The sequence below is a fragment of the Canis aureus genome, chromosome 14, assembly GCF_053574225.1.
Source record: "Canis aureus isolate CA01 chromosome 14, VMU_Caureus_v.1.0, whole genome shotgun sequence".
NCBI lineage: Eukaryota > Metazoa > Chordata > Mammalia > Carnivora > Canidae > Canis > Canis aureus.
In genome coordinates this window covers 53,707,758-53,779,846 of record NC_135624.1, presented here as the reverse complement: position 1 = coordinate 53,779,846, position 72,089 = coordinate 53,707,758, and the positions used below count along the sequence as shown (strand labels likewise).

At 33.9% G+C, this 72,089-nt stretch overlaps 1 long non-coding RNA gene across 5 annotated transcripts; it reads right to left on the bottom strand.

Annotated features, from left to right (window-relative positions):
• Positions 1-23,253: 23,253 nt before the first annotated feature.
• Positions 23,254-39,231, bottom strand: LOC144283700 (uncharacterized). Of its 5 annotated transcripts, none has more exons than XR_013352251.1 (5): positions 38,890-39,231; positions 35,625-35,734; positions 28,360-28,521; positions 24,873-24,983; positions 24,492-24,714 (listed from the first exon to the last, which is right to left on the bottom strand). It is a non-coding gene; the product is annotated as an uncharacterized LOC144283700 (long non-coding RNA). The 5 variants fall into 5 exon arrangements; XR_013352252.1 differs by having other exon boundaries at positions 38,923-39,231; XR_013352254.1 differs by lacking the exons at positions 24,492-24,714; positions 24,873-24,983 and adding an exon at positions 23,254-24,485.
• Positions 39,232-72,089: the final 32,858 nt, after the last annotated feature.

Below are 72,089 nucleotides of genomic sequence, written 5' to 3'. Positions count from 1 at the left end.
TCTGCCTCTGGTGGACCATGTGTTTTGGTGGCAGACACACATTCTTCTACAAGTTTAGAATCTCAGCTTTGGGGTGGATGGAGGTGGGGCCAGAAGATGTTTCCCTAAGTTCTTAGTCTCTTCTTTGGCACTTTTTCTCAGCCCTAGAGGTACAGGTGCTTCCTGCCTTTGCTTTGGCTGAATTTCTAGAGTTCTAGGTTGCTACTCTTTTTTATTAGTTACCCTTTTTACTAGTTAAAAATGATTCACATTAAATTGCCCCTGTTTCAATTGGTGATGTTCTTTTTGCTTCATAACTGATGGAAATGCATATTGATAATGTTAAAAGTCACACTGACGAGTTTCAGTTGTACCAATGGTGAATCTAATCTACAAGAAAATATCACTAGATCTCAAGATATGGTGTTAAAATACCAATCCAAGTGGGTGGGATTCATTTGTTTCAATATTTGTGTTTTAGGTTTAAAAAAACATTGCAGAGGGAAGGCAACAGTTGGACATGAAAGGTAAATCTATCCAGTAAACTACTGTGTACTCATTACTTTGATTCATTATAAAACATCTTGTACATATGTGTTTCCTAAATATTAGAAGCTTTGTGAGAAGATTTATGTGACTATAAAGAAGTTTCCCAACAATATTCATTTCCATTACTCTATATTTACCTCTGACAAATGAGAACAGTAACTGAAGCAGCTTAAAATAGTTAATGGGATACTGTTGCCATGTCAATAGAACTCTATCTCTCAGGAAAGTACCCTATATCCTATTAGGCACTGCTAAATCTTTCCTATTTGGGGTTTTAGTTATATTGCTTCCCATATTATCACTGTATTACAGAATTACCTTAGGTGACTTTAAAGCAGTGATATTGTCATATGAAGTGAAAAGCACTCCAAGCACTTGGAAAACATGCTTGGAGCTTGTCTGCTAAAACCCACCTTCCCTCCCCAAAGCAGAAGACACTCAAATCGCCTCTAACAAATCAGTAGAAATCCTAAAGTTATGACCTTCAGGATGAAGTTTTCTTCAGATTTCTCTTCTCCAAATATCAATCCAAATCCTACTGGCTCATTGTAGATGTTGACTAACCCATGATAACTCACTACTCTACCACCCATATCATAACTGAAACAAGAAAAGCTCTGAAGCTCCACCACAGATGTCTATGGTGTGCACTTACTTCAAGGTCAAATGGTGGAAATGGCGGCCTCGCAGCTCTCCATGTCCTTTCTAAGTAGTCGCCCTCCGAACTTTATAGATCTTGCTCCTGTGAGCTAATCATATCTGACTATACAACTCCTTCTTTGCCTTGTAGGTGCTCCAAATTTCCCTATTGTTGCTAAATAGTCGTTAATCATAAAGACTTCTAAATTTGTTATTTCCAACTTAAGCCTTGTCATTATTTTAACATAGCAATGTTCATAAAAATAATGTTTCCAAAGAATGCTGGCAAATGACTCTTTCTATATCTTTTTTATTTTTTTTAAGATTTTATTTATTTATTCATGAAAAAGAGAGAGAGAGAATGAGAGAGAGAGAGAGAAAGGCAGAGACACAGGCAGAGGGAGAAGCAGGCTCCATGCAGGGAGCCTGACATGGGACTTGATCCCGGATCTCCAGGATCAGGCCCTGGGCCAAAGGCAGAGCTAAACTGCTGAGCCTCCTGGGCTGCCCAATCTTTCAAATCCTTATCACTCTCCAAGACTCAAAACTATTTCATTTCCGAAACTGTTAACTTAAACATGCCATTCTCTGGCCACAATCTTGGCTGCCGTCTTCATTTTCTGTACTTAGATTTCACATAGACCACCACTATATGACACAAAAAATGCCAGCTTCCCTTTATTGCTTCTGTATCCAGCTTTAATTCCAAACAAAAAGACCCTAATTTCAATAACTATTTTGAAAATACTCACATCTCCTGAACCACTGCTTTCCCATTTCAACCCCATGGCAGATCTACATCCACTATGACCTCAATCAGAAGCTTTGTCTATGACTACAATCAGGTAGCAGGACATTTCTGGAGAAAAGTTGCATATCTGAGAAGTTTATAATAATTTGTGGTTTTTACTTCAATATTTCCCAGAGATATCACAATGTTTCTTCAGTAAGTTACCTCTCCTTAAACCTCTGACCTCTCTATATCACTTTGTACTCAGAATATTACTTTTCCTTTGCTGCACTGATAAAAATAGAGAAGTTTCTATCAGATGTGAGCTCTATCAATTTTCTCTCCAATAAACAGAACTATATGCACTATAAACATTCTCCTCTTGCTTTGACACTATAATGTAGGGAAAAATGCCTTCTCTTAAGTTTCATCTTTCCATCTCAGCTTTGGTCCCATATTCTTTGAAATTCTTAGGGTTATTTTGTTATAGATTATCTTTTCTGTCTGTCAGGGATATTTTCAATCCACTAGGTTCCTCCCAGTAGGATCAAAATATGATTTTTGTCAGTGGTTTTCATAATGTGACTCTGTAATGGTGCAGAGAGTTCTTTTACAGATGTCGATGCTTTGGTTCTATACCCAGAGGTTCTGATCAGTTGACCTGTAGTAGGTCTTGGACAACTTTTTTTCCCCTAGATGATGATTTTAATGTAAAAGATTGAAAAACATTGTTCTAATCTCTCATATAATTAAAATTCTTCATCCCAGGACCACCAATCTCTTCCAGATAACACTGTATTATTTTTTTCCCTTCAAAGAGAAGTGTCTCAATGAGTAATTTATACTAATTGTATAAATGTCTTTTTTTTTCATTATTGACATCAATACCCTTCACAAAATCTTTCCTTGCCAACCACAAAAATGGTTGCTATGTAACTAAATCCCATATATTCCTTCAATCTTTATTTTACTCAATTTCATAGCATTTTGCATATGTGATCATTTGATATTTTTGTAATACTCCTCTTAATTTTTGCTCCCCTCTAGTTCCATCTACCATTCTGGAAATAGCTTTTGAAACTCTTTTATCATTATTTCTTTTATATATAACCTTTACTTACTGGAGTTCATAATTCCCTGGGATTCTTCTGGTGTAGAAGGTATTAACTTTGAAACAGTAAGTTTTGTATCCAGTATTCTTAAAGTGTGGACCGAAGCATCCATATATCCATCAACATAGGCTAGATCTGACTGAAGGTTTTAAAAACCTCATACCTTAAAATAGCAAAGGTTTATTATTACCCATTCATGCTTCATGATCATCAACAGAAGTTGGCAAGGAAGGAATCTCTGCTAATAGAAGTCATTCGAGGAATCAGGCTGGCAGATCAGCTACTACCTCAGATGTTGCCTATCTGCCAAATAAATAAATAAATAAATAATCCCAGCCCATAAGTGATAAATACCATTTCTTCAACTCAATGACCAGGACTAGTCCTATGTTCCTCCTAAGCACAAAAGGTAAAAACAAAATTTTTTAAATAATAAAAAAAATTCTACCATGGACCTGAAATCAGAACCGCATAGTAGTGAACAGCACTCAAAATTACCACCTAAGTAAAAAGACCTTGGTTACCCATAAAAGAGCTTCTGAACAAGACAATTTGGAAGACAGCCCCATATTCTATATGTGGTATGTAACAAGCAATCAAGAAATCTGTATGTACACTAAAATTAGAAACCACTCCCTATGGGTTCTATGGAAAAACTTCAAAGAGGCTGAAATACCATGCAAAAGTGTGTATCGGTACATAAGTCACATTAAAACTATATTATCAAAAGCAACACACTTTTGACAGTGAAATATACATGATTAATATTTCACCAGAACAGGCACACAAACCAAGACTATCCAAAGTAAACTGGGTGAGAAGGTCATGGGACATAGAGGCAGAAGATAAGAGATATTAAGGGATTTTCCCAAAGCCAGATGGCTTATTTGAATAAAAAACAAGATGAAACAGATTTGCTGGTTCTAGTGGTCTTTTCACTACTTCATTCTCTATACAAGATCCCTGCTTGTCTTCATTGTAAATGTAGAACTTCTCATATAGCATTTATACAGTTGGAATGACTAATGACCATTTTCAAAAATAATGGAGTATTTTCCTTATAAATTCCACACTGAGGACTTTGATTTGGGATTATTTTGGTCCTACTTACACTTTTAATTGCCGTATGTTTCTGAGTTGGACTTTGAAAATGTAAATTTCTAGAAGTTAGAAAAGACACTTTTCAGAATTTCTCCTAGCAACCGTAACTACCCTAATAATACAAAGGCTATACTAAAAATTCAGTTACCACAGTTTTGTTTCTAATGTGCCATATTTCTACTTCACATTAACATAAGTAAAATATTATTTCAACTGTACCTAAATTACAAGACAATGAAGGCTAACTCTTTCAGAAAATAATCTCAATTTTATAATCTTTATAACTTTTATAATCTTTATTACTCCTATAACCTGCTAGTACTTTTACTATTCTTTCTGGTGGATGTCCCTCAGTTGCTCACTTTATCTTAGTTATAATGATTCTTATTGTGTCTCTGTGTCAATTGAGTTCTTGATAAAGAAATAAGTTGCAAGAAAATAAATTACATAAAAAAGTTATTTTGATAAAGGATTGTGATGCCAAATATACAAAGAACTCTTAAAACATAACAGTAAGATCAAGCCATTTAGAAAATGGGCCAAAGGGCAGCCTGGGTGGCTCAGTGGTTTAGCACCACCTTCAGCCCAGGTCATGATCCTGGAGACCCGGGATCGGGTCCACGTGGGGCTCCCTGCATGGAGCCTGCTTCTCCCTCTGCCTGTGTCTCTGCCTCTCTCTCCTCTCTCTCTCTCTCTGTGTGTGTCTCATGAATAAATAAGTAAAATCTTAAAAAAAAGAAAGAAAATGGGCCAAAGACCTAAACAGACACCTCACTAAAAAAAGATACAAATGCAAATAATCATATGAATAAAATGTTCCACATCATATATCACTGAGACATGAAAATTAAGACAGCACTGCAAATCAAAACACATCTGTTGGGATGGTCAAAATCTGGAACACTGACAATGCTAAATGCTGATGGGGATATGGAGCATCAGAAACCCCTGTACACTGCTGGTAGGTATGCAAAATAGTACAGTTACTTCGGAAAACAATTTGATTTCTTACAAAACTAAATATGTTCTTACTATACTATCCATAATCATGCTCCTTGGTATTTACCCAAATGAGTTAAATACTTGTCCACATAATACTTGCACTTGGGTGTTCGTAGCAGCTTTATTTGTAATTGCCAAAATTTGGAAGGAACCAAGATAAAGTAAGTAAATGGGTAAATAAGCTAGTCAATCCAGACTAAGGATATTATTCAGTGCTTAAAAAAAAAGGAAGAAGAAGAAAAGAAAGAAAAAGATAAATCAAAAAGAGCTATCAAACTGTGAAAAGACATGAAAGAATCTTAAATGAGTGTTACTAAGTAAAGAAAACCCAATCTAGACAGACTATATTGTATGATTCCAGCTATATAATATTCTGAGAAAGACAAAACTATGAAGACAGTAAAAAGATCAGTGATTTCCAGGAGTTAGGAGTATGGGATGGATGAATAGGAGAAGTACAGTGGATTTTAGGGTAGTAAAAATACTCTGTATGATACCAGAATATAAATACATGGCCATTCTACATTTGTCCAAACTCACAGAATGTCCAACACCAGGAGTGAGCCCTAATGTAAACTATGGACTGGGGTTATTATGATTTGCCAATGCAGAGTTCATCAGTTATAACCAATGTACACTCTGACTGGGAAGGTTGACAATGGGAGAGACTATGGCATGTGTGGGGTAAGAGGCATATGAGAAAACCTCCGTACCTTCCTCTCACTATTGCTGTGAATCTAAACCTACTCTAAAAAATAAAGTTTTAATAAAAAAGTTGTCAAGCGTTCTTTCTAGCTGTGTCCTAAGGTGAAACATTTATTATCACACATGAAACAAATACTAATAAATTTATTATGTAATATTCTTCCAAGTTTTCTGATATTTTTTAAATCACCCTAAAAGAATGAATATTCATAAAGAAAATGGAAATACACCCTCAGTTTGTCAGTCTGTCACATGTGAAATGAGATTTCTGAAGCAGACAGAAAGATTATAGTTATTGAAGCATAAATGAATGTGACATCATCTATGCAAACTACAAATGACAGACACCTAGCCATTTTACTACTTATTATTTTACTGATCATCTTTGAAGAAATTCACATGATGCATGGGTTATATACAAAGTTAAGGAATAAAGCAATTTTGTTAAATTTTTTTGACATCATGGAATGAAACCTCTTTACCACATTTAAATAAGCTTGCTTAGTATTTTAAAGTAAGAATAATAGGCTTTATTTTTTCAAATGGTTCATTATCCAGTCAAAGGTAGCTTCTTTGAAGTTGTTCCTTACTTTTAAAATTCTTTTCAATTATTTATAAATTTAACCTAAGGTCACTTATGTATGCATGCTAAATTTTATAGGAGTATAGGTAGTTTAATAGAATTGTCTTTAGAATACCTGTCTTACTCTCATCTCTGTCACCTCCCTCTTCTCCTCATGAAATATATATTTTCCATGTTTTCTGTCCTATTTAAATCTACATATATATATTATAATGTTCATTATTTTGCAAAAAAAATGAAGTTCAATATACTTTTCTGCATCTTATATTTCTCACAACATAGCTTATAATACTTTGAAAGTAAACTGTTAGAGCTTAAACTAATTCTTCTTAATTAATGGCTGCATATTAACTCATAGCTAGATATGGCATAATTTGAAAAACCATCACAAAGAATAATAGGCTTGTAGAATAGTTCTACAAAAATGCTTCAGTAAATTTTTTTATATGTTTATTTTTATGTTCTAGTTCTTGAACTGAGAGATTTCTATAATTAGGTTTGTTAGGATGATAGATGATTTAAAATTTTAATATATTTTCCAGTTGGTTTTTCAAGGTATTTGTAATTTCACATTTGACATTATTCAACAAATGAGAGTACCATTTTCCCACTGTGCCAGATAGTAAAAATTGTTTGCTTCTTTTTATTGTTTTCCAGTCAAATGCATATAAAACTACCTCATATTACCGAAGTTGATATTTATCTTATTATTAGTGATTAAATTATTTTTTAAAGATTTTATTTTTTAAAAAATCTCTATTTGAGAGAGAAAGAAAGGAAGTGAGATCAGGCACAAGCGAGGGTAGGGGCAGAAGGAGAGGGAGAAGCTGACTTCCCGCTGAGCAGGGAGCCTGATAGGGGGCTCTTTCCCAGAATCCTGAGATCATGACCTGACCTGAAGGCAGATGCTTAATCAACTAAGCCACCCAGGTGCCCTGAAAGTATTTTTTCACTTGTTGGTTAGCCATTTGAATACGATCTCACAATTTTTTATTCAATATCTTGGCCCATTTATGTATTGAGTTGCTTGCCTTTTGCTTTTTGATTTGTAAGAGTTAAGAGCTCTTTGAGTAGACTAAGAATCTAGACTTACCATTGAGTATTTTCTGTATTGAATATATAGAGATATATAATTTCTCCAAATGGGTATGCTTATATTCTTTTTTATGGCTTTTAGGATTCTTTTTTTTTTTTAATTTTTAAAAATATTTTATTTATTTATTTATTTATTTATTTATTTATTTATTTATTTATTTATTTATTAGAGAGAGAGAGCACACGAGTTGGGGAGGGAAGGGCAGAGGGAGAAGAAGAAGCAGACTCCCTGCTGAGTAGGGAGCCTGACATGGGGCTCCATCCTAGGACCCTGAGATCATGACTTGAGCTGAAGGCAGACTCTCTCTCTCTCTCTCTTTCTCTCTGTAGATACATGTGGTTTTTTACATGTACATTTTTACCATTTGAAAAGTCTTTTTTTCTATACTATAAAAGTTCATTTTCTTGTAGATGTATTGTCACTTGGGCCAGAATACTAACAAATAACGCATGTTTCCTACCAAATTGAAATACCACTTTTCACGTAATACATTCTTATATTCTTACATACTGAGAGCTATCTCTGTATGTCATACTCTATGACCCTGTGCTATTCATCTATTCCAATGCCACTGCCACATTGATGTTATTATGGTGATGTTAATAGAGATAATATGATATTGACAATTTAGTACTCCCTTACTTCTTCCTAAAATTTTCTTTTTAGATATTATCAGGTATTAGTTTACTGTATGAACATTGAAGATAGTTTATCCAGGGGAGTAAGGAAATTATTTGAAAATCCAAAAGTAACTGGAGAATTTATATATGTAATGTGCTGGATTCATAGCCAAGGACATATGTCTTGTCATATGTTAGACCTCTTTTATATATTTATTAAAATTTTTACTATGATTTTGATTAGAAATAATTATATTGTTATGTATTTCTTCTTAAAACATTTCTAATTTTTTTTTAATTTTTTACATATATATTTTTTTAGATAGTCACATACAGAGAGAGAGAGAGAGGCAGAGACACAGGCAGAGGGAGAAGCAGGCTCCATGCACCGGGAGCCCGATGTGGGATTCGATCCCGGGTCTCCAGGATCGCGCCCTGGGCCAAAGGCAGGCGCTAAACCGCTGCGCCACCCAGGGATCCCCAAAACATTTCTAATTTTTAAGAGTTAATGTGGAGTTGTAAATTGTATCTTTTTCCAATTTTTATTGCTGGAAGCATACTTCTAGCATAAATAATAATTGAATTTACATACTAATATTATATAAAAACAAATTATCAAGTTTTTTTTTGTTTGTTTTTGTTTTTTTTGTTTTGTTTTGTTTTTTTTTCCTGGAAGCTTTCTGACTGGAACCTCTCAGGGTTCTCTAGGAACTCAATCATAAAAAATTCAATCAAAGTAAAAGGAGTAAATTCAATCAAATTTGTCTCTTCTTTTCCAATGTTTATTTTGCTTATTTAGTTTTCTTGTCCAACACATCGGTTAGAATCCCTAAGAGTATTAAAGAAACACAGGTGATAACTGGCATCCCTGGCTATTTCTTGTTTTAATTAAAGTGTTTAAGATTTCCACACTGGGATAATATTTTTATCAAGTAATTATAATTGACTTGTAATATTTATATAGTTGCCTTTTATTATGTATGTTTAGTAGCTTATCTATGATGATAACTAAATGTTATCAAATCTCTGTTCTGCATCTTACATGTTTATCTTTATGGTTTCTCCCCTTGTGTATTGATGTAATCAATTATATATACATATACACTTGTATTCAAACCACACTTTTGCTCCCAAAATTAAACCTTTTGGGCCATAGCATATTATTCTTGATAAATGGCTGAACTACAGTGCTAATATCTTATCAGAATTTTTGCATCTATTTTCACAAGTAATAAAAAACATATTTATAGGGCAAACAAAATACATCTAAACGATTTCTTGCTATACTGCATAAGTATATCTTGAACTAATTTACTGCAATAAATTATTTTGACTTTTTAGTTTTACCGAGACTGTGTTAACCAACAACATTTCAGCAATCACTGAGATAAAGAAATGTGAGATTCATTGATTCTGTACTTGGTCCTTAGCATATAACCCCAGGATCATTAAGCCACAGAAACCTAAATTCTCTAAATCTCAATAATAAAACATATCAAAAGTGTTAAATAAGCCAATGAAATCCATGTAATTATACATTATTTTATAGCTGACCTCAAGGGAAAAAAAAATCTTACCTCTGATGTGATTTCAAAGGTGCTGGGAAGTCACCCTATCTTCTAACATATATTCTCCCAGGATTTAGTGCCTGACACAGTAGAGAATACCTACCACCCTGTTCAAGTACGTGGCAGCTATCAGTTCTGATTGGACACTTACCATCCTCTATATGTTGTTAATATTTTGAATATCTCACCAGGTTATAAACATACATTTTATGAGAGTAAGTTTTAATAAAAAAAAAATGAAGGTGGCTTGAATACACTGGATATTTTTTAATATAAAAGAAGAATCATAGGGCCAGAAGGTAGATTAGAGAATTATGGAAAACAGAGGCCTGAGTAAATATAAAGTGATAGAGAATGTTCCTTAAGATTTGTTCTGTTCACATCTGCATTTTCTAGCCTACCTTTCCTATCCTGACACTAGAGAAGTATAGGAAAGACATCACGTATCTTAAACTATTCACTAAGGGAGATACTTCTGATGTTCCACAGAAGGAAGAATCCCAAGGCAAGGAAGGTCTTTATCCATGCCCATATGTAGATTATTAGGGTTTATTTCTCAGCTATAAGGTATATGTTATTCTTTTCCCATGGGAAAGACTGCTACCATTTTCAAATTACAATCTAAGATACTAATTTCTATCCAATTCTAAAATTAGCATATATATAGTCTGCAATTATAAACATATATATTATAATTGATTAAATTAAATGGATTTTAACTCTTTTATTATTTGATAGTGTCATAAGAATTTTAAAAGATAACTCCCATCAAGAAGTTGTCAGTCAGGGATGCCTACGTGGCTCAGTGTTTGACTCTGGAATTCCAAGATTGAGTCCCACTTTAGGCTCCCTGCATGGAGTCTGCTTCTCCCTTTGCCTATGACTCTGCCTCTCTCTGCGTCTCTCATGAATACATAAACAAAATATTTTTAAAAAGAAATTCCCAGTCATATTGAATTCACTTAGTATTCTAATACCAATGGCACTCTAAAGTAGAACCCAGAAACTCTACTATTCTTAGTTCTGAATTAAACATTGATTTTCCCTTCAGAAAAATAAGGTTGGTTGACTCTCAAAGATTGATACCAACAAGGAGTCTGGAGGAAGTCTTATACCTTCTTTCTTCAGATAAATATTTGAGACACTGCCAAGGAGATGGGAGTGCTAGCTTGAGCTTCCTTGTGTGTGTAAAATTCTGGAAGTATCTCAGATATAGGAAAAGTCCAGACAGAACACTTGGAGCCATCCAGAAACACTTTAGGTCAGAGTGATCAGACAGAATGGAAGACAAAACATGATACTGGTGAAATGGGGAAAAAAAAATATAGCCATTTTTCCTATTCCTTTAATTTGGGCAAAACTGCCAAATGAAAATTATGGATCGTCTTCAATCAGCCATGCTTTAAGGCCACAGTTCCCCATAGGTTAATAGATTTTTTGACAACAAAAGAGAGGCCAGAATCGATTAGAGCACTTCATCATGTCAAGGCTTTTTTTTTGTTTTTTCAAAGAAGGAAGGATAATGATTTGTCAGTAGCCCAGCCATTCCTCATTAAGAGACTTTTTTATGAAGAGCCAGCTGTAGTCCCATCCCTAAGATGAAGGCTAGAAACTAACAACTTTGATATCAGAGAGGACTGGGAGGTAATCGTTTCACTTATCAAAATGTCTGGTTTTTCACTTTGTAAAGTGAATTGCATGACTTGTCAGACATTCCACATAGTTTTTAGACAAATGTCAGTATTGATTTTATTCCTAGTACTATTATGTATGGAATCAGGAAAATAGACATAGTTTCAGGAGACAAATGAGTACTATAGGTGAGTAGAGTTTCAGACTTTGTTTCTTAACAGGAAGCTGGGTAAAAATACAGCCAAGAGACATTTCAAGGAGCTCTAATGAAATATAAGAAACTAGATATTTGAAATACTGACCAATATGTATGGTACATGAGACACAGAGCTGTGGTGCTTGACTATCTTCCAATTTATTGTTTTGTGTCCATCATCATCTTCACCTAATGGTAAATCTTACTGTGTATGATGGTTTTTGTGTATTTAATATTGAAACTGAAAGTAATAAAAAATTTAAAAAAAATTTAAAGAAACTGAAAGTAAAAATTAGAGAATATTCATGGGACCTTGTAAGATTAGCAAGGTTACTATCCAGAATAGAGATAAAATTTTAGATTCAAGGCACTTAACTTGTTTTCCCCCCAGAAAAGAAAATAATACATAGAAACATATTAAGGAGGAGAAATCTATACATCTATATAGGAAACACTATCTTACCACTCTATTCTTTCCTTTTACCTGAACTAAACATAGAATCATTTTTATAGCTAAAACAGGTAACTTTCAAAAAAATGGGTGAGCTCCAAAACGGAAATTATAAAAATTTAGAAGATTATTTAGATTATCGTTTAGTTACAATGGATGTACTCTGAGAGTCCCCTTCATTATGGGCTGTGTCATGGCAGCTAGAACTTACATACTTGTATGAGGCTAGTGGCAAGATACCAAGTAGGGGGAAAAAGCTTGAGAAATTTCTGAAGCCAAGATGCAGAACTCCCTGAAAATTGCATGAAGTAACTGACCAAGGTAAAGAAAGAGAAGGAGGATAGAAAAATATACTAGAGGAAGAATGATTTATAACAGAAAAAATATACTAGAGGAAGAATTATTTACAAAAGAAAGAAGGTAGCAGAAGAGTGGTAAAGTGGTGAGACATGTTGTGAAAAGAAGAAATATGAGCGAAAGAAAATAAATCATTATTTGATTTGAAGTTGAGGACTGAATTTATTTTTTAAAAATATATGTTTTTTTAATTTATTCATGAGAGACACAGAGAGAGAAGCAGAGATGGGGCAGAGGGAAAAGCAGGCTCCCTGTGCAGAACCTGATGTGGGACTTGACCCCAGGATCCTGGGATCACGCCCTGAGCCAAAGGCAGATGCTCAACCGCTGAGCCACCCAGGTGCCTGAGGACTGAATTTAATATTCATAATTATTACCTCATAGAATTTGTCACTTGAAGGTCAATATATTGTGGAAATATGATTTTTCAACTTTAGCATACTAGGGCCTTCATCCATCTACCAGAAAGAGATGAACATAAAACTCTTACCAATATGATAGTGGGAAGTGATTTCATGTCTAAAAGCTTTTCTAGAATGGTTTCTTTCTCTCCTTGCTTTGCCCTATCAGATTACTTTTCTAACTTCACTGTTTCATCTTTTCTTCTTCTTTTTTATAGATTTGTTTATTTATTTGAAAGATAGAGGGATCCCTGGGTGGCGCAGCGGTTTAGCGCCTGCCTTTGGCCCAGGGCGCGATCCTGGAGACCCGGGATCGAATCCCACGTCGGGCTCCCGGTGCATGGAGCCTGCTTCTCCCTCTGCCTGTGTCTCTGCCTCTCTCTCTCTCTCTCTGTGACTGTCAAAAATAAATTAAAAAAAAAAAAAACTTTAAAAAGAAAGATAGAGAGATCTTGATGGGAGGGGGAGAGCAAGAGGAAGAATCTCAGTAATCAGAATGCTCTGATTACTACCATGGGGCTCAGTCTCAGGACTGGGAGATGACAACCCTAAGATCATGACCTAAGCTGAAACCAAGAGACAGATGCTTAACTAACTGCACCTCTCATCTTTTCTTCTGTTCTTTCTCCTACTCCATAACAGCTATCAAACTACTGGCCTAGAATCGTATAATGCCAAATATGCCCAATTCCTCATCAATTTTGTACTGAGTTTAACTTTTGTTGAAATGTTTTTTGTTGAACTTTAGCTTATGATCCTAGACCATCAAAATGGCCTCATGATATATTGGTAAATTTGGTAAAAAACAAACAAAAAACCAACAAGTATCCTTTTCAAGCCCCCACAGGATTTCCACCAATAAAGATCTATAGACATTAATATGCTACATTCAAGCACTCAGGAAAACAATCCAAGGAGTTCATATGTTCTAATAAATATGCTTACAGGGATTAAAGATGAAAGGGAAGGAACCACAACAATACAAAATTGATAAAAGTCAAATACATTTTTTAAAAAGATAAAAGAGAAATAGCCAAATAGAAATTCTAGGAATAGAATGGAATCTATTGACATTAAAGATTCAATGACAGATAATGAAAAAGATTAAGTAGATGAAGAATGATTTTACTGACTACATAAAAAACAGGGTTAAGGGTAAAAAGGGGATAAAATATGAAAAGGAAGATAAGAAACAGTGAGATTAAAAAAACCTAAATCACTTCTGATAGGAATTTCAGAAAAACTTTAATTCTGCATCTTATCATGAATGTTCCAAAACATTTCAAATAGATGATTTAATCATGTACATTTTAGGATGACAAATCAATATAATAATATTTGTTAATGAGAATTTAGAAGTACATATATCTTGGAATTAAAGAACCTCTTCTAAATAACTCACCCTTATAAATGCCTACTGGTGGTAAAAGTGATCACAAAGTTGTATATTATTTAGTATGAATCTTAGTAGATTTCAAAACTATAGAATATAATTAAACAATATTTAGAAAGTTGTAACATAAAATGCATCTTTTGAAACACTGACATTTTGAAAAAAATCAAGTCACTCTTCAATTAAGAAGCTAGAGGAATAAGAAGAAAAAACAAGATAATCCAGAAATAAAGCAGGAGAAAAGAAAAGGTTAATGAAATATTAAATATAGACTAGAAGGATGTCTCCTTGAAAAATCTAATAAAAGTGGCAAACTTCTGTAAAGATAGATTAGGAAATGCATAAAGGGTATGGAAAAAATATTAGGAGACTTAAAAAGCCATCATTACAAGAGGTTATGAGCAAATAGATGATATAAATTTGACAACAAACAAAATGTATTGCTTTATTAAAAAATAACCTATAAAACCTAATATAAAAACTAGGAACATACTTTTTATAGGTATTAAATAATCAAATCAATATTTAAAATTCTCCCTCAAAATAAAGAATCAGATCTGGATGTATTTTTCAGCGAATCTTATCAAAACCTTAAGTAACAGATATTATAAATCTTGTTTAAACATGGCGATAGTAGAAAAAAATGAGTGTCCCTCCTTTCATCATATAGGGAAGGTATCTTTGATGCCAAAGCCAGGCATAAATTGTGCGAGGAAGTGAAATTATCATTTAATTTCACAAATGAGGGATGCCTAGGTAGCTCAGCAGTAGAGCATCCGCCCTTGGTCCAAGGTGTGATCCTGGCGTCCCGGGATCGAGTCCCATATTAGGCTCCCTGCAAGGAGCCTGCTTCTCTCTCTGCTTATGTCTCTGCCTTTCTCCCTCTGTGTGTCTCATGAATAAATAAATAAAAACTCAAAAAAATTCACAAAGGATCATAAATGAACATGCAGTACATAAAATATGAGCAAACTGATTATAATAAAGTTTATTAAATAATTATGTGTCATGATTAAGTTCAATCTGTTTAAGAAATGCAAATATAGTTTATAATTAAATAAATATCGGGGCACCTGGGTTGAGCATCTGCCTTTTAGCTCAGGTTGGGATCCCAGACAGGGTCCTGGGATGGAGTACTACAGGGAGCCTACTTCTCCCTCTGCCTATGTCTCTGCCTCTCTCTCTGTATCTCTCATTAATAAATACATAAAATCTTTTAAAAATTTTATAATTAAATAAATATCAATAATATTGAATACATTAACATATTAAGGTTAAAATAAAATTATAATGCAAAATACAAATAGTATTTTATTAAAATATCTTAGTAACTTTTTAATAGAAGTGAACAATCACAACCTGATAAAAAGATATATCAAAAGAGTGGGTGAAATGTGCTTAAAATAGAGGAATTAGGCAATTTCTCTCTCTCTTTTGAGAAATGTAATGCAGACATGTAGATGATGAAGTTAAAAAACAATAACAAATTTTGTTTGGAAAGGGAAACACAAAAGAACATTTTTTACTTTATGATCATAATTATCCTCACAAGAATTTTAAGCTACTTTGTAAAGAATATTTTTAATATGTGAGATCATACAATATCTCTATCCAAAATTCATTATGTCTCAAACATCCCAATTAGAAAGATTTGCTATTTTTAATATATACCATATACACCAGCAAAAGAAAAGCAAATAAAATTTTAAGAGGTCTGACATGGAATTTCAATAAAAGACAGAAGAACTTTCACAGAAAAGTATAAGATCCATATCAAATGACCTGTAAGAAGACCTAAATAAATATAGAAGTATATAAATTCTGTATAATTTTATTTAAATCCCAAAAAGATTTTTTCAGGGACTGACAAAGCTGATCTTAAAAATTATATGGAAATAGTGGATCATAAAAACAACAACAAATTTGTAAGAAGTGCTAGCTATGAGGACTCACTTTTCCAAATATCTATAGACACTATTGACCATATGACACCTATTCACAGAATTATTTTTATATGAAAGTACAGTATAGAACAGAGAGGCATCACAGATAACAGTTACCTCTGACAGACTTTTCAATAAGGGATATTGGAACAACTGCCTATTGGAACAACTGCCTAGGGATAAAATCCCTAGGTCACGTCATATAAAAAATGAAAAGTATAAAGATATGAATGTGAACAAAATTACATAACTATTAAAATCAATATATGCAATAGTGCCAAAAACAAAATTTTAAGATATCAATTTTGATATACGTTTGACATATATTCACTTAGAACAATGCCTTTCTCATAAACTCTCTCAAAGAAAGTTAACTAGAGTTCTGTTGGATTCAATAGTTAGGTCATTACCTCACTAACTTAAGTATACCTTTCTACAATCTTTCTGACAAAAAAAAAATTATTTCTCCAGTATACGTGAGACTACTAACTAAAGTCCGTTTCTTCCTCTTACAAGGGATACAGCTATGCTACATTTTTTTTTTTTATGCTACATTTTTTAACTTGTTTTGCATTTAGTTTCAGCCAGGTAAGTAAGTTCTAACCAATGTTCTATGAACAGAAAATACATATGATTTTGAGTACTGGGTAATAAAAAGCCCCTATACTTGTGCCACTTAGAATGTTTTCCTCTCCTGACAATTATTTCAAGGGTGGATTTGCATGCCATGTTTAGAGGATAACAGAGCAGTATTACTCTGTGCCCCAAACGAACATGCAAAGTCAATCTGCCCCAGCCTACAATATTAAATGAGAAAGAATTAGATTACTCTTAGAATAGTTAACATTTGGATTTGGATACTATATTAATTATGGTTCTTCGGAGAAGCAAAACCAACAGGATATATGTATCCTATTTATTGATTTACTATAAAAATTGGTTCATGCAATTATGGAGGTGAGGTCCCACACCTGCTGTCTGCAAGCAGGAGAACCAGAAAAGTAGGTGGTGTCATTCTGTCCAAGTCTAAAGGCATGAAAACCAGAGAAACTGATGGTGTTAAAGACCCAAGAATGCAAGGTGTCAGGGTCATTGATATAAGTCTCCATTACAATCCAAAGGCAGAGAACTGGACATGCCAGTGTCAAGGGCAAGAGAAAATTGAGGTTCCTACTCAAGGAGAGCAAATTTCTTCTCTACCTTTTCGATTCAGGCCCTCAATGGATTGGACGATATCCACTTAAATTGGTAAGAGCAATCTTCTTTACTCAGCCTACAGTTTCAAATGCTAATCTCCTCTGGAAACACCCTCACAGACACACCCAGAAATAATGTTTTACTGGCTACCTTGGCATCACTTAGCCCAGTCAAGTTGGCACATAAAATTAACCATTATAGACACTATATTTTCTCGAAGTCTACATTATTCTAATACCACTTATTCCCTGAACAAAAACTTACAATAACTCCTAATCTGGGGATGCCTGAGTGGCTCAATAGTTGAGTATCTGCCTTCTGCTGGTGCATGATCCTGGTCTGGGGATTGAGTCCCACATTAGGCTCCCTGCGGAGCCTGCTTCTCCCTCTGCCTTTGTCTCTGCCTCTCTCTGTCTTTCACAAAAACATAAATAAAATCTTTAAAAAATAATAATTCCTAATTGGAAGTTACACTCCAAAATCAAAACATTTTTGTCCAATTCTGCCTACCACATTTTAAGCAAAACATGGACTACTGAGCATGCATTCAGATGAATAATCAGATAGATAATGGACTTAATATAAGATATTGAAGAGCTAAATACTATTCAACTTGAAAGTAAAGCAAGAGAGCTCATGACTCTTACTTGTTCACTCATTCAATTTACTGATTGCCTACACATCTATATTTTAATTCCTTGTGCTAGAATTGAAAAGATGATTTAAGCAATATATTTGTACCAAAAAGCAGATAGCATTGTGAGTAGAATAAGATTGAATAAATGGTTATAATAGATAACCTGAGCCATGCAGAGAACTACCACTTGGTAGAAGTAGTGAATAACACAGCCAAAGTTTGAGGTTTGAGGAATTTTTACATAGGTAATACTTAAGTTTATTCTTGTAAAATATATTGCAACTCAAGCTAAACCAGGCCCAGATGGGCCACTGAAACAAAGTAATACAAGAAAAGCATAAAACAGTGTTCTTCAAATATTTTTCAGTGCTGTCATATGGAAGAAAGCACAGAATTGTTTTTGCTTTGTTCAGAAATATCAGTAAGAGCGTTTTCTGTGAGAGATTTAACAGAATGTGTAAAGCCAGTCATTTTCATGGTACTAAAACTGGACTTGGTAGTTGAACACAAAAGGGCTTAGGGAAAAGACAGAAAACACCAGGAGTGGTTTCCTAGATGACAGCAATGAAGTCAAGCAGAAAAGTGAGCTTGAACCTGGTTATTTATCAAAGAAGCCAGGCACATGGTAAGTGTGGAGACATACTTGTGGAACAAGAAATTGAAGAACTATTCATTTTAAGAGCAAGATCAAAGCAGATAAAGAAGCACTGCTCTAGATTAGCTCTGGACAGTGAGCACTAAGACTTGATTGGCTTTCAAGTACTGCCAGCTAGAGCTGGGCAAACAGTCTCATAAGTGCACTGTCTTAGAAAGTTTGGAAAAGTCTTTTTTTAAATATTTTATTTATTCATGAGAGACACAGTGGAGAAAGAGAGAGAGAGAGAGAGAGAGGCAGAGACATAGGCAGAGGGAGAAGCAGGCTCCATGCAGGGAGCCGGATCTCCAAGGATCAGGCCCTGGGCTGAAGGCAGTGCTAAACCGCTGAGCCACCTGGGCACCCTAGATCTTTTGATAAAAGAAAAAACTTTTAATTTTTTAAATGAGTTTTCTATTCTCTGCAATATATTCCTCCCTGAAATGGGTTTAATTTTACCCTTCAAAAAAGATATGCTGGAGTCCTTCTGTGGGTATTATTTTTTGTGACTTTATTTGGAAGGGCCTTTACAGGGTCATCAAGTTCAAATGAAGTCATAGAGTGAGCCCTAACCCAATCTGTCTGCTGGTATCCTTGTAACAAGTGGAAAGTTGGACACAAAGACACACACACACAGGGAGAATGCCATGGAAAGACGAAGACAGAGATTGGAGTGATGTATCTACAGGCTAAAAAGTGCCTAGGATTGACAATAAACAACCACAAGAAGCTAGAGGAGAGCCAGGGAACAGATTTTTCCCTCCTGGTCCTCAGAAGGAACCAACTTAGCCTCCATCTTTATTGAGACAACAAATTTCTGTTGTTTAAGACATCTAGTTTATGGTACTTTGTTGTAGAAACTCCAGAAAACTAATATAATTATAATTTAGTGAGAATTTAACATTTGATATGTAACTTGTTAGGTACTTTCTCATCACGTTATTTGTTATAACTTTAAGGTATATTAAACATAGCAATTAGCACATATAAAATTTTCTAATTTAGAATTTTACATAAATGAAATCAAACTTTTCCCAATAATTTTGATATTTCTTTATCAATAGCTCATTTCTGTAACTCTTTCTTTACCTCTTTCTTGTTTTCTTTTTTTTTTTTAATTTGTCAGATTTTGATATCACAGTCACAATAATCTCATAAAAAGAGTCAGTCAATCATCCCTTCTCTTCTATTTTCTAAAATGTTCTGAAAATTTATTTCTTAAATGTTTAATAAAATTCACCACCAAAACCCTCTGGACCTTGATTTTTTATTTTTGGAGATATTTTTTGGAACAAATTTAATTTCTTCAATAGATATAGAGCTATTTAAATTTGGGGGTGAGAAGGAGGTTGTGTGAATTTTGATAAATTGTATTTTTTAAGAAGTATGTCCATTCATATAAGTTGTCAAATTTGTTGGCATAAAGTTTTTCGTAATATTTGCTCATTACATTTTAATTCCTGCAGCAAGTATATGATAGCCCTATATATATGATTTGTGTTCCCCCTTTTTCCTTAAGTAAGCTTTATAAGCATTTGTTTTATATTTCAATGTTTATTTTTTTGCATTTTAATTAATTGCCTATCAATCTTTGGTTCTTAATTAGAATGCTTAGACCATTAACTTTTAATATAATTATTGATACAGTTGAATATAGGTCTCATATTTTATTGCAATTTTCTGTTTGTCCCCTCTAATTTTGGTTGTTCCATTTTACCATTTATCCCTCCTTTTGGATAAGTTGATCCTTACATTTAATGTATCTGTTGACTTTTGTAGCCATATCACTTTGCATAATTTTTGTTACTCTAGAAATTAAAATATACATATTCAAATATTCAGTCTAAGAGTTAATGTTGCACTACTTCAACAAAATGTAGGAAGTCTGCCACCATATGTCTATTTATACCCTCACTAAGCTTGATCTTACAGTTGTTAAATCTATTATATATAACACGTTGAAAGCCCCACAGGAAATGTTAGATTATTTGCTGTCAACTTGTATCCTTATTTTAAAGAAATTAAAACAAAAATATTCTACTATACATAGCTGGATTATTTATTATTTCTGGTCTTTCTTCACTCCTAAAGATCCAAGATTCTCTCTCGTATCATTTTCCTTCAGCCTGAAGAACTATCTTTAACATTTCTTGTAGAGTAAGTTTGCTGGTGGCAAGTGCTCTTATTTTCTCATTCATCTCAAAATCCATTTTTATTTCACCTTCATTCTCCTAATGCACTCAATTACTCCAAATTTTTCTTTCCTCTACAACCTGACTTTATGTTTACTTTTATCATAAAAACATAATTCTAAGATCTCAGGTAGTTACTTTTTGTATTTTGTTCAGAGTTGGTGGTAATCAGCAGAAAAGGCTAAAGAGACTTAAAACAGCCATACAAGATATGTATCTCTATATAAACTTATTTTTGTAAAGAGTGACATGGAAGTGCAGTGATGAAAGTGTAGGTTTCCAATATAGAAAAAAGCAGGCAGGGGCCATTCACAATGAAAATCCACGTGGAGAAAAATGAAACTTGTCACCTTAACCCACAGCATACATAATGAATGCTCTACATGGGTCATTTATTTACATTTAAATACACGTAAATACATTTACATTTAAATATATTTTTAGATATAACATGTTATCTTCATAGAGTATAAAAATATTTTTTTAAATGCAAAAAGTACTAACTATAAATGAGAAAAAACTAATAAATTGACATTATAACTAACAGATGTCTATCAAAAAATAGCAATTAATAAGTGAAAAGGTAATCCCCAGGGTGGGAAAATATATGAAATATAAATATATAACAAATGATTCATTGTCAATATATAAATAAATCTATCATTTATACCACACACACATACATGTATCTGTATATACATAAAGCACTCATATGTAATATATATTACATAATATATGATCTATATATTATCTGTGCATATGTCTATAAACAGATAATATGCAAAACTGTCCTACAAAATGCAGACAACTCAGAAAAATGATGAAAATACTTGAATACTTCAATAAATACTTAATAAATAAATCCTTAAATACTTCATAAAACATAATTTCCAATGAATAATAAGCATTAGAGAATGTATTGAACTTCATTAGTTATTAAGGCAATGCAAACCAAACAACATACACAATATACACACACAGAATGATACCACTTGTCATCCAGAAGAATACTTAACTGTATTAGTTAACTATGGTCATAATAATACTATGTAAGAAATAACCATATAATATCAGCATCATACAACAGTGAGCATTAGTTCAGGTTTCAGGCCAGCTATAGGCCAGCTAGTCTAAGATAGGTTCCATTGAGTAGCTCTGCTCTGCTCCTCATGTCTTTCATCCTTCTCCTAGGATCCACATGATTAACTTGGATATATATTTCTTGTGTGAATTACTGAAGCACAAGAGAGCAACCCAACCAGGCAATTATTTCTCATTACTGTACTCACATTGTAAAACTAATATTTCATTGACCAAAGCAATACATATGGCCAGGACTAGAATCTAATGGCAGGAATTTATGGTCTATTCATTGAAGTGAGGGAAATAATGTATCTTTATTAATCTAATCTACTGCAGTAATAACATCAAGTGATGGTGAGTATATGAATTATCTAGAACTCTCACAATGAAGGTGGAAGTGTAAATTGGTGTATCTACTTTGAATAACTATTTGATACTATCCGAAAAAAAAATGGGATAAGTTATATTTTTGACCCAGTAATTCTACTTAAGTTATATACCAAAAAATGTATTTATGTGTGTATGTATATTTATTTATTTATTTATTTATAAATGTTAATTTTAACTATATGTAATAGCTAAAGTATAATATGTATGTAAAATTCTGCATATTCATATTATGGAATAATGGAATACTATCAAACAATGAGAATAAATGAATGATTGCCTTATTGAACAACACAGATAAATCTTGGAACATTATATTGAACAAAAGAAACAAAATGCTGTTTATGAAATGCTTCTGTTTATATAAAGTTCAAATACAGGTAAGAATAATTCAGGATGTAAGAGGATAGGCTAATGATTACCTTTCAAAGAAAGATTTGACTGAAAGGAGGGGAATGAGAAGCTTCTTAGATACTAGTAAGGTTCTGTTTCTCCATCTAGGTGTTATTTTTTTTTAATGTTTTGCTTTATTTTGTTTGTTTTGTGTGTGTGTGTGTGTGTGTGAAAATTCATGAAACTGATCATTTAATCTTTATTGTTTTCTGTATGAATGTGTACTTCAAGAACCATTAAAATGAAAAAGAAAAGATTGATAAACACAAACTGGGATAAAAGTAAAAATAAAAGGAAGCTTTGGATGGTAATTTGGAGAAGCACAGAAGATAATGCAATGCTATTGGCAAAGTTCCAGTTAAGTTAGATTGTAGACTGATGGGTATTCATTTTACTGTATTTTTTTTCACTATATAAATATATGTATATTGACTATTTGCATACCAACTATTACACAGTAATTAAAAATCATGTGATTGCATAATATAATAAAAAAGAAAAAGAACCTTGTGATTGCACCAAGTAGGTTCTCAAAATAGTTATGAAATAAATAACTAAACAAGATTAATTCGTTTTATATGTTTGTATGATAATAAATCATATTTATTGTATATTTCATTACATTAAAAATAGTAATACACTTAATATTTTACAATGTTTTAATTTGCTTTACATTAAATTGTAAACATCCATTTTTCAGTTTTTTGTTGTTGACACAAAAAGATACAGTCATATGAGTAGGTCATACTTCATTTATTAATCTACTGAAGAGAAAAAGCACAAACCATGATGCAATAAATTTAAACTCTTCTATATGGAAGCCTATATTGTCCCATTGATGTGAATGTGTTTGTGATATTAATTTCTAAGGATGAGAGTGTGGCAAAGAACATATAATGCTTAGCAATTAATAAAACATCCTCCAAAATGATGTAGCAACTCAGTTCACATTCCACCAACAGTAAAAGATAGAGGCTTTCTTTCTCCCTGCCAACAATATAAGACAGACACATATAATTAACACTATTGTTGAAATGAAGAAAAAACTCCGTTTCATATTTTTTGGTAGAATGTGAACATATATTCTGATATAAAGAAATATAGATAAGTGGATAGACAAATAGACATGTACTTTTTAAACTCTATTTTAACTTTATTATAAGTGAAATTAATCATTTGTTTTGTAGTTCATTTTTTTTGCTCTCATTTTATTTGGGGTGTTCCTTTTTACTGATGATTTATTGATGTTCCTTTCATAATAAAAATTGGCATTTTCTCTCTTTTATTCACAGTACTAAATTTTTTAGTTTATCTTCTAGAATTTTCGTGATGATTTTATTTCAGTATAAGGCTCTCTTTTTGGAATATGTGTATTTGTTTCCACAATCTGAATGATTATCTAGTAGTTGCCTTTTTTCTTTAAAATTTTGATTCAGCCCAACTTATTTTTTCAATCCAGCTTCATTTTACTTTTCAAATGGCTAGCCATCTAATACAAGTACTGAATAAGACATTAATATAATCTCCACTAATTTAAAAGATGTATTAATACTTTAAATGTATATACTTTATATCCCAAAATCTTCATTTTAAGATAGTTTTAAATATATCATGATTATGCAATTCTTCTTTGTGCTTAGAAAAAATACAGCCATTTCACGTAAAAAAAATTGAACTTATCGTGAAAAGTATATAGTTGTACATCATCATATTCAATACATACTTCCATTTCCCCACCCTTTATTCTCCTGTATTTTGAAAGCCTTCACTTGAAAGTTTGGTGACAATATACAAACATCTAACGTTGAAAAGGAAATGATAGGCTCATAATGAATTTTGTAGGTGCTCAGGAAACATTTTTTTCAGCCTCATTGTTAGGTTTACTTTTTTTTATTTGTAATATACCTACGGAGGAAATAAAGCCTCATCAGTAACATAGATATAGAATCTCTATTCTTACATATGCTTTTTCATCTGATACTGAAAAGCAGTCTTGAATTCATTTCAGAAATGTTTACAGCAAATCTAACTGACAATACATATTCACCAATGTAGAAATCACCTTGAAATCTTGTGTTCTTGCTATGTAAAAAATATTATTTTCTTCCTTTCGTGATAGTCAGTTTAGAAGAAGCTATATAATAGGAAACAGGGAAAGTAATGAAGATTATATAGTTTGTATCAGTAAATGGGTTGAAAATGTTTTTGATTGAAACTTTCTTTATAAATACTATTTGGGATTTCAATAAGGGCATATTGCAAATGTCACTCAGTACACTCAGCAAATGTTACCTTCTATCACTGAACACAACTCAGGCTCCAATGTGATTTGAGTAAAAAGGAATCATGAGGGAATAGCTCGTCAGTGACACTTTAGCTTTTCAGTCTTGATTGATTTCGATACTGAAATTGAGAACAATATTGCTGCATTTGTAAACAAAGTTTACTTCTAGTTTTATGTAGCTATTAAGGGTTTTCCTTTAACATTCAGGAAATTATTGCTTCTTCCACTGAAGTCCGTATTTCATTTTTATACCATAATAGATTTTAAAACTGAATAAGCAGCTCCGATATCCTAACTGTTCCTATGGGCATTAGTTGTATTTCCATGAAATCAACTTCTTCAAGAATCCTTTAGTAGGAAGTCCCTCTCCTTTTCCAAATCCATGTACTCTTAATACAACTGGTGACTGCCCCCATCATCAAAGATATGGATATAGGAAAATCTGGGAAAGCTTTCTTTTGCATTTGCTCTTTCACCCCATTACTGACTCTTAATAATAAAGGCTCATATCTAAAACAAACTGTACAATAACAGAGTTTTCCAATGACAAATTATATAAAAATATGTTGATTCAGTGATGAAACAAATCAAGTTATTCAAAGCCCTATTCTCTATAACCACTATAAAACCAGATAAATGTCCACAGATTATTCTTATGTGTGATTCTTTTCATTCACATCTGTTATCAAAATATTTAATTAGAGCAAATAAATTGTGATTATTTTCAAATTACACTAATAAATAACTCAGGACTTTTGGATTACTCTAGTTTCTAGTAAAGATTCAATAACCTAGGCCATTCTTAGGCAATCATTAAAATCAGCATCCTGATATTCATATATTGCAAGTGGTTGGGTAGTGGCCAAGGGATGCCACTCAAGAAACAAAATCAGAGAGCTTCATAATCTTATCACAGAAAAATCTCTGAGCCTCCTATTCATATAATCAACCACCTTCATCCTACTTTTAATTATTACTGGCTGCTAGTTAAGGGTTGCTTTTAGCTCCTAAAGGCTGCTATGTAGTACTCACACATGGCCTTCCATTTTTAAAGTCAGTTAAGATGTACAGAACCTTTTTTTTTTTTTTTTGCATATTTCTGGCTTCCCATTCTGCTACTAGCTAGAGAAATACCTCTGCTTTTAATAGGTTAATGTAAATAAATTAAACCCACCTAGATGATTTCCTCTGAGTAACTCAATGTTGACTGGTTAGCAACCTTAACTATATCTGCAAAACCCATTTTGATATGAACACAGCATAAATATGGGCAAGAGGGTCTCCATATTTATCATCATTGGTATTAAGGAGGAACATCTTGGGTGATGATTTTAGAATTAGCCCACCACAGATATTGATCCCCCATCTCCTACGGGCATAAAGAGGCGATGCTCTAATTCTACTGTCAGGAAAATGTCAATGAATCTAAACAGAGAGCTGGTCTTCAATCTCTGCCCAGCAGAAATGGATGGTGTTATTATTCACCTGCCAGGGTACTTTCGTGGATGTCTAGCAAGGGAGCTGAACTGCCAACTACACTTAGTAAGGTAGTAAAGAGGTGGGCTAGTCAGCACTTCATGTACCCTGCCCTGGTACCAGCAGGACCTGGTGAGGAGCTGAGTCCCAACTCCCATCCAGCAGCAACAGGATAAAATGAGACTGTGTGAGGGAAGGCTACTCAGCACTCTGGTCTCTACCTACACTGGATCTCTGATAAATCAACATGGCCCATTGTGATAGTCCCTAAATGTTGAATAGATCATTTGGGATTTCTAGAGCTGACACTTTATCTTGTCTGTTTGTTTGTTTGCTTGTTTGTTTATTTGTAAGTGATTCTTTCCTTATCTTGTAAAAATTGTGTAAGGAGTAACTACAAATGTCTAATGAAATTTTAAAAGTCTGCACATAGTTTTTAATAGCATGCTACAGCAAATAAAACAGAAAGGACAAATATTGACATTGTAAATACCTGTGGATTCTACTACCAAAAAAAGATTTAAGTCACAAATCTTTAGTCTCAGGAAACAAATAAAATGACATTTACAGATATGTTCAGTAACTTGATAATCAGTCTTAAAATATCTCATTAGTAAACTCAGTTGGTCACCCCTCAGCTTAAAATAATGTCTTAAAAAATAAAATTGTGGGGGATCCCTGGGTGGCTTGGCAGTTTAGTGCTTGTCTTTGGCCCAGGGTGTAATCCTGGAGTCCTGGGATCGAGTCCCATGTCGGGCTCCCTGCATGGAACCTGCTTCTGCCTCTGCCTGTGTCTCTGCCTCTCTCTCTCTCTCTCTCTCTGTGTCTCTCATGAATAAATAAATTCTTTAAAAAATAAATAAAATAAAATTGTCTTTAATAAAATCTTTAACATTTTGTATTTTATGCCAAGAAATGAAGAAATCTAGAGTAACTGGCAGATTTTTTTCTAAGTTAATAATTTGAGTAGGATCCCTGGGTGGCGCAGCGGTTTAGCGCCTGCCCTTTGGCCCAGGGCGTGATCCTGGAGACCCAGGATCAAATCCCACATCGGGCTCCCGGTGCATGGAGCCTGCTTCTCCCTCTGCCTGTGTCTCTGCCTCTCTCTCTCTCTCTGTGTGACTATCATAAGTAAATAAAAAAATTAAAAAAAATAATTTGAGTAAACCACACCAATATGATACGAATAGAAGTAAATATATTCAGGAATGTTAAAATCCTTTGAGAGATTTGAATATCCACCACCACCCTCTACCACCAACATAAATCAATGAAAAGAAAAGTTAAAGATTTCATGATGCATTCTGTTATCTATATATGATGGCTGCATTTTCAGTTTATTTACTGGGTGAACATAGCAGTGTCCTCAAATTTTATTAATGAGGAGAAAACTACAGCCTAGAAAAGATCAATGCTTCAATATCAGTTGACCTGAAACAAAAACAGGGGTACAGTATAATAGCATGAATATTTCTTTATTTTACTACGAACTAAATTATTCAGTTAGACACAGTTAAAAATAGAAGCTAGCCATAAGTTACTGTAGTGAAGAAGAATATACTTTTTTTCCCCCACTTTCTGATCAAATTATGTATATGGAATAATAACTTTCTAATTTTAATCCTATAAGAATAATGTACTTAGATTTAGAGGATATTTCAGCATTAGTCTTTTCATATTTATGTAAGGGTCAGAATGCCTAATAACCCATAAATATAATATTAAACTAGATTGTTTTTTTTACATGTTGTAGTTTATTGATACTGTATTATGACATCTAACACTTTCAAGATTATAGGCTGTAAATCAGTCCCAGATTAACCAAATTAAATCTTCTTATAGATTACTGAGTATGTAAATTCAGCTATCATCTGAACGAATGGTCTAGAAAGGCACAGATAGAAAACACCTGAGAGAGAAGGCTGTAAGGACAAAGCATGTAAAAAAATCATATAAGCTGTCAGCATCTAGAAAAATTGTTCACTGTTTTTGACAAGCAGGTCAATGGTGAATACTCACCTTTTGCCTTTTGGACTTAAAAATATATATAGTCAGCAAGTTGGCAGTTCTTAGTCACTATGTAATTCAATGAGGAACCAGGAGAAATACAGTTTCTTGTCTTTTACATTGTGCTTTACAATTTCAGAATATCTCGAAACACTTGAGCTTGACCTTCATATTCTCATTGTTACAGGACCAAAAAAAAAAAAAAAAAAGTGAAATAAACAAAACCAAGCTTTCGTTGCCTCTTAAAATAACAATTTCATAGTGATTTAGCAGAGAAAAAATACTCTCAGAAATTAAATTTATTTTATTCAAATATAGCTCCATTTTTCTCCACATAAAAATGCCTACTTCTTTGTAACTTATTGGAGATATTACCCAAATGTTTAACATAGTAAGCAGAAAAGCCCCTCATATTGCCAGCTGCAGTAATAAAAACAAGCTAGAAAGTCAATACTCTGACTTTGTTAAAATCTCTATATGTATTTATTTCCAAAATAATAACCGCAGAGGACAGGAGGGGTAAACTGAGAGGAAATCATCTCTAGATGTGCTGTATAATATGGTAGCAATGAGCTATTGAGCAATTGTCATATTATTAGTCCAAAATGAGTTATGCTTAAATGGAAATACATAGTAGATTTTGAAGACTTGGTTTGGAAAAGAGAGTATAAATTTCATTAATAATGTTATAGTAATTAAATGTTGAAGTTATATTTTGAACATATTGAATTAAATATTTTATTAAAATTCATTTCACTTTATATCAGGTAACTACAAAATTTAAAACTGCATATGTGGCTTTTGTTTCTGGCTCATGTTATATTTCTGTTGGACCATGCTGCTCTATAGAAAACTCATAGTTCTTCTAATTACAAGTTTCTTTAACAGGTTTACTCTAACACCATCTTCCCAATCACCATAATCCTAGGAAAAAAATATGGAGGCAGAATGTAATGTTTCTTTATTGCATTTTTGCTCTCTTACTTTTTTTTTAATTTTACCTGTTTATTTATCTGTTTCCCATTGTGAACTCCCAAGGGTGGAACACTTCTCTTTGCATTTCTTTTCTTTTTTTAAGAATTTATTTATTTATTTGAGAGCAAGAGAGAGAGAGAGAGAACAAGCAGGGGGAATGGCAGACAGAAGGAGAGGAGAAGCAGACTCCCCACTGAGCAAGGGAGCCGGATGCTGGGATACAGTGCCCTATCCCGGGACTCCTAGATCACTACCTGAGCCTAAGGCAGATGCTCAACCAACTGAGCCACCCAGGTGCCCTCTCTTTGCATTTCTAAGAAGTAAGATTACATTTGCACACAAAAGTTACAAATAAATACATGTTGAATCAATGTCTCCAACTCCCAATTTCTATTTTATTTTATTTGGAATGTTACGTATTTATTTATTTCCTTATTTGTGTATGTCTTTCTCTCCTCACTAGAAAGTAAGCTCCTGGGCAACCCGGGTGGCTCAGCGGTTAAGCATCTGGCTTCGGCCCAGGGCGTGATCCTGAAGTCCTGGGATCGAGTCCCACATTGGGCTCCCTGCATGGAGCCTGCTTCTCCCTCTGCCTGTGTCTCTGCCTCTCTCTCCCTCTCTCTTTTTCTGTGTCTCATGAATAAATAAATAAAATCTTAAAAAAAAAAAAGAAAAGAAAGTAAGCTCCCTAAAGTCAAGGACTTGGTTTGCTCTAATTAATTGCTATTATATGACTCTAGAGTCTAGAATACTGCCTGACACAAAGGATGCTCAAAAGTGTCTGTTGAAGAAGTGAAAGTAAATGGTTTGAAAAGAGCTAGACAGAGTGAAGAGTCAGTTCCAGCTGGGAAGGCAAATATCTTCCTTTTCCTTTCTATATACATAATGAGATTTTATTTTCCAAATCATCCTAGTTAAGAAGATAGCCCACTAGCTTTTCTTTCTTGATGGCAGAAATCTTTTTTTTTTTTTTTTTTCTGTTCCAGTCATCTGCTCTTATATGGAACATTATCTCATACTTGTCTGTTTTCAGGGTCAGGTTATAAATGCCAATTAAGGCAAAGCACTTTTACAGGAAATTGCCACACTGTTGTTTTCATGTGAATAAAGTTGTCCCAACTATGCCCTACTTCTGTTTTGTGTAAGGCCAGCCTTCAGTCCCTCGAACAAGGAGAATGTCTTTTAATGAATATCTGTAATTATCAAACAATATATTCTTGAATGAATTCTTGAAGTTTTTCACAAAATATCAATGGTATACTTAGGGTGATTGGGAGAAAGGGAAAGGGTGTTAGCATAGTAGTCATCAATAAATACAAGTGGGCTAAAATAAATAACATGTATTAATTTTCTAAATATAAGCTAATATACATTCTTATGCGTGTTTGATATTGAGTCTCACATCTATAGATAAAGAGAATATTGATTTTCATTACATCATAGACTTCTTGAAAAAAAGATAAAAATTAGTTTTTTAGAAAAACAGCCAGGGTAAATAAAAAAGGCAAAGCAAAAAACTATGGACTATGACAATTTCTTTATTTTAGAAAATAAAACTTCTTTGAAGTCCTAAAACCTTCATGTTACCTATCAAAGAAAGACAGATATGTTCACCAATCACTTTTAAAAAATGACAATCTCAGGCAGAAGAATCAACCTTAACATATAAGACCATGAATATTTCTAGGAAGAGTGTCAGATGCTAAGGATCAACTCTTTATTCAATTCTGAATTGTCACTGTGACAACTAATGTGACTTATTCAAAATGCAATGCTTTACAATTCAATAGTGATATTACTAAAATATATTACAAAAAATGAAAATAATCCTATGATGCATGTAGCTATTTAATGTATATATACATTATCCATATAGAGAGAGCTCAACCCTCTGCAGTAAAATTGACTTCTCATCTTTCCTGATTTCCCAAAGATTATTCCCTACAATTCAAATACTATAGAATTTTCAAGGCCCTAAATTAGATAAGCTCCCACATTCTAGTCCATACCAAGGAAGTTTAAGAATTATTAGATGGCGGGATCCCTGGGTGGCGCAGCAGTTTGGCGCCTGCCTTTGGCCCAGGGCGCGATCCTGGAGACCCGGGATCGAATCCCACGTCGGGCTCCCGGTGCCTGGAGCCTGCTTCTCCCTCTGCCTATGTCTCTGCCTCTCTCTCTCTCTCTGTGACTATCATAAATAAATAAAAATTTAAAAAAAAGAAAGAATTATTAGATGGCAAAAGCTATAGGTAAAATTTTCCTACTAAAATCATAATAAGAGCGAGTTTTCCAATGGCAGTTGAAATGATTTCACCAATAATTATACTGTCCAGATGAATGGCACACAGATAGTAAACTCATGGAAGAAAATGATTGATTATTCAAGGGAAGGAATTTCTGTCCAGCAAGTTCTTATAACTAGAGCCAATATGGCATGCACCTTCCTGCATAGATCTTTCCTAACTGCTGCCACTTAGCTGATAAGAGTGCACTGTGGTAAAAAGAGCTCCATATTTCTCTTCTACTCCTAACTCTGGCACTAATTAGTTTGTGAACATGAGCAAGTTACCTTACCAATATGCATTTCTCATCTCTTATCTGAAAAATTATTGGGACAGAATAAAAACTCACTAATGTTAATTTTTAGATGTAAGAATCTATGGCAAACAAACAAAAATAAATAAAACAAAAGGAAAGAAAACAGAACAAAAAATGGAAAACCCCTTTTTTTACCACAGATATTTACAAAGTTAATTTAAGAGCTTTCATGAGTATTTTACAGGATATATACTCAACAATAAGTTAGAGAATGTCATTTGTTTATTTGATTGGTTATTTTCTGGCATGAGTCTTTAATCTTGCTTATTATAGAAATGATCATACTCATTTAATAATGTTAGTAGTTTTTATCTGATTAAAAATTAAAATAAAATTGTAGATTAAAAATGTAGCAGTTATATGAGCAGCTCTACACAACAAATTTGGTAACCTAGATGAAATAGACCAATCCCTTGAACTACACAAGCTGCCAAAATTCACAGAATAGGTCATCTGAACAGGCCTATGTCTATTGAAGAAATTGAGTCAATAATTAATAACTTCCCAAAACAAATAGCATCAGGCCCACATAGGGTCACTGGTGAATTCTACTAAACATTTAAGAAAGAAATTATACCAATTCTCTATAATGTCTTTCAGAGAATAGAAGCAGGGGAACAATTCCTAACTCATTTTGTGAGACAAGAATCACACTATTAAAAACTCCTAAAATATGACAAAAAAACCTAGATAAGTTTGTGTATAGTGATGATTTTTTAGATGCAACAAAAAAAGGCACAACCCATGAAAGAAACAATTGAAAAGCTGAACTTCATTAAAATTAAAAACTTCTGCTCTGTGAAAGACAGTGTCAAGACAATGAGAATATGAGCCTCAGCCTCAGTCAAAAGACACACCAGATAAAGGACTGTTACCCAAAATATACAAAGAACTATTAAAATTCAACAATAAGAAACAAAAAATCCAATTAGAAAATGAGCCAAAGACCTTAACAAATGATTCACCAAATATGTACAGATGGCAAATAAGTATATGAAAAGATACATAGAATAATTTCTCATCAAGACAATGAAAACTAAAACAACAACAAAATGCCACTACACATCTATTCTAATAGCCAAAATCTGAAACTGACAACACTAAATGCTGGTGAGGACGTGGAGCAACTGTAACTCATTCACTTTTAACAGGCATACAAAATGATACCACCAGTTGGGAAGACAATTTAATGTGTTTTTTTTTTTTTTTTTTTTTTTTTTTTTTTTTTTTAATGAAGTTAAACACACTCTAACCATATGATCCAGCAATTGAGCTCTGTGGTATTGACCCAAAGGAACTGATAATTTAGGTCTACACAAAAGTTTGCACATGAATGTTTACAGCAGCTTTATTTGTCATTGCTAAAACGTAGGAACAACTAAGATGTCCTTTAGCAGGTGAATGGATAAATTGTGGTACATCCAGACCACAGAATAGTATTCATTGCTAAAGAGAAATGGGTTATCGGCCATGAAAAGTCATGGAGAAACTTTGCATGCATGTTACTAATCAAAAGAAACCAATCTGAAAAAGCTGCATACTTTGTAATTCCAACTATATGACATTATATAAAAAGTAAAACTAGAATGACAGTGTTTTCATTGTCAGTGATCCGTGGTTCCCAGGAATTGGGAGTAGTAATAGGGGTGAATAGTCAAAACACAGGGGTATTTAGAGCAGTTAAAATATTCTGTATAATACTATAATGGTAGATACATATTATTACACGTTTGTCCAAACACATACAATGTACAACACCAAGAGCGAAATTTCATGGAAACTATAGACTTGAAATGATTATGATGTGTCAGTGTAGATAGACCAATTGTAACAACTGACACTCTAATTGGGAGATGTTGATATTGAGGGGGGCTGTGCATGTGTGGGCAGAAAGTAGATGGGGAATCTCTACATCTTCCCTCAATTTTTCTGTGAAATGGAAACTTCACTAAAAATCCCTTTAAAAGAGGAGTGTAGTTATTTATTTTGCATATATAAAGATATATTTTATTAATTAACTTCAAAGTCAAGGTGGTAAGAAATCTTGATTAAAACACTCAGCTGTGAGAAACAGTACTGTTAAAAATTGAATCAGCAACAATGGAACATTTGCCTTTGCTCAAAGGATCTGAACAATTGGGGTCACTTTGACCTACTGAAGTAGCCTCAATTTCCAACCTCAGTTTTTCAGATAAAAGTAATTTTGGAGGTTCACTTTCTTGATTTTTTTTAAATTATTATTTTCACAGCATTCCTCACTTATCTTAACTTTGTAGTTGCTGAAGAAACAGAACCCAAAGTCTTACTATTAGTGCTGCTGGTAATCAGACTATACAGAATTTTAATATTCTAAAAGAATATTTCCAAGTAGATGTGGGCAAGGCCACATAATTTGAGCAATTATTTCCTTACCAGTGACTTCCTTAGCTCTGCTTTGTTTCTCCTGCCTCCTGGATAAGACTACAGTGATAAACAATTCAGAGCTGTTTCATGTTTCTCTAATTGCTCCTTAGAAACAGCTGTTAGGAGCAGCCCAGGTGGCTCAGCGGTTTAGTGCCGCCTTCAGCCCAGGGCATGATCCTGGAGTCCTGGGATCGAGTCCCATGTTGGGCTTCCTGCATGGAGCCTGCTTCTCCCTCTGCCCATGTACTTGCCTCTCTCTCTCTCTGTGTCTCTCATGAATAAATAAATAATAAATAATCTTTAAAAAAGGAAACAGTTATTAGGTACAAACAAGCCCTATTAAAAGCCCATCCTTTTTATTTATCTGGCCATTGTTCCCCATTGAAAGTGCTTTTCCTTGCTGCAGAAATTTAATAATTTAATAATCCTAACTTTGACTGCAGGTGCATTCTTGGTGGTATTTACCAGATAGGCTTTCTGTCTATCTTAAGAGGGTGGTAGACATTTGTTGATTGCCTCTTAAGTTCCAATTCTCTTTCCTCCATCAACATTTTTTTATCTTCCCTTTCTTGGCTACAGGGCTTGAGTGGGGTTGATTGCCTGAAACAAACGTCCCTAGCCAATAAAAATTGATTCAACTCAATGGAAATAAGTAATCTCCAAGATCTGAAGAGATAGCAAGAGATACGTTCTATTTTATCCTGGATTGGGAAATGTAAAAATGTATGGTCTGAACATGCTTTAGTGATGTTTCTATCCTAATAGGAGAATCTAGAATTCTAGTGTAAAAATTGACACCATTATAAGCTCAGTGAAGCTACAGACATGAAGTCCTAGAGGGTCTAATATTGTTTACTTCTGAACTTTTTAAGGTAAGTAAGCCAATAAAATCCTTTTTTAAACTAGTTGAGGTATATTTTTTTTTCTTTAAATGTACTTGAAAACCTCCAAACTCATATAATTATAAATGTAATCTGACCTCGGCCAGAGAATATGATGAAAATTCAAAAGAGATGTCAAGGGGCAGCCCAGGTGGCTCAGCTGTTTAGTGCCGCCTTCAGCCCAGTGCGTGATCCTGGAGACCCAGGATCGAGTCCCACGTCAGACTCCCTGCATGGAGCCTGCTTCTTTTTCTGCTTGTGTCTCTGCCTCTCTCTCTCTCTCTGTGTCTCTCTCTGTCTCTGTGTGTGTGTGTGTCTAATGAATAAATAAAATCTTAAAAAAAGAGAGATGTCAATTTTGATGACTCCATGAACCATGGTTAAATAAAACAAATTAAAGACTAGTCTGCCCGTATTTACCTTAGCCCATCCACAAGGCAAAGAAGACATAGTAATTTGGGAATTGTGTGTTTGATTGTATTCATCAATAACAGCAGAACCAGCTCTTGTCCTCTTCATGAGGCCAGGGTCTGACTCAGAATAAAATGAAAAATGTTAGCCCTGAGGGTTAAAGACTTGAGATTGTTTGCTTACTTTGGAAAAGAGAACTCTTAATAATTGTTTTTCAGTGTTGGGAGACTCTAAATGGTGAGAGCAACTACTAACTATGCTCTACCACCAAAGAAGAAAATATTTGAAAATTTTGTTAATGCTCTACTTTGAAGATGAGAAAGTGAGCTTCTGAGACTTACGTGGTCACTCATAGACTATATCTCATGAAACAAAACTGATAGTAAAAATAATAAGTACATTTTATGGTTTAGCCATTCTGTTTCAGGCCACATACACAGTTTATCTAATTTAATGAAGTATAACTATCATAATTTTGATTATACAGATGAGAAACTGAGGTACTGAGAGCAATTTACCCAATAGCACTGAAGTCATAAAAGTCAAACCTGGGAATTGAACCCATATCTCTCACCCTCCAGGGAACATATACCTACCTATAAACTATAGTACATAACTAGGATCCAAATGCTATGATTCCCCATCCAGAGATTATAAACATCTCTAAAGATGGGATCAAAGTATCAGCTTGTTTCTCAAATAAGTTATGGACACACAACCAATAGAAACATGAAATCTTTCTTAGATGATTAATTCTATAAATAATATTGTTTTACTAGTTATGTCTTGTCTTTTTCTACTTATATGTGTGAATGAGGGAGCTGGGAGTCCTTTAGTCAATAATGAATATCCACTACTTATTCTTCTTTTAGGCACTAATATTTATAATACAATTTTTTTTATGAAACCTATACTTTAGTGGGTGAAACAAACACTGTCAAGTAAAACAACAAATATATAATATTCAAAGTTATTCAAAGAAAGTAATCTGGGAATGGGGATAAAAAATGACGAGGCAGAGATGGCAATGCTATTTTGTTAGGATGACAAAGGAAGGCAAATGAAAATATAAAAACTGAGGAAAACCTTAAGTGAAACAAAGGAAAAAGTCATATAAAAATCTAAAATGTAAGAAGAGTACTTCAATTTAAGAGAATAAGGACAAAGTCCTTCAGGCGAGTATCAGTTGACAATTTGAAGGGACAGTATTGGTCCAGTGGTTAAGTAAAGGTAAGCGATATGGAGAGGTAGAAGATGAGGTGGAAAAAGTTGATAATTCATAATGTTGCATAATGGCAATTCAGGTCATATGGCTTTGTAGGACATGTTAAAATATTTAGATTTTTTTGGAGTTTTGTGGAAAGAGACTAGAGTTTCAGTTAAGTGTGATAATAAATTTTAAATCTAATCATTAATCTTAAAAAGATGAGTTGGCATTATAATTATTGCAATAGAAAATGGGATCTGCAGTGTAAAAAATTTAAATATTGTAATATTTTCTTAAAGGACAGCTGCCATTTTCTGACACATTCTACCCTTATTCTTTAAGCACTATTATATTATCACATTAGTTTTTGGTTATATAAGAAATATAAAATGGTATAAACTTTTCTACTGAAAAAAGTCGAACCCGAAAATAAGATTATTTTTAGGAAATCACAGAAAGTTTCACTGCCAAAGAGACGTTTGAGAAAGTTATATGCAGTTCAAAGCAAGAATCTATAAATATAAAGACAGCCTCTCTTGGCTGGAGTGTTCACAACAGTAGATATAATGTAGTTTTAACTTTTTGCATTCAATAGACATAATCCATTAATCCCAATGAAATATAATTTTTTCCTCTGGGTTTTGGTAGTTCTAAGCAAAATCTTCTTTAAGGTAACAGAATTTAATCTGCTATTTTGTGGCCTTATTATACTGCTTCAGGAGCTTGGACTTGAAGTCAACTGATATGGCAAGTATCAAAAGAACTCATTTCTAACACCAGAAAAAAATTTCTTCTATCCTTATCCAGACTGTATCATGATGCTGTCTCCAATTAATATATGTATCATCTAGCTCCCAGTATATTTTAGAGAACCATAGCCATACCCAGCCTTCTACACTCATAACATTTTTAAGAATTGATTATAGGTTAGGGAAAAAACTAAAACCATATATCTGTGTATTAAATATGCATATTTGTTGTACAAACTTGAAATGACTTCTGTTCTGGAAAAGATGAAATAACTTGAGAGTAAATCTCCAGCTAACTTAACTATAAAATATGGTTAAAATATAAAAACAGTGTTTGAAGGCATCGTATTTTAAACACAGTAAGCAGTATTTGGGAAATAAAGATTCTGAAGGAAAAGAAATATATTGATGTGGATGCTAACTTTCCTCTCATTCCCAGGCTTGACATTTGATTATTTACTGAATGTTCAGAGGCAAAGAGCAAAAACATACAGCAGTGGTCTAGAGTTTGTAGCAATCTCTTTGGGCTGAAGAGACAAAAATTGACACCAAGGTTTAACAACAACAACACAAAGTTTTAACTCTATGGGTCAAGGTGCAGAGAAAGAGAAACCAAAGATTTTAGCAACTTTATCATACTGGGTTGATGAAAATTGGAGTTTAGAAGCTTTCAAGTAGGAGGGGGCTGAGTAAATATGCCAAACTTTCACTTCAGCCTTAGAAGTGATATCTGCTAGGAAAAAGGCAAATTGGAAAATTACCAGCATTACCTGGGCAGGTGATATGCCCATGCTTTATTTACTAGAAGAAAAATAAATTCCTTCTGGGGGAAGATACCCTCATGCAGACTTTTTTATTTTTCATATACAATGTTCAGCATATAAAGTAAAACTTATACATCATATAAGGAAACAAAATTAAAATGTCAAAAATTTTAAAAATGGACAAGTAGAAAAAAACAGATATTTAATTTTTTAAATCCCAAGGATTAGCATGTTTATTAAAAGAAAATTTAAAAATTAAGAATTTCACAAAACCCAGGAATAAATAAAAATAGCAAAAGGTTAATCCTCAAACTAAAAAATGCAATAGTTCACACTAATGTTACAACAGGTAGGTTTAACACGGCAGAAGGAAAACAAATTGAAATTAGAATACACATCAGTAACATTAATAGAGATTGAAGCAAAGCAAGAGAAGAAGATGAAAAAAGAGAAAAGGGAAAGGATGGAAAGATATGTGTATTTGAATTTGCATGAAAAGATAAAGGTAATAATGAGCAAAAGTAAAACTTGAGATGGTACTGCCCAAGAATTACCCAAAACTGATGAAATGTATTGTGATAATCCACCTTCAAGATGACTCCTGATATCCATGCCCTTGTGTTGAGTGTTGGCTGGATTTAGAGACTCCCTTCTAACTAATAAAATGAAACAGAATTAATGGTTGCTGACTCTAAGACTAGACCATAAGAGGATGTGTGGGATCTTATTTTCTCTCTCTCTCTCTCTCTCTCTGTGTCATTCATTTTGGGAGGAGGAGTCCGCTGCATGAAGAGGCCTACAAAAAAAGCAGGAAATTAAAGCCTCTGCCTCCTTCCATGGTCGTGAGCCTGGATGTGGATCCTTCAACTCTTAGACAGCTGCTACCCAATTGACAGTTTAACTGTAATCTCATAAGACAATCTGAACAGATCCACCCATCAAAGCAACCCCTAGGATTCTGATTTTCTGAAACTTCATGAGAAGATAAATGCTTGTTTTAAGTAACTGAATTTTTGGGTGATTTGTTATTAAGCAATGTATAATTAATACAATAGTATGGTCTAAAAAATGAAGCTGGTAGTATGACTACAAAATCCTTTGTTAAGACCTTAGAAAGAGCAAAAGTGGTACCTGCAAGTATTGTTCAGTCAGACAAAAGACTCTTAAAAGATTTTAGAGAGTACAGTTCACAGATTCTCTCAATTTAAAAAAAAATGGGCTTCTAAGAATTATAAGGACATTATTCCTTAAGAGAAATATAAGTTAGAAAAGGGCTTAGTCAAAAAAAAAAAATCTACTGGCACTTTTTTGTCAAACGGTGTGGACACAAATAAGATTCATGGGAGATCTACAAAGTCTGAAGATTTCCATATTCAGCAAGGTGCCAGCTTGAACTGAAAGAAACAGAAGCAGTACAAAATGAAATAGTCCTTTAGTCATCCAAAATTCTACTTGCAGGAAGTAGACGGAGGAAATTGTGCCGTGGCAAACACATACTAACTTTCATGAAAAGGAAATATGGCTCAGAAGGTGGATCAAGAAACAGAGAGTAGATTCAAGAAACATGAATTGTCATTGCCAGGTGTAGTAGAAGTGAGTTATAACTTCCAACGTAATTCCTGCTTTCTATTTTGCCACCTATTTAAATAAATTGACTTAACTAACCCAAAAATTGTTTTCTCCTGATATTCAAGACATTTTATCTCTTTCAAGAACCTAAGTCCTCATGGAGTTTTATAGCCAATAGGAAACTTAAAGACCTGCTATTTTTTTTTTTAGTTCTTTATTTAAATTTAACTTAGTTAACATATCCCATATTATTAATTTCAGGGATAGAATTTAGTGATTCATCCATTTCATATACCACCCAGTCAGTGCTCATTTCATCAAGTGTCCTTGTTAATGCCCATCACCCAATTACCTCATTCCTCCCATGAACCTCCTTTCCAGGAACCCTCAGTTTATTTCCAAGAGTTCAGCATCTTTTATGGTTTGCCACCCTCTCTACTTTCATATTATTTTATTTTTTCCTACCTTTCCCTATGTTTATCTGTTTTGTTTCTTATATTCCACATATAAATGAAATCATATGGTATTTGTCTTTGACTTATTTCACTTAGCATTATTAATTCTATCCTCGTCATTGCAAATGGCAAGATTTTGTTCTTTTTGATGGTATATATGCAAACCATATCTTCTTTATCCATTCACCTATGATGGACATCTGGGGTCTTTCCATATCATGGACATCACTGCTATAAATGGTGGGATGTGCCCCTTTGATCTCTATGTTTGTATCCTTTGGATAAATATCTACTAGTGCAATTGCTGGATCATAGGGTATTTCTTTTTTTTTTTTTTAAGATTAAATGCTTATAATTAAAGTCAACACGAAATTTTAATCTTTCAAATATACTTAGCAATCTGAAAGAATTTTTACATAGTCCAGCTATAAGGAATTTGTTAAGTTCCATTTTTTTTTAATTTATTTATGATAGTCATACAGAGAGAGAGAGAGAGAGAGTCAGAGACAGAGGCAGAGGGAGAAGCAGGCTCCATGCACTGGGAGCCCAACGTGGGATTCGAACCCGGGTCTCCAGGATCACGCCCTGGGCCAAAGGCAGGCGCCAAACCGCTGCACCACCCAGGGATCCCGGGTATTTCTATTTTTAACTTTTTGAGGAATGTCCATACTGTTTTCCACAATGGCTAAGACAGTTTCCATTCCTACCAACAGGGTAAGAGGGTTCCTCTTTCTCCACATCATTGCTAACATCTGTTGTTTCCTGAGGTGTCAAATTTAGATATGTGTGAGGTGGTATCTCATTGTGCTTTTGATTTGTACTTCCTTAGTGCTGACTGATGTTGAGCATTTTTTCATGTGTCTGTTAGTCATTTATATGTCTTTTTTTTTTTTTTTTTTTTTTTTGAGAAATGCCTGTTCATGTCTTCTGCCCATTTCTTGACTGGATTTTTTGGGTTTTGGGTTTTGAGTTTGATAAGTTCTTTTATATTTTGGACACTAGCCCTTCATCTGATAAGACATTTACAAATATCTTCTCCCATTCTGTAGTTTGTCTGTTAGTTTTGTCAACTATTTCCTTTGTGTGCAAAAGCTTTTTATCTTAGTAAAGTATCTTAGACTTTACTAAGATAGTTCATTCTTTTTTGCTTTTATTTCCCTTGCCTTTAGAGAAAAGTCTAGCAAGAAGTTGCTGTGGCTGAGGTCAAAAACTGCTGCCTATTTTCTCCCCTAGGATTTTGATGGATTCCTGTCTCACATTTAAGTCTTTCAACCATTTTGAGTCTACTTTTGTATTTGGTGAATTTCTACTCTTGTAGATTAAGGACCTCTTGTCTGAATTGCTTTTAGGATTTTTTCTGTATCTTTGAAATTTGCAAGCTTCACTATCATATGTTGAGATGTTGACACATTTTTATTAATTTTGAGGGGCATTCTCTGTGCCTCCTGAACTTGAATGCCTGCTTCCTTCCTCAGATGAGGGAAATTCTCAACTATAATTTATTCAAATAAACTTTCTGCCCCTCTCTTCCACTCCTCATTTTCTGGGACTAATATTATTTGGAAATTATTTCACTTTATGGAATTGCTGAATTCTCTCAGTCTCCCTTCATGATTCAATAGTTCTCTTTCTCTCTTCTTTTCAGCTTCCTGTTTTCCATCATTTTATCTTCTATATTACTGACTCTCTCTTCTGCCTTGTTCATCTTCATTTTTATAGCCTCCATTCGGGAGTGCATTTTGGTAATAGCATTTTTAAGTTTGGCCTGACTAGATTTTAATTCTATATCTATTCGTTAGTGTTTTCTATGTTTTTTTCAAGACCAGCTAGTATCTTTTTAATTATTGTTTTAAAATTTAGTTCAGACACTTTATTTATATCCATGTTGATTAAATCCCTGGTAGTGAGTACCACCACCTCCAGTTCTTTCTTTCGGTTGGATTTCTCTATCTCATCATTTTGTGTGTGTGTGGTGGTGGGGGGGGGACAGAAGAAAGAAAGAAAAAAAACATAACAATGACAACAGAAAAAAAAAAGTCAAGAAAAAAATAAAAACACAACAAAGAACTAGATATTGGGTGTGTTTTTGGTTTGCTTGTTAAGAGAAATTAGATCTCAAAATAAGGAAGAAAGGGGCAGTCCAGGTGGCTCCACAGTTTAGCACCACCTTCAGCCCAGGGCCTGATCCTGGAGACCCAGGATCAAGTCCCACATCAGGATCTCTGTATGGAGCCTGCTTCTCCCTCTGACTGTGTCTCTGCCCTTCTCTGTCATGAATAAATAAAATCTTTAAAAAATATATATATATATATATATATACAAAAGTATATATATAAAATATAAATATATATATACAAAAGTAAAATGAAATAAAATACAATGAAAGGAAACAAAATAATATGTACATAAATAATGTATTTGTAAAATATCTTTAAAAGAGTAAAAAAGAATTTAAAAATAAGAAAATAACAAAAAATAAGTTATTATTTTTAATTCTTTAAGAATTAAAAAGACATCAAATTCTACATACTGTTTTCCTCAAGAGCTGAAGCTTTTCCAGCCTTCTATGATCTGTAAACTTTGTGCAAGCCAGCTCATGCTGGTCTTCTGGAGGAGGGGCCTGTTGAACTGATTCTTAGGTTCACTTGCCCTCTTGCAAATATACTTTTTTTTGCCAGGAGGACGGGCTCACTGAAAGTGGCTCTGGATTCACTATGTAGTGCTGTTCTGCTTCCTAAAGGCATTAAGCACCCATGGGCAGTATAAAAATGGTGGCACCCTACTATCCTACCAGAGCTGAAATTTCATGCCCCCTCCACTCTTCAGTGAGTCCTCAGAGAAAAGCAGCCAATCACTCTTATCTCCCTGGTTTCCATCCAAACTCTGTGTTCACCTGGCCTGTGAATGAGCATTTTATCTCAGGCACGTGACTGAGTTTCAAAACTCCAAATTTCATGGACTCCTTGGAGTAGACACACACTGTTCCTTCTAGAGGAGGGAGGGGTTCTTGCTAAACTTCTGCCTGTTGCTAGACTCCTGCTAGGAAAACAGTTGCACAACCAGCCAGTGGTTCACAATTTATGGCAATACAGAGCAGAAAGCCAGCACCTAGGCTTTGCTGGCCTCCCCCACTCCTATGCTTGGGAACTCTGCCGCACTCAGGTATCCCCATTCTTGTGGTGACCCTGGGGATCCTGAGACCACACTGTCCCACCTGGAATTCTACCCCACTTTGTCACCTGAGTACCTTTAAGCCAGGGATGTCCCCACTATAGAAGACTTCTAGAAGTTCTGATTTTGCCCTCCACTGCTTATAATACTTTGCACTAGCCTCCTCAAGCCAGCTCCCTCCCTGCTGTCATATCCTCTGATATATTGCACCAAATTTATGTCTCCTGCACCCCCTACATTCCAAAAGATGATTGCTTTTCTACTTGTAGAATCGCAGCATCTCTTTTCTCAGATCTTCGACTGATTTCACAGGTGTTCAGAATGATTTGACAACCATTTGGGTGAATTCAAGGGACCAGACAGTCTTAGGATCCCCTTCTCCTCTGCCCTCTTAACTTCCCTAAAGATCTCCTAATCTAACATTTGTCTAAAATTTAACAGCTGTGTACCCATAGAATCAGGATTAGGACTCAGTTCAATGTTGTCAGTATAAATGTCAGTAAAAATCCAAGAGCTGGCCTTCTGACTTCACTATAGGCACATTTTTTAACCTAATGTACAATTTCATTAAACCCTATTAAATATTTTTCTAAATTATATGAAGAGATTAGAGGTTTACTATATGTATTACATTAAAAAATTTAAAAGACTTAAAGGAGTTGTATTATATCAGACAAATTATTATTTAAGATTAGATGATACAAAAATGTATGGATGCATACAAGTGATTGCCAACATTTTGAAACACCAAAACTGAAATGAATGGGCAATTCAGTAAAGAATATGAGGAAAATACTTTATATGCTTCAATTTGTGAAGAAATAACTTGTCAATTACATATTTGCAGAAATGTCCATGTGACTTTTCAATAACATAATTAATGAGATAGATTCATCCTTCTCTGGGCAAGATTTAGAAGCAGGCATGGCATCACTTTCGATGTATGCTGCTTGTCAGCACAGCCTGGCCAAGAGACTTGTACCTTCTTCCCTCAGAACACTGGCTCTGAGAATTCTGAGCAGCCAAGTAAGAACTCTCCTGAGGCCATCATATTGAGGACACCATGAGAGAAGACCACATGGAGAAACCAAAAGAAGCCCTGAGACTACATAAAAAGAGATACCCCAGGTGTTTCAGCCCCCAGTTGTTTGAGTTATCCCTACTGATACCCTGTACATTGTGGAGCATGGGCAAGTCTTTCTCTGTGTCCTTGCCTAAGTATCCACAAAATATAAAAATAATAACAAATGGATGTTAGTTTAAGTCACTCAGTGACTTAATTTGTGTTATAATACAGAACCAGACACTGACCATGATAAAACCTGGAACCAGATATTAATGAAAAATCAAGAGTCTATATAGGGTATTTTCTTAATAATACTATCCTGCCTCCAAATGAAAGTATATATAACCAGTAAATATCATCCTAAAGTTTGTGATTAGGCCATTATTTCAGTAGCTTTATTTGGAAAGCAAGGGTAAATTAGCAAAACTTACTACAAATAGGAAAATTGAAAGATCCTTAGGAATCTAGACATCCTCCCACCTGTGTAGGTTGGTTATTACAAGAGATAAGATAAGCATTTTAAAATGTCTGGCCAAACTGCATATTCATCAGAGATAATGGTAGCTATTTATCTAAATTACCTTTGATGAGAAGCCATTCAGCCAACAAATATATTTACTGAACATGTATAGTATAATAGATAGGATACCAATAGGTATTGGAGAAAAAAAGATAAGACAAAGGCTAGATTACCTGATCTCATGGAATGTATATTCTAGTTGGGTAGAAAGACAAAAAAAACAAATAAAAGATAAAGAAAATATTTTTAGGACAAATAAGAACCAAGAAATAAATAAACCAGAAAGTTAGAGATCACTGTGGAAAAGTCTACTTTATTTTTTTTTTAAGATCTAGTTCATTTATTTGAGAGAGAGAGAGAGAGAGAGCACACGAGCAGGGGAAGAGGGAAAGGGAGAGGGAAAGGAAGAAGCAGGTTCCTTGTTGAGCAGGAAGCCTGATACTGGGCTCAATCCCAGTTCCCCAGGACCATGACCAGAGCAGAAGGCAGACACATGATTGACTGAGCCACCCAGGTGCCCTGAAAAGTCTACTTTAGCTAGAGTAGTCAGGGAGACTCTCTTGGAACACAAATGATGTAAGAGGAGACAAAAATGAAATTGAGACAATCAGATGAAGAGGAAATTGTGGCCACATTTATAGTGGGAACAGGGTCCAACATATACATTTTCACCAAAATGAAAATAATTTTACATCTTCTAGCAACTGAAAAATGACCAATGGTATTAGGAAAGGAGATAGATGTAACTGTGAAGTTTAGTGATTCAGCAGAGGTGGATTATACTCAACTGTACAGACAAGAATGTTCAATTTTATTCTAAAAACTTTGGAGAACAATTCAAACTTAAAAGCAGTGAAACAATATGATCCAACTTACACTTTTAAAAGATCACTATCAGCAGCACTTGGGTGGCTCAGTCAGTTAAGTGTCTGATTCTTGATTTTGGTTCAACTCATGATCTCAGGGTTGTGAGATCAAGCCCTGCATCAGACTCTGTGCTGGGCATGGAGTCTGCTTAAGATTCTTTCTCTTCTTCTCCCTCTTCCTTTTCCCCTTCTCACTCTTTCTTTCTTTCTTTCTTTCTTTCTTTCTTTCTTTCTTTCTTTCTTTCTTCTCCTCTTTCTCTCTCTCTCTCTAAAAAAAAACAAAAACAAAACATTTTTACTCCCACGTAGAGAAGAATTGAAGCAAATTGACAAGAGGTAACTATAGCAATTTAGATAATAGTTAACAATAGTCCAGGATAAATCACATAGTAACATAGTAAAGGAATCTAAAAATTGGCGCATTTCCAAAAATATTATCAGTGTATAATTCAAAGTTGTCATCTTCATAATAAATATATTTCAGAGATCTAATCAATAGGACTTACTGTTGAAAGGATGGGGGCAAGGAAGCAATTGCTAATATAAACAGATTATTATAAATATAGTTATATATAAATTATATTTTAGCTATATGAATATAATTAGTACCATTAATAAAAAGGGATTCCCTCTGAATTCCTGGCTTCGAGTGGGTAGTAGTAGTATATACTGAAATGAGAAAGAAAAAAGTAGAGGAAGGTTTCAAAAAGATATCAAGAGCTAGAGATGCTGTCTAAGAGATAGCTATTTGTGAGATATGAAATTAGAAACAGAATCAAGGAGCTGCCTGTGCAAAGAAGATAAAACTTTTGAGTCATCATCATGGAGTGACACTGGAATTCTTTGGAATTAGTGAGATTACTGAAAGTAATGAGAAAAAAAAAAAATCTTTAAAAGACCCAAAACCAAATCCCGAGGATTTCAACAACTAAAGATTCAGATTAGGAGGATGAGCTGGAAAAGAAAATGGGATAAGTAGTAGAAGAAAATCCAAAAGAGAAGGATTTTGTGGAAACCAAGAAAGGAGAGTACTTCAAGAAGGAGAAAGGTATTCATAGAGTCCTGCAGTAGAAATGTCATTGACAACCTTAGCAAGACAAGATGCAGAGGAACACTGAGGGGCAGAACTACCCCTACTACTAACACATTTGATAACTACCTTCTTCAATGAGAAAAGGTAACTCAGGAGATGAGGCCATGGAAAATCTTTGTGAAAACATATCATCTACAAAGTCTGTTAATAAATGAGGCCAGACAGGTGATTAAGAGTACACTTATCAAAAATAACAACATGGGATGGCTCAGTTGGTTAAGTGTTGGACTCTTGATTTCAGCTCAGGTCATGATCTCAGGGTTGTGAGGTGGAGCTCTGAGTTGGGCTCCATCCTCAGTGGGGAATCTGTTTGTCTCTCTCTCTCTCCCTCTGCCCCCCCCCCTTGCTTGTGCTCCCTAAAAATAAATAAATAAACAAACAAATAAATCTTAAAAAATAAAACAACAACAAAGAGTACATTTATCATGATGAACACTATGTATAGAATTGTTGCATCACTATACTGTATGCCTGAAACTAATATAACACTGTATGTTAACTATACTGGAATTAAAATTTTAAAAATAAAAAATAAATTAAGAATAAATAAATAAATGAGGTCAGATAATTGCTGCTATCACCGAAATGAAGCTGCAGTCCCAAGAACAAACAGAAACTATCAGAATGTTTTATGTTTGTGGAGATGGATTATCAACTGGAGAAGAAGAAATTCTCTAGGGAGGCAATAAAAGCTAAGACTAAAGGAGTCAACCTTTTGAAAAAGAGATTGGATCCAGAGAAATGCAAGCATGGAATGCTTTTGAAACGAAAAGTAACACTCTATGTTGTAGTAGGAGAAAAGAAAGAAGTGTGGGCTAAATTTGTAGATTTGGTGGTGGAATGTGGAAGGAAATGGCTCTTGATGGCTTCTCATTTTTCAGTGAATTAAAACATGAATATTTAGCTCAGACTAAGGATGAAGAAGGTTAGGAGATGGAAGAAGGTATATCTTAGAGCATAATATGAGCCCCAAAGAAATCATTATTAGAGCTGGGCAGTTTTGAGGACCTGTTTAAAATGGATAATATGAATTATTCAGGGTCAGCTGAGCAGCTATTTGCTGAAGTACAAACCTGGAGAAAATAAATGGATATTGGTGTTTAAATCATTCGTGTCTTCAGGTGAGTTCTATTAATATAAAATAAAAGAGATTTGGTCGGTTTTACAAAGAAATAATGATAATGACAGAGTGTGAATTATAGGCTAGACAAGGAAAAATGAACACCAAGAGGTCTGATTAATAATGATAAAGTGGTATAATACATGGATTAGAAATCTTGATGAAATCAAAGAATCATTGTAGTAGAGGTACTTCAATAAGTAAATTGGAAAATAGGATATAATGAAAAAGAGACATTTTTATACTGAGATTTCAGACACAGATCAAGTGTAATAACCTAAGCAAATGTATGTATAATATAAACTTATAAAAACCTAGAAGAGAACTAAAAAAGAACATGCCATGTAAGATTTAGTTATATTAAGTTTCCGATTAAGTACTACTTTCACAATTATTCTATAAATTTCAACAGAATATCTGGTTAGAACTGCTAACTTAAGAGATAGGTGCTAAATTCATATGTAAAGAGCATGTGCCTGTAACCTGATGGCATGAGGATGTAAGTTAGGATCCCTCAATATAGTTATGCTCCATGAGCTGAATATAATAAGTGGAAAAGATCTCAACTATAATTATAATTTTAGAAGAGTTTATTTTTTTTCCACAAAGAAGGAGATACTTGTGGGTTTCTTTTTGAAATTTAAGTAACACATCTGATAACTAACATGTATCATCTGGAAAAAAAAATGTGTTACGAAAAATGTCTGAGTTTTTTTGACTTTTTTAGGTATATGAGGAAAAGCGAACTTAGACATGCCTTTACTTCATTGTTCAAAAGTAACGTGAAATGTGCCTCAGAGGAAACAGAGCATATACTCATAGCAGGTGCAAGTTTTGCTCCATAAATGCAAATAATCTAGAAATGTATTTTTCCTTATAATTCTATATAATTTTCAGGTCCACCACTGAGAGAGTGGAAAGGAAAAAACGATCCAAGTCAATTTAATTTCTCTCCCCTATTCCCTGGGATTGTGTGCAGCTTCTAGTATTTTGCATAATGGCAAGGATTTCATAGTTAATATCTGGTCCTATATGTCTTCAGTCTCAGTTGACAACCACTGAAAAAGTCATCATCCCATCAGAGTGTCTTTCATTTGTCCATTCCAGTGTCTCCACTTTATTTCATGTTAAAATTTGAATAGCCTCTTTACTTTCATCTTCATTCCTTGCTGTCATTCACTTTACTGCCTCCACACCATACCAGAACATGACAGTATTTCCATGGATGTCACATGACATCTTGGTCAATGTCACTCTATAGTTCATATAATCATTCAGCTACACCCATGTTATACTGGTGCAAGTGAGAACCAAGTAAGCTCATTTCTAGATACATCACACATATATTCCATGAATGGGGCCTCGCTACTCTTCTGTGGTCTACTAAGAAACAGAAGCGCTTATCCTTTTTTCTTTCCTTAGATTAGATAATTCTCATTGCCTCATTTGTTTTCTACTGTTCCACTCCACTTGCAGCTCATCCTACTTGAGACTCAAACTCTTTTACAAAAGTGGCCCTACCACATATAAACTCTCCCTGTTTCAATTTTGATAAGTTTTGCCTTCCATTCTGATTTAGTCTAAGGATGACCTGGTTTTTATACTGTAGATATTCTCTCCATATTTATTTCCTAAGATATGAATTCTATTTCCCTCCAATGGCTAAAATTTTTAAACACAAAGGCAGTACTTGACCACTCAGTACTCTTAGCCATATTACCCTTCTCTGAGTGGGCAAAGGATCTCATCATGCAAGAAAACACAGGGAGAAATTACAGATTAATATTTTGAAATTGTGCATTGCTATGCGCCAATGATACAGAATTAATAACATCTTTTCAAATGAGATTCAAACAATTTGAAAATTTTGTGAAGAATTGTTAGAAGTCTATAAAAATAAACTGCAGATGCTGCTTTTGAAGGGAAGGTTATAAGAGTAGGGGAATACAGATTAATAGAAAACAAGAATAGATGTGCTATGACACTGTGCCAATTTTAATTAAATAATTACTGAGACCAGGGCAAAAATACAGCTAAGTATATTAGGTTATCTGTTCTATATCTAATAGATAATTAATAATATTGTGTCTTTGTGTTATATTATAAGCTAAATTAAGCTATCATGCTGTTTAGAGAAAATAAGAAAGGTTAGCTTTGATCATATCATAAGACTTTGGTCTAAAGTCCTATGGGGTGCTTTAATATGAAAGCAATATACTAGTATGGGAGCCGTAGTAATGAAATATTGATGGTCACATCATCAAGTGATTAACATGTATGATAATTAATGAGGAAATAAGAAAATATGCGTTTATATGGTCAAATGCATAGACTTAGATTTAAAGCACATTATTATAATATCCCTGTGTATGTCAAACTCAATCATGACCTGTGTTAAAATAATATCCCCAGAAAGTCTAATCCCTACCTTTTTCGACATTTATTTTTTTTCATTTTTTTCTAAGACAAAGTCTTTTCAACCTAGAGACTTACTGAATGTTGTTCTGTTTTGAATACTTCCCTCTATCTGTATTTTTTTCCTATGAAGTTCACACCTAATCATTATTCTAACTTTAGCTCAATTATTACCTCTTTTAGAAAATCTTCGTGTTCTGCCAAAGGAGAGTTCAGACCTTGTTAACACTGTTCTCCTAAGAGTAATGTCTTAAGACATCATAAAATATAGTATTTAAAGATCTTTTTAAATTTGTTTATTTAGAGAAAGAGAGAGCATGGGAGGAGAGGCAAAGGGAGAAAGAGAAAGAATCCCAAGCACACTGCCTGCTGAGCACAGAGCCCAGTGCAGGCCCTGATCTCAGGACCCTGAAATCATGACCTGCGCTGAAATCAAGTCAGATGCTTAACCAACTGAGCCACCAATTCATCCCATGAAATGTGGTATTTAATTATGTTTTTCCCTCTTCCTAGACCAGAAGTCTTAAGAAGACTTAGACAATATGCAAGAGAAACTCTGACATATTTCTATTTCTTATGTTTTCAGGATCTAATGCATGGCAGTTTTTAGTCACCTCTTAATAAGATAAATCAGACCTTATAACTTATCTGGTTAGAATCCTCTTTTGGCTGACTGCTACAGTTGGAATAAAATTCAAAATGCCATTTCTAAGCTTCAAGGACTTATAAGATTCTGCTGACATCTTGAACCCCATCTTTTATCACTATACCACCAGTTATTATACTATGATCTAACTATCTTTGTAGTCTCCTTTCTAGCATCTTTGTACTAGCTATTTCTCCTGCCTTGATTATTGTGACCTTATAATTCTCCTGTGGTTGACTCCCTCAGCTCCTCGGAGAAAAGTTTATCATTCCAACATAAGTGCCAGGTTCTACTCTTTGTGGTCAATTACTAAACCATTACATTGGTTTATTTTTTTCGTACTACTTATAAATGGCCATTGTTTTGAGTATTTTCATGCCTATTTTCTATTTACTTCCACTATTAGAAACCCTACAAAACATTGTTATTTTTCTTTAGTCAATTATCTTTTAAAGAGATATTAAAGTAATAAGGAAAAAGTCTTCATGTTTTCAGATGCAACTGTCATTTTTTCTGTGCTTCATTCTTTTGTATAGATTCAGACTTTGATTTGGCATTACTTTTCCTCTGCCCTTACTTTAACATTTCTTATAGTATAGTTTTACCGGTGATTAAATATTCTAGTGCTTTTGTATCTAAAAAAAAAATACTTATTACTATTATGTTCTTTGGAAGGTATTTTTGCTGGGTATAGAATTCAGTGTTGACAGTTTCTCCCATTAATTTCAAGGTGTTACTTTTTGCATGCATCCTCAATGGAGCAATGTCACTCTCAAGAAAGTGAACATTGATTGTGGAGGAGAGGGCAAAAACTATATTATAATGGCTTGTGTTCTTCAAAAGAGCTACAATACATACAGCATAGATTAGTATTGAACATTTACCTGTATTTATATCTGTATATATTAAATACACATACAGTATATCTGTGATATTGAGATTTTTATCAGGCAGGAGTGATTAGGAAAAAAAGTATTTTACAAGTCTTCTGGGTGAGGGTGATAATGAAAACAAGGTTGAAGAATACTTCTCTATTGTCTTCTCACTTATGCTGTTTTGGTGAGAAATCTGTTAATAATTTCTATAAAGTTTTCTCTTCTTCATATAATGCTTCAGAACAATATGATTATGCTAATACTTGGGGGTTTTCTACATATATCTTTGAGATTTGTTGAAATTCTTAAATATGGATTTATTATTTTCATAAAATTGGAAAAATTCCAGTCATTATTACTTCAAATATTTTCTACCCTTCCCCTCCTTTGAAGAACCCGGGGACACGCTTTCTCTATCTAATTTTGGATAGTGCCTATATCTTTTCAAGTTCACTGATCTTTTCTTCTGCAATATATAATTTTCCATTCATATCATGTATGACAAACATATATATGTGTGCATGTGTGTGTGCATGCATGCATGCATATGAGTAAAAAGAACAGAAACATAAAAATTACTCTTCTTAATAATGTTAATATTCAAAGTCAGAAATTAATATATCACTTCATATAGGCCAAGAATTCCATGGCTGACTCTAATGTAGAAGGCTGTATTTAAGAATGATGATTTAACTCATGACTTGGTTATATACCTTGATTATTGAGCCATATTAAAAGGAGATCCTACATTTTATTTTAAGGTGGGTTTAAAATACTATGAGAATAGTGAGGCCATCTTATTTGAAACAATTTGTTCATACTTAAAAGCACACCTATATAAGCAAATGATTGAAAGGTGATTTTGTTCGAAATTTTAAAATAAATAAATAATAAATAAACAAATGAATAAATAAATAAATAAATAAATAAATAAATAAAACAGATGACCAAGATCTATTTGAGTGGAATAATGGAAACCAAAGCCAAGTTATAAAAATTGGAGAATGAGGATAAGAAAGTTGTATCAATAATCCCTGACTAAAGAAATGCAATCACAAATGGGAACTTCCTATCATTTATAACAAAGAGGGAATTGACGAGGTACATGTCATTTGTCTGATTTAGAAAGTTCCACTAAATATATGAATCTATACATATAGTTCATTGAAAGCAAAACAGATGATATCCTGAGAGTAATTATAATTTTAAAGGTAGCAAATTTTCTCATACACATTTCTATCACATTTCCACCTTGCTACTATTCTGCATTGTGACCTCAAAGTGCCACTACCAGGTGATTTGTCTCCATGGTGAAATAAAATAAAGATACTCCAATGTACACTTGACATTTCCCTTAGACCAGAGGTTTTTAAAGCATTTTTTTCCTGTATGGAAGCACTTTTATTGAAAAATATATTTTATTATCAATAATTTTGGTGTTGATGTAATTACATTTACATTATGTTCATGGCACTAAAAGCAGTATAATGTCAGCACTCTAAATGTGTCTGACCACCTTTTTTTCTATGATAAGAGGAAGGAACTTATTTAAAATATTTATTGAATATTTCATATCCAAGTAAGGAAAAAATGGAACCATGAAGATCTCCTTAAAATTGTAGGTTTTTGCTTTGCTAGAAAGTAATTGCTAGCTCCATTCTTTTCTAACCTACATATAAATAATTTCCTGTTGGTGGAATTCTAAATAAATAAACACACGCTAGATCAATCATTGCACAGATGGCATTGATTTTTGACCAAAGTTTTACTAAGTAAAAAAGAGGGTAACAATGGACCAAAATAAACTAATTAGACCAAAAGTCTGCCAATTTCTTTATCAGGATATTAGACTAAGAGCCTTATAAAAGAAGAAGTTGGTGTGAATTTTAAGGGGATAGTTAATGGTTCTGCATTTTGAAATAATTAATATTATTTGAACATGAAATAGACTATACTCTAGAAACAACCTCTGTTATTATCATTCATTTCATGTTTTTCTTTGAGAAGATATATTTGCTTGGGATGCAAATATTTAGATCAGTTGAGGACTGAAGGTATACTCTTTCATCCACTTCTTTTGGGGAAATTGTTTTTATAGTAATTCGTGTTGGTCTAATAAAATGACCTGGATTAGCATTACTGTTTTTAGGTGAGATTCTTGAGATTGGATTTCCAGGCTATTTAGCACTGAATAATTTCCAGCTATAGTTCTAATCTGTTTAGACTTGTGAAGTCTTAAATTACCATCTAGGTATAAATGAGCAAACATTTCATTAAAAAATGAAGAGTTTTATGACAATACCTTTCCTTGGAAAATGGAGCCACCTGAGCTTTTCTAATAGCTGGTGACATCCATTAGTGGTTTTCTCTGAAATTGAAAACATTTTCCATCTGTTCATACACACTCATTACAAAGTAGTTAAGAGCCTGTGGGATCACAAAGGCACATTTTGGCAAATTACAAAATATCAAAATGAGTTATTGAAGAGGCAGCAATGACTATATAATAAGCTTCTCAAACTTGCAATTGTCTGCTTTTGTGTAAGAAAAGACATCTGTATGCTAAAATGTAGTTTACCTTTTTTTTTTTTTAATACTTGGGACTCTTCCACTTGATGCTATTCATTTCTGTGTGTATGAACCCAAATTCTTTTTTTCTATGGGAATTTGTGTAATTTTGTGAATTTTAAAAATAAAGACTTTCTTTTTCAGTCTTTAGGGAAGTGCTATTTAATGGATTCTCTTCAGAGGAATGAACTGATGCAATATATTTAAATAAAGGCAGGAAAGTATTCAGGTGCACACCGAGAAGAAAATCTTGACTGTCAGTCTACTAAATAATGGAAAAATAAAAAAAATCAAGGGTGCAAGTAATAGAGGCTTTTCATCTGCTTACCTTCAGAAAGAGACAACATGGACATCTCTGCTGGACACTAAAGATGTCTCTTGCCAAATGGATGGAGAAAGTTCCAGATGATCTTTGGCAAATGTTTCAGTGATCTCTTTTTCTGCCCTAATAATGACATATAAGCTATGCACAAGTTGTTTATTTTTCACCTGGAAGTTGAGATCTAAAGGAATATGATATGTTTCAGCTAAAGTTCAACCTAAGGTACAGAACAAATCATCGCAATAACACACTCTTTGAGACAAGAGAGGTTAGGTCTTAAATGGTGACAATATGAGAACTGAAAATGAAGCAGTGACAAAAAGAAAAATTGGCTTCAAAAAAGAAGATCTTATTTCGTTTGAGTTTTCCTCAAGACTTATCTGCAACTATCTACAGAGTTGTAAAATCATAGATATTTTTAAAAATATGTACATAATAATATTTATATTGTATAGAATGATTAAAATTTGATAAATTGTTATTTCAGATTTAATCTTTTAATCAATTTTGTCAATGTAACTTACTTGCATGAAATAACTCTATACTGAGAGTCTATATTCATTTTATTCTTGTTTCTCAAGAACTGAAAAGCGAACAAAGGAGAAATGGAGAGAGAGAGAGAGAGAGAGAGAGAGGAAAAGTAGGGAGAAAGGAAGAGAAGGAGGGGGAATAAAGCAAGTACTTAAGCTGATGCATGAAATTATAATACTATTATCTCTAGCATTCACTACTTAACATCATGCCTCACCAATTTTTCAGATGTCTCTAGAGATACAAATCAAAGTGAAACTGAAAGAAGAATCACAAAGCATTCTCTTGGCTATTCTGGGTCTTTTCTGATTCCACACAAATCTTAAAATAATTTGTTCTAACTCTCTGAAGAAAGTCCATGGTATTTTGATAGGGATTGCAATAAATGTGTAAATTGCCCTGGGTAACATTGACATTTTCACAATATTAATTCTGCCAATCCATGAGCATGGAATATTTTTCCATCTCTTTGTGTCTTCCTCAATTTCTTTCAGAAGTGTTCTATAGCTTTTAGGGTATAGATCCTTTACCTCTTTGGTTAGGTTTACTCTTAGGTATCTTATGCTTTTGGGTGCAATTGTAAATGGGATTGACTCCTTAATTTCTCTTTCTTCAGTCTCATTGTTAGTGCATAGAAATGCCACTGATTTCTGGGCATTGATTTTGTATCCTGCCACACTGCCAAATTGCTGTATGAGTTCTAGCAATCTTGGGGTGGAGTCTTTTGGGTTTTCTATGTAGAGTATCATGTCATCGGCGAAGAGGGAGAGTATGACTTCTTCTTTGCCAATTTGAATGCCTTTAATGTCTTTTTGTTGTCTGATTGCTGAGGCTAGGACTTCCAGTACTATGTTGAATAGCTGTGGTGAGAGTGGACATCCCTGTCCTGTTCCTGATCTTAGGGGAAAGGCTCCCAGTGCTTCCCCATTGAGAATGATATTTGCTGTGGGCTTTTCGTAGATGGCTTTTAAGATATTGAGGAATGTTCCCTCCATCCCTACACTCTGAAGAGTTTTGATCAGGAATGGATGCTGTATTTTGTGAAATGCTTTCTCTGCATCTATTGAGAGGATCATATGGTTCTTGGTTTTTCTCTTGCTGATATGATGAATCACATTGATTTTTTTATGAGTGTTGAACCAGCCCTGTGTCCCAGGAATAAATCCTACTTGGTCATGGTGAATAATTTTCTTAATATACTGTTATATCCTATTGGCTAGTATCTTGTTGAGAATTTTTGCATCCATGTTAATCAGGAATATTGGTCTATAATTCTCCTTTTTGGTGGGGTCTTTGTCTGCATTCTCAATAGCACTTCTCTGTGTTTGGTAGTCTTGGGTAATATGATTGTTTCAAACACAAGCCGTATTCATTATAAAAATCAAAGATTAATTTTTCACTTCTACATTTTAACTTTTGTTTGCTAGCCAATAATATTTTAGTGCCCTCCAATATAGAATTAATTCAAATTCTTGTTAAAGAGGCAATAATTCTCCTATCTCCAAAACATTCCTGAAGAAAACAGAAAGGTAAAACAAAACAAAACAAAAACAAAACAAAAGAAAAGAAAAACACCTTAGTTTATAAATACATAAGAATTCTCATCAAAAAATAGTTGGAAGTTTTGATGCATAACAGGAGTGCTGGCTCATGAAAGTATAAATGTTTTCTTGTTTCTTTCAAGATGCTTTTCCTTTTCTATATTAAACATTTGATATTTTCTCCTGTTTTATATACCTGTTCACTCCTAAAGCAGCATCTAATATATTTTTCTACAGCCCTGTCATGCCACTCTGCACTATTAACAAAAAGAAAGTAAAAGAGAAGCCAGCTGCTTGATCACTCATTAGATCGCATTACACAGTCAGTCTAATCTGAACAGTACATTCTTGGAATGAGGCTCCTTCCTCATTTATTTGAAAAGCACTGTGTGGCATATTTGCTCTCCATACAACTGTGAATAGGAAGAAATATTTTCTGATGAAATCTGCTTTGAATATTTTCAGGAAGATTAACCTTTGAAAATTGAGGATGTTTGCACTGAAACATAATAAAATCATTAAACACAGGTAAGACTGCCTCTAGGCTGAAAAGGAGATTTCAGCCCCAAATTCAATGCTGAACAGAACTCTGGTCCAGTCTGTGGTAAATGCCTTATGAATTTTTGTAATATTAATTTCAACTCTTATCTTATGGAAGATAGCTCGTTCTTACTCAAGATGGGTAATACCAAGTGCTATAAATTTGTATTTGGAGGCCATATTCTTTTGCATATTGTACATTAGATTTGACTTCAAATTGAATTCAGTAGTAAAGTTGCAAAAATGAGTATAATCATATAAATTCTGCCTTTATCAGCTGTGATGACAAATGCAGTCTATGTGCCAAAGGCTTAAATGAAATTGAGTTGAGCTTGATGGGAGTCAGGCAGGGGCCTAACAAGAATAAAGTAGCAAGACCAAAAGAAATTCCAACCACTTTTAAATCTACATTCTATTCACTACTTGTTTGATTTTCATCAGCATGTGCTAGTGAATTCTGAGCATATTTGCTGCAGACAGATGCTAGTGTTGTTTTAGCTTATTGGAACAAGGAACAGCAGGAGGTATGGATTAAGAGGAGCTATTGAAAAACAGGGCTGAATGAGTTTTTAGCGGGCTAAAGACGCATATTATAGATGTAGTGTTTTTGAGGATGACTTTAAATCTGTAGGATTGCTGTATACATGACAACATTATTAAACAACAGAGGGTAAGTATTAGAAATAATTAAAGCAAATGACTCACTTTAACAGAATACACCTGAGCCAAAAATATCTGATCTTAAATACACTTTTGTTGATGCTGTGTAAATGTATATTAAAATTATGTTATTTTTCTATGATGAAGTAGGTTCCCTTAAATCAAACCCAGATAGCTGCAGCATTTTCTACTGAAACACCCAAGCTTTACTTTCAATATTCTTCAAGTCATAGTGAGCATATTCCTGAAGTGTAGAGAAACAGACTTATTGTACAAACAGCTTTAATTAAGCATCCATAGTAAATATTTACTGCTCATGGTGTATACTTGTGAAGATAAAGTACAAAATGCTTTGAATTTGCAGTTAAAAGACCAGGTTTCAATTCCAAGATTCATTACTTATTTACTGTTGATGGGAACTCAGAGAAGTAAATTAAACTCTTCAAATTGAAATTTAGGCATTATAATAATTATCACATATAGTGGTTGTGAAAATGATAGTACCACCAATTACTGTTTGTCACTAATAATGATTGTATTCAAGAAATTATGAACATCACCTTATAAAATAAATATATTTGTGATTGAAGATAGATTTGCTTATCTGAATTTTTTTCTTAAATTAGATAAATAATAAAGTGTTATTAATAAGGAAAATTTTAAAAACCTATCGTTTGTGTGACATAGAAAAAAAACAGAATTTAGGCATGATCTTTGACAGGCAATGGAAAGCATACGGTCACTTTAAGGATAGCAGACAGCTATCGTGTAGCAGTAACATCAGGATGATGAAAGTTATTGATGAAATGGAAGGAAAACATCAACCATGAAGGAAGAGAAACATATTCTTGTCTATTAAAAGAACAAAAGTGACCAGTAGTGACAAATTTTAAAAATGGCCAAAATAGAAGACCCACAAATTTTGAAAATCATTTCTGTGTTTATACTCATAATGAAACAGAGACATCATAGCTACCTCAAAAAAAATGTTCTAATAATTTTATTGCATTTTCTCTTTTTTTTAAGATTTTATTTATCTGTTCATGACAGACACAGAGAGAGGCAGAGACATAGACAGAAGGAGAAGCAGGCTCCCTGCAGGGAGTGCAATGGGGGACTCAATCCCAGACCCCAGGTGATGCTCTGAGCTGAAGGCAGACACTCAACCACTGAGCCACCCAGGTGCCCATGGTGCATTTTTTTTATCAGTAATAACAATAATTATAAATATTAATACATAGTGAATAAATGCAGACACTAATTAAATAAAAACTCCCAGGCTTTGGAAGCTTACTTGCATATACTCATTCCTTTAACCAACAAATGTACTGCATACCAACTCTATGCAATGTAATATCAGCTGACATAATGATAGAGACAAAAAAAGTTATCAAAAAGTAAGTTAGTTAACAAATGGCATACTAATTCTCCTATTGTTAATATCAAATATTTTTTAAAGATTTTATTTATTCATTCGTGAGAGAAACAGAGAGAGAAAGAGAGAGAAGCAGAGACACAGGCAGAAGGAGAAGCAGGCTCCATGCAGGAAGCCGATGCGGGCCTTGATCCTGAACTCCAGGATCACACCCTGAGCCAAAGGCTGGCGCCAAACCACTGAGCCATCCAGGGTTCCCAATATCAAGTATTTTTGAAAAAAGGTAAATTCATTACATGGTTTACAGAAGGCCCTGGGCCCACATACCTAAAGGCCTGAAGAGTTGTTTATAAAAGGAAATAGACTATATTAGACTTTGGAACATGAAAAAAGTAATTTTGGAGGAATTTTAGGTGTCTCTTGGCCATTTCTAACCAAATGTAGAATTGTCTATATGCTGCTTTTAAAAACAATATTTTAAATATGTCTAGTTAACAAAACAAATTTTATATTAGTGAATAAAAGTATCAAATATTGAGATATAATAATTTAAGGAGGAAAACAAAGATTTTGGGTTCAGCACACTTGATTCCGTTCTTGATTTTACCATTGTTAAAGAAAAAAAATTATCCTGACACTTGTTAAAATGGTAAGAAAGATTATTCTAGACTATTGTGGTAGGCATCAACATTGGCAATAGGGAAGAGCAACGGAGCTCAACTCCGATTATAATAAAGAAAAGGAAATATAGCCAAGGAGCAGCCTGAAAGAGGTGTTTGGAGGGGGAAGAAAAATTAACAAGAGGAGATATCAAACATCGGGGGAATTCTTGCTAAAGTGATTTAGGCTTTGTGCTGAAGTCAGACCAATGATTTATACATCAAAGCAAAAGAATGAAGAATTTGATCAGCTACTAAGAGTGGAGGATTGTCTCTAAACTGGCTTAGCAAGACTCTTGCTAAAACTAGATTATTCAGGCCCTAAACAGGACAGGGACCATGGTCCATGCCAACAGAAGAGGACTCTGAGGAGCTTGAGTAGAGTTTGATCAAGGAGAGTCTTTGTCACCGCTAATCAGTTGTGTGACCTTGATAATTTACCAAAACTTTTTTTTTTTTTTATTTATTCATGAGAGACATAGAGAGAGAGGCAAAGACATAGGCACAGGGAGAAGCAGGCTCCCTATGAGGAGCCTGATGCAGGACTCGATTTCAGAATCCCAGGATCACGACCTGAGCCAAAGCCAGACCCTCAACCACTGAGCCACCCAGGTGCCCGTACCAAAACTTTTTCAGCCTCAAATTCCATAGCAGCAAAACCAGGGCAATATCAATCATGAAGTTGTTATAAGGCCAAAGGTGCTATGCGTCAGCATGCTGGTCTGGATAAACATACAGCTTTCACACACTTGGATTCCTTAGGTTTTGAGGCTGGATTTGAATCAAGAGAAGTGAGATTCTTCTGAACAAGGGCCCTTTTTTCCACAAGAATTTCAATAAAACATTTTCTGCTCCTTAGCTTTTGCATTTACAGTAGTTAATATTTTCTCAGATAGAAACCCAGCACAATATTTTAAGCTCCAGAGGCTGAGTAGAGTTCCCAGGTGACCAGAGGTAAAGGCAACACTGGGTTTCCTACTGAATGAGGAAAGATAACAAGATTATATTAGCAGAAAATTTTTTTTCTACCTGCTTCAGGCATTATATTTCATCTCATCTTCTGAGTATGTAAATGACTTGAAACATTCGATGATGATGAAGGAAATACAATGTTAGGGAACAAGCAGAACTTGTCCTACCTGACCAATATCAAGGCCTAATAAAGTGGTAGTAAAAGAGAAAGGTGGTATGTACAGTCCTTGTGTTTCACCTCCTGGTCACTGTTCATAGCGACTCTCATTAGAGTCCTCTTCTTCAATAGAGAGGAATTAGTGTTAAAGAACACTAAATATGTGTGTGTGTGCTTTTACCCGGATGTCATCTATTATATTTTAAAATGTCACTTGTTCTCATTACAGAGGCTGAGCGGGATGTTTTGAAGCTGATTTTACAGAGCATAAAATGAGAGCAATTAAGTCTCAAGGTAGTCTGTTTTTTAAGGGCAAAAGTCTACACTATTGTCTCTTCAAAGTAATATTTTACTCTATATTACTTTATTCTTACACAGTAATAGACAAAAAATAAATTTTATTCAAATGGGCACATCTATCATTTAAAAAAATTTATGACATTTTGCAAATGAGGGAGCATATAAATGAGTTTATCCATAAGAAAGCAAAACTTTGGGAATGCTGTTTTCCTTAACTTTGTATATCTAAATTGTTCTCATCTAAACCAATTTTTGCCATATGAACAACTGCTTGTCAAGTGATGGCTTTTTATGAGTTTGAATGTCATTTTTAATCTGCAAGGTATTTTTATCTAAAAATAGAGAAATCTATAATGCAAGTTTTCAGCAAAAAATCTCAACATTCTCTGTCAGGTTAGGAAAGAGGAAAATTCTAATAAGCAGAAAAATCTTAACAGTCCCTTCTGGATTCCATTTTTTAGGTTCAGCAAAAATGCTACTTCTTCTAAATTTCCGTGGTGCTACTCAGAGTTTAACTACTTTTTTTCAAATATTGATTCTCTTTTTCTTGAAATATTTATGAGAGACAATAGCATGAGAACATTAGTACTTATTGAATATTTACCATGTTCTAGTCACAGTATTTGGTGTTTTGCTTATGGCATTCATTTGTCCCCAAACTCTCTATATGATAGGTAATATTTTTATCTTTTAGATGTGAAGATTTCAGGCTACTGAAGATAAGAAACTTACCCAAGGTTGCACAGCAACCAGGTGGCAAAGCCAAGATGTTAACTCATAGGGGGTCACTCTTGAGCTCTCTCCCTCCATTATGTAAAACCTGAAACCTTTACAGTCATAACTCTACCACGGATCCAGCTTTGGCTTACCAAATATTAACTACCTGAAAAAACAACTTACAGCTTTACCTTGAAAAGCTTTTGTTCTGTTTTGTTATTATTTTTGTTTTGTTTTCTGGAGGGGTTAATTATTAAGTGAAACAAGTAAATTGCTTCAGGCAGAAAAGAAAAAGAAACTGATACCTTGTTCCCAGGATCAAAATAAAAGCCCACACTCTCCCTTTGTTGAAACGTTTCAGTCCAGTTTTTTAGCTTAAAAACAAAAGAATAATAAATGTCTTGGATAAAATTCTAACCTAAGGTGTTCATTCTGGCCTAAATGAGACTTTGGGTCTTAGCTGTGCCTTGAGAAAGGGATCTGAAATTTCTGATGAATGGTTATATTATCTGCAATGATGCCCAGTTAGCAGATTATTGATGATTTCCAAAGAAAACAATTGCAGAACAGAGAAAGAAATGCCTCCAAAAAAATGATTTATACCACCTGCACATAGCAGTGTATACAACACATGTTCCATAAAAGACTAAGGCTCAAATGTATGTTCCATGAGGGAGTGTTTGCTTTAGTCAATTCTATATCCCTAGCATTTCAGTGCTTTCCAGTAATCATTTCTATAATAAATGATTTATTATGCAGTTGCAACAGCTGTTTAAGGATGGAAGTGCTGGGAGAGAGAAAGGGCACTACATTTTGTTTCCAGTCTCAATAGTCAATTGTATGGTAATGAGATTTTATTCTAAAATTTTATTTTAATAATCTTACAAACAATGAAATTAAAGTCATCATAATTTGTGTAAATCAGTCCATTAGGGATATATTGGCATTTAGGTTTTGTGGGCTCTGTGCTGGAGGCACTCCAAAATGGATCTGAGAGTTAGTGGCATGACACACTAGAAGATCTCAAGTTCAAGGATCATATCCTACTCACCATTGTATTTCTAGCCCCTTCCACCTTGATTGGGTACAGTTTGAAATACAAAATTTCAGTTCAGAAAAAATGGAGGTCAGTGAAGAGAGGTCTGAGTTTCACATCAAGCCTTGACAGAAAAACACCTCCTGTCCCAGTTCCTGGGAGAACATGATATAAACTTCTTACGGAAAAAAATAAAAAATAAAAAAGTAAGCCTGAAAGAGCAAGGTTACCCTGTGAGACCAAAAGAACATGAATCAGATAGGCTTTCCAACAGCACTAAAAATGAAGACAGTTCTTTCTATTTGGGGCTGGAAAATTTTTACTAATAGCTATTATAGAAGGCCTATTATGTGCCAGGTACTCTGTATCCATTAATTTTAATCTACCAGCAACCTTCCAAGGTCACATCTCCTTTTTTTTTCATAAGAAGAAACTAAAACCCAGTAGGCCAAGCAACTTGCCCACAGCCACACAGAGATAGGATTAGAAATCTCTGCCTGTCTGGTTTTAATACCTTTGTGCTTTACATTACACCTTGATGCCTGTAAAATATGTAACACTTAGTGAAAGCAATCCTAGCTTATTGATTGCCTTGGATACTGGAGGGCATCTGCCCACTGCTGAAAGGGATCTTAAAGCCTGAGGACTACATAGATTTTTTTTTTTTTACATTGCCCTTTCATTCAATAAATACTTTTGGGGGCATTCTAGACTTATTCTGTGATAGGCATACTTCCTTAAATAAGTTGCCCTTGATATTGAGACAGAAAAAGAGACCAGAAGGCATTCTGGCAACTACTTGTGAAGACTGGTGGAAGTGGAACTCCAATGGAAATTTTTTTTTTTTTTTTTTTTTAAAGAAAGGAATTTAAGGCTTCATTGATTTAAATTGGGTACTTGATTTTTTTTTCCTTAGGTCTGAGTTAGCCTGTGGCAATCAAAGGCTACATTAAATAGAGTCATCAGCTCTCTTTTCTTGATTCCCTTTTTCTGACTCTACAAATTCTATTGCATAAATCTCACTGAGGGAAATATGAAAAACCTCTAGGCTTTGAAAAAATGCCATTCAAGTATGCAATAAAGCATGCAATAAAGACCGGTTGTAGATGTGATGGTTTGAAACACTACCAATGATGCATTAACTCAAGCATGAGGAATGGTATAAAAGAAAAACAAGCATGTTGAGTTTTAAAATCTATTTTTAAAAAGCACTGAAATCTAGTTGATTAGTTCCTACAGTAAGAGTTAAAATAATTCAGGATTTTATTCTACTGTTTTCTAGATGACTGAAAATTTGTCTTACATTTTACTTCTGTACCTAATTTAGCTTCCTTTCTCCCAAAGACACCTAAGTAATGTGCAGGCATGTAAAAAATAAGCATATATCTTTATATAGCCATATGATTTAAGAAAATAAATTATTTAATAAAAATTACATGTAGCTTCATTCTTCTTCCAAAAAATAGCTCACTAATTTGTAATAATAACAAAATATAGGAGAAACAGAAATTAATTCCTTATAGCTGCTTGACTTCTTATCAGAAACAAAATTCAAATGTAAGCTATCTTAAAATATTGGTGCAATTACATAGTAACCCTCCGAAATTGGGTGAGACTTGAATTTTCAGTTTATCTGTGAGCTACTATAATCTAGTCCATTATTTCCAGTGTTACTTTAGACCACAAATAATCTTAACCATTAGGAAGATAAGTGAAGGAGTCCATTATGCATAAATCACTTGGAATGTTCAGAGTTCACTGGGAATGCACTGGCATAAACTGTGTCTTATAGTACTTTCCAACTAGAAAAGATCCTCAGAGGAGAATCTCACTCATAAAGTTTTACTGTAAAGATTGGCTTTGGGAATAAACTTTTAGTTGTCACCTTTTAGTTGTCTCATTGGCTATGAGACACTCCCTTGAGGCTTTCTATGTCCTATATATCACAATCATATTAAACTGTTCCGTGAAATGAACAAAGTGCAGTCATACTCATATGAGATGTATAAAGATTAGCAATAGACTCATAACCTTTGTTTTCCAAATACAGAAGGATACCTATCAAAAATATATTCAATTTGTTTTACAGAAAACAGGTAAATGGCAAAGTTGGTTGAAACAGCATTTTGAGGGACACCTGGGTGGCTCGGTTGGTTAAGCATCTGCCATCAGCTCAGGTCATGATCCCAGAGTCCTGGGACTGAGTGAGCCCCACATCAAGCTCTGTGCTCAGTAGGGAGCCTGCTTCTCCCCCTGCCTGCACTTCTCCTTGCTTGCTCTCTCTCTTCTCTCTCTCTCTCTCTACCAAATAAGTAAATAAAATCATAAAAAAAAAAAAAAAGAAACACTATTTTGAGAAACTAGGTATTTTGGGAAACTGGAAAACTAGGTTAGATTCAGAATTAGTCAATACCTACAGAGAATTAAAATAAAGCATTTTAAATTATTTTCTTATTGTAGAGAAATTATTTGAAACTGTGGAACAAAATCTAGGCCTCTAATCAATAATAAACAGTCAGGTAAACAAAGTACACTCAGTACTTTGAGTACTGTATTCTCAGGCAAACAGTAAGATACGTTCCTCACTTAGAGCAGGAGTTGCTGATAATCATCAGCTCTGAGAAACTTGCTCCCAGCTTTATAAAAGAGAGGTATGAAATACCAATGTGGCAGAAAATTTGAATGAAATTCCAAAGTAGCCATTATTGTGCTGCCCCAATCTCAGTGACTTACCTTACACACTGACAGTTTTTTTAAAAAGCTAAAGGTAAATAAACCAATCTATATCAGGAAATTGTCACAAAAGATCTATTTAAAAATCTTTTGATCTTAATATTTAAGAATATTTAAAGAAACCATGGTATTCACCCAAATTAGCCAGAAGTCCTAAAAGTAATTCTGTATCATAAGCTAGTTAATTTTGTTGAGTACTTAAGTATGACATAACAAGCGACTTTCAAATGAGGGAACATCTTATTAGATGTCTTCAAAAAGTATATTTGGAATGAGGAAATGTTTAAAATATCTGCTATTGAAAACAACTAGGGAGATTTGAATATGAAACATGAAACAATGTATATCATTTAAAAATTGGCTTATAAAGATAAGTAGAAATTTCAGTTAAAGATAATGAGAAACAATCAATGCAGAGAAATTTAAGTACAGCTCTAAGAAAGTGTAAGGTTTCACTAGTGTCTTTATGTAGCTCATGTAGTGCTAAACAATCATCAGTTTTGTGATAAAGTACACTTGTTCTAGGATTACAGGAAGGCACATTTATCTTTTAGTTCCAAGGACACTACACAGGTGCAGATTCATTCATTTTAACCTGATGACCAAATGACATTTTGCTAATATCTGTTCATATTCTGTTTGTAACTCTTTTATTTTTATTTTTATTTTTTTTGTGTGGTTTTTTTTTTTTTTTTTTGTAACTCTTTTAAAAAAGCACCTATGTCTGTGTGTGGCACAGGGGAGTTGTTTCTATTCCAGAACTTTTGAAATTCCAAAATGGAAAATTTGAGAGTTTGCCAATGCAACAAAAAAATTATCTAAATCTGGATGTAATAAGAAAACTATTAATACTAAAACTATTAATAATATTGAAATATTCCTACCAAAAAGTAGGACTATCTTCAACAATAAGCCAAATTTATCTTATGAGTACTATTGTTCATGATGCACAACCTGACAGCTTCAATGAGAGATCTGGTTTTATTTTCATTCTCTATTATTTTAAATGTTTTTCCCCCAATAAAGTTTTCTTCTCATATCACCTACATATACACTTCTCCTTTTTGGAAATCTGGGGAATTTAGGAACATTAATTGATTTGGTCAGCGAATACATTAGAGAAATAAACCACCACATTCAAATAAAGAATTCCTGAAAGTAGGAACATATTCGAGGGTTGGGTACAATTTTCCTATAGACTTGAAGTTTTCCTTTGCACAATTAAAATGTTTTTTGGTAAGGTAATTAATCATACACAAAGACCCATTAAAAAAAAAAAACCTCCAAAGGCATTATATGTGATTATTTAGACTTTTTCAGAGAAAGTTGAAAAGTGATATATAGTAATATTCGAATATAAAAAAGGTATTACATAAATCAGATCATGTATAGCTGTTCTTTTCCATCAATAAATGCAATTTTCCTACAAGGCACTCAGAATGAATAGAAAATAAGAATGCTTTCCCTTATAAATAGTAAGCAAAGAGAAAGTTTAGCTCATTTATTTATTTACCTATTTATCGTGTGTCTAGATAGGATCTCAACTTGCCAGAACATGAAAACCTTATGATAAACCTTCTAAAAAAAAAATCTAAATTTCTTAGTGAATCCTAATATCAGGGCGTACATATTTTGAGAATGTTCCTCAATGATCCTGCCAGGCAGCCAGGAATGATAATCATTGGTGCAGTGTGTGCTTGGCATTGGCATGTCATTTTGTTGCAAGAATACAGACTATGTAAAATATAATCTTGCCTTCAGGAAGCTCATTGTGTAGTGGGAGAGATAACCATGTAAGAAGGGCAGCAGGAAAAGAGCTAGGTATAAGTAAAAATACAGTGGTCACACAAGGTGAGAATGATTAATTCTGTCCAAGTCTGTTAGAAAAGAGTTCCTAGAAGGGAATCTAGAAAATAATGAGTAGGGTTTTTTCTAGGCAATAGTAAATTGGTAGCAAATATCATACGCCAGGCAATATCTTAAAGGCTTTTCACATATTAATTCTACTGATCCTATACAATAATCTATAATAATCCATGGCATAGATCATATTCTTTCTCTTTTTCATTTTTTTTTCTTTCTCGTATTTAAAAAAAGCTAGGCACAGAGAATTGAGTCACAGATCACACAACTCAACAGTTTGGGTTAAGGATTGTGTGACTGCAGTACTATGCTCTCACCTCCATTGTACTCTGCTTTCAAAGGTGAGGAAGGGAAATACAAACAAAGGTAATGAAATGCACAAAAAAAGTTTCAGGTACCATAAGCATAGACATACCCTTTTTTTAAATCTTAAAGGCATAGTTAAAAAAAAAAAAAAAAAAAAAAAAACACTATTTACAATGACTCAAGACCACTAGAATTTACACCTAATTAAAGGTCAGAGAGGATGCACCATATAATTCATCATTAGATCCCTCTTAGCTATCTTTAATTCAAATGATGGTAACAGAAGGGACTAACTACACAAAAATAAGTTGTTAGCTCTGGAATTCTAGTAGGTCTGTTCCTAATACTCTGAATCTCGCGGAGCTGCTTCAAAGTTCTAACAGGGTTCAAATACTTACCTGTTTTGTTCATTTAGCATTTGTCACTGTTGACTATGTCCTCCTTCTTGAAATATTTTTTTAGTCTTTTATACATCTATCTCACTTCTTCTTCCCATCTCACTGACAATTTTCCTTTGTCAGCTCTCAGAATGTTGAAGTGTCTCATCGATTTTGGCCCTTTGCTTCTGTGTAATCCTATCCAGTATCATGACTGCAAATACTTTCCATCTATGCCTGACTTCAAAATATCTATTTTCTAGTCCAAAACTTTCTCTGAGCTCCAAACTTCTAGATCTATTTAACTACTCGATATATACACTTGCCTAAAACAAAATTTTTTGTTTTCTTTCACTCAACCTATTCCTTTTCAAGGATCATACATCTTAGTAAATATCAGAACCCAGTTGTTCAGAACAAAATTCAAGGCATCTTCATTATTTTTTTTCCTTCTCATGTGTCTTATGTCTAAACACTCAGCAAAATGTATGGAATCAACCTCTTAAATGTGTTCAGCAGCTAGCTACCTATCTCTCTTTATCCTTATTTTGAATGAACCATCATCATTACTTTCTAGAACACCTAAATTTCCTTAGAACCAATTTTTCTGCTATCAGATTCGGTCTTTAATTCTCTCTCTCTCTCTTCTTTCTTTCTCCATCTCTATCTCTATCTCTTTCTCCCTCTCACAACCCCCTCCCATCTTCCCTGTTTATCTTTCTCCACACACCCCAGTCTCCAGAGTGACAAATTTAAAGCATGACATTGATCATTCTACTACTCTGATTAGAACTCTTCAAAAGCATCTCATTGAAGAAAATATAATCCAGTTTTTTATTACGTTTTATATTCTGTCTTCAACTTATATCCTGCTTTCCTTCTGTAGAGGATATCACTACTTTACCCAGCTCTCTTCAGATCCCTTTTAATATTTCTATGCCCTAAGAGCACTTCCTTAATAAATTGTTTGCTCGTTAATTCTCTTCTCAAGATCTGTTTCTAGAGAATGAGATCTAAAGATGTCTTGTTCTCATGCTCCATCTGTAAGGACTTTTCTTTGTCCTTTCAATAATCAAGGTCATTTCCACCTCTAGAGATATTACACATAATCTTCCTTCGCCCTGGAATATGTTTTCTCCAGGTCTTTGCATGGTCCCTTATGATTCAGATCTTAGTTCAATGGCATTTTCATAATAAAGACTTCCTAACTAAGTCTGGTCCAGGTACATCTTTATCAATTACCTATCTTATTATCTTAATAGCATTAATAGAGTTCATGTCTATTTTATTCACTGTATCCCAGAAATTATAATGCTTGTAAGAACATTATATGCTTGTAAGCATTCGATGAGAATGTTGTTGAATAAATATTGAATGAGGGATTTCTCTTGTAGATAGTTTCTCTCTGCAAAAAAAAACTAGCATTATGTAATTTGGAAAAATCCATTTCACATACAGTGTCATGTTTGGAATGTGTGCCAAATATGAACCTGCAATTAGGTAATTCCTTGAAATGCATTTCTTGATCTTTATCCTCCAACTACTGGGGAATCATGTTAGATAGTTGACTACTAAATGACATTATGCCCAATATTATACGAGCAACATTTTCAGATGGCTCATTCAGTGAGAAGTAAATTCATTTACATGCTTGTTTAGGATGGAAGATTAACATAAGGAATGAAATAGAAGAAGTAATAAACATCTTAAGACATGAGCATGTTTTGGTCATGAAGAATTTGATGCTAATACAGTACTTTCAAGTAAAGACTATATAAAGCTGGAAATATGGGTTTGAGATTTGCTTAAAAGATTTGGGGTACATATAAGAACAAATTTTAAAATATTTGCAGAATGGACTCCATGAGAGGCTGACTCTGACAGTGAATATTTGTAGGAAATACACTTGATGAACACTTTTAGGAGGACAGGTGGAAGAAAGCAGAATTAGGAAAGAGGTTGAGCTACAATACAATCCCAATGTTGACTCCAATGGGGACCTTTAGAGCTGAGATTGTCCTTCAGAGTTACTTCAAGATAGAGCAAGTAGAAGCCTTTACTCCTACATTTATCAATCATTGGATTCTGGTTGCCCTGGAAGGAGGTGTGGCCACATCCAGGCAGCTCTTTAGCTGATACAGTCTGCAAAGTGGGAAGACATCTGAAAAAAAAAAAAAAAAAAAAAATTCAGCAGCATTCCCAATAGATGACACAATAAGCCCTTCATTCCTGAAGGAAGATCTGAGTCCCACATCACAGCACCAAAACTTTCATTTTTAAGTAACACAGATAGTGCATAATTTTCTTAGGTGAATTACTTAGGCAGTTGAAGTTGAACTGCATATTACAATATACTCAAATGAATGGAGTTCCCGCTTTTTGGTTTCATCAAAGGAATCTTTTATGTAGATTAAAATAGACTAATTGTGGAATATTCTAGCAACTTTTCAATGATATACTAACCTATGCAACAAAATACTAATTGTCATGTATAACTTCATGTTAGAAGTCTATTCTCAACAAGTTTGACCCTGTTGCTCTCTGGAAGACAGTTTATTATTTTCTGACCATGAGAATATTGGAGTCTGAGATTTTTGGCTTCTAAGAAGGGATTGTCAAACGTGTTTCAAGAGAAGCACATACCTAAATAAAGTGAGTGACATTTATACTGCTCTGGAGAGAGCTACTCAGTCACCCTGACAATTAATCATGAAGTAAAAGGAAGTAGACACTTTTAAAGAGAGAATAAGAGGGAATAAATGAAACAGTTCAAGAAGATTGATATCCCCTCATCTATGAGGTAAGCAGTTCTTCCTATTTCTTGCTTCATGTAAAGTTAAAGTATTTAACAGAGCATACATGTGATTCTTAATTGTTTATTTTATTTCCTAGTTATACCCACCCAATAGAATAATTTGGTCTCCTAGTACCTATCTGTGAAAGGTTTTAGAGTCCTTGTCAGTATTCACTGATTTGGAGAAATTGGATCCAGCTTCTTAGTCATATCTGGTCATACTCTCTTTGCCTTCCATCATTTTTCATTTGGTTGAAATTTGTTCTTTACCCCTTAGAAACTATCTTACTATTATTTGTTCTCTAAAGCACATACAGAAATTTACCTCTTTCTCAAAGCTTTGCAGCACTGCTCTAATCTTCTTTAACCTTATCATGAAAATTAATAACATAGATTATGCAATGTATTATTACTAATAGTATTTTTTAAAGATTTTATTTATTTATTCATGAGATACAGAGAGAGAAAGATTGGCAGAGACATAGGCAGAGAGAGAAGCAGGTTCCA